Source organism: Telmatherina bonti (assembly GCF_933228915.1).
Source record: "Telmatherina bonti genome assembly, chromosome: 11".
Taxonomy (NCBI): domain Eukaryota; kingdom Metazoa; phylum Chordata; class Actinopteri; order Atheriniformes; family Telmatherinidae; genus Telmatherina; species Telmatherina bonti.
In genome coordinates this window covers 33967612-34039700 of record NC_136629.1, presented here as the reverse complement: position 1 = coordinate 34039700, position 72089 = coordinate 33967612, and the positions used below count along the sequence as shown (strand labels likewise).

The following is a 72089-nucleotide window of genomic DNA, read 5'->3' as shown; positions in this document are numbered from 1 at the left end:
GTTTACCCGATAAGGATGTTGCTTTATCGGCTTTGTGTCCCTGACGTCGATATCATGCGTGATAACAGAAGTCTGAGAGGGAACATCACTGAACAACATAGGGAACTCGGCCACAAGCGAGATAATGTCATGTCTCTGATTTTCCGTTAAATGAGTTAGGGTTGTTGGCAGGGCCTGTAACATCTCTGAGTTCAACAATCGTGGAGTCACTTGAGATGCTAAGCGAGCACATAACCCATCATCTGCTGTTGGGGTAGTGGCCATGTCTGCAACAATGACAGCGGAACTAGCTGCAACATCCAGCACAGGTTTTCCATCATGTACAAAGGTGCTAGAACAAGTGACATACGGTTTTAACATGTTGATGTGACAAACACGGGTTTTCTTACGTCCCTCCGGAGTAAACAGAACATAATCTGTGTCACTCAGTCGTTCTTTGATGGTGTACGGACCAGAAAAACATGGGGCTAACGATGAGCCTGGTACGGGTAACAGTGCCAGAACAAGGTCCACAACCTTGAATTCACGGAAAACTACAGCACGATCATGTTTACGTTTCATAGAGTGCTGTGACTTACTTAGGGTCTCACGAGCAGCTACACGAGCACGATGTAGGCGTTCACGAAAGGCAGAAACAAAATCCAACACATCCCTTTTGGGAGAGGTGTGGGATTCCACCATCTTCTCTTTTAATGCCTGAAGAGGGCCACGAAGTGAATGTCCAAAGACTAGGTCAGCAGGGCTGAATCCTAGTGATTCTTGAACGGACTCACGAGCAGCGAATAACACAAAAGGAACTCCGTCATCCCATTCCTTCTTTTCAGCCAAACAATACTTCCTTAACATGGACTTCAGCGTTTGATGCCAACGCTCCAATGCGCCCTGTGATTCAGGGTGATAGGCACTGGAAGTTGCATGTTGGATCTGCAACGTACGGAGGATTTGCTTAAACAGATTAGACTGAAAGTTACTACCTTGATCAGTCTGGATGGTGCGTGGGAGACCAAAGGTCGAAAAGAACTTAGTAAGTGCTTTCACTACCGCCTTTGCTGTGATCCTCCGTAGAGGTATTGCTTCAGGGTAGCGAGTAGCAGAACACATTATCGTTAAAAGGAACTGGTTTCCTGACTTAGTTTGAGGAAGTGGACCAACACAGTCAATAATTATGTGTTCAAAGGGCTCTCCTACAGCAGGAATGGGATGGAGTGGAGCACGGGGAATTTGCTGATTGGGTTTTCCAACTATTTGACAGGTATGGCAAGATTTACAATATTTGGACACATCCGACTTTAAACCAGGCCAGTAAAAGTGCTTTAAAATGAGCTGGTAAGTTTTCGTGACACCCAAGTGTCCCGACCAGGTACTTTCATGTGCCATCTGTAGGATGTGCTGCCTGAAAGGCTGCGGAACAACTACTTGATGTACCACATTCCAATCAGAATCAGGGAGAATAACAGGGCACCATTTCCTGGTCAAAACCCCTTTTTCAAGACAGAAAGCTACAGGCTGTGCCTTAGCATCACCAGCACTTACCACTTTGGCGAAACACTGATGTAAGCTAGGATCTGCTCTCTGCACTTCACCCAAGTGTGCACGTGAGACCGGAAAAGTGTGACCGTCAACAGTGGTATCACGCAGGGCCTGGACTTTTATATTGGCCTGAGCATTATCATCACCAGCTGTGACATTCTGATCAAGCTCCTCAGCAAGAACTGATGCCAAAAAGGTGTCAGACAAATCACAATCAGAACCTTCCTGTTTTTGTTGAGTCTGAGCACGGGTGAGCACACAAACGGGGAATATCTGAGTTTGTGGTTCTGGAGCACAAGTCGGTGGTTTGTCCAGAACTTCTAAAGCAGGTGTAACTTTACCACCTGCAATGTCGTTACCCAATAGAAGGACAACGCCCTTTACCGGTAGCGCCGCACATACTGCCATGGGGAAAAGCCCTGAAACCAGTTTTGTTTTTAGGTGCACCCAATGAACAGGCTTGGGCAGGTAACCCATTTCTACCCCCTGGAGAATCACATGATAACCAGCTGATGATGAAGCGGAGAACGGTAGAGCATCAGCCAGTATCACACTTTGTGATGCCCCAGTGTCACGTAAAAGACGAACTTCTCTCTGGTCAACAGCATTTCCTGTGAGGGAAATCACAGGGCGCCATCGATGGCGCTTGGGAGGGAGGCTGGGTCTTTCGTTTCAGTGTCAGACAGTTAGCAATTACATGTCCAGTTTTATGGCAATAAAAACATTCTCTGCCAGTCTTCTGTGAAGACTCGGGTACAACAGACTGATTTTTTGAAGAACTTGAGTGGAAGACAGTCTTATGAGTAAGAACATATTCATCAGCTAACACTGCTGCAGTAGACAGTTGCGTTACTTTTTGCTCATTCAGGTGAACAACAAGACGTTCTGGCAGACAATTCTTAAACTCTTCCAACAAGATCATTTCTCTGAGAGAGTTAAGGTCAGTAATGTTACATGAAGCACACCACTTGTCAAACAGAGACCCCTTTTCTCGGGCAAACCCCATATAGGTTTGAGTCTGGTTTTTTTTGTAGGCCCTGAACTTTTGTCTGTATGCCTCTGGCACAAGTTCATAAGCCTTCAATATGGCAGATTTTACCACATCATACTGCAAACTGTCACTGAGTGAGAGGGCAGTGACAACCTCTTGTGCCTTTCCATGAATTTTACATTGCACGAGTAGTGACCACACATCAGGAGGCCATTTTAAAGCTTGAGCAATACGCTCAAATGCAGCGAAATAGCTGTCCACCTCAGCCTCCCTAAACTCCGGCACCAAAGCAATGAATCTGGTCACATCCAAAGGACCAGCCGGTGGAAGAACAGAGGGAGAACCACCATCTGTGACAGAAGCGTGCAGAGCACTAGCTCTCACCTGGGAGTCAAGCTCAAGCTGACGCAGCCTCACGGCTTTTTCAGCCTCGATCTCCAGTTTTTTTATCTCCAACTGGAGCTGTGCCTGTCTTTGTTGGACTTTCTCCTGGGCCTCCAGCTGAAGCCGAGCGAGGCGGACTTTCAGACGGGCCTCATCTTTGGCAGAGCCAAAGATGAGGGACTCAAAACGTGGAAGAGTAAAAGGCGTTTTTGGCCGACCACTCTTCTCATCGTCACCCTCCAAGGCAGGTGGGGTTCCGCCCCCAGTGCTTGGTTCACTGCGTGATGCAGCAAAGGGGTCCTGATCCTCTGCTAATACTGCAGTACCATGCAGAGTTTCAATGCCAGACACAGACGGCACAGCTAAGAGCTGCAACTCCACCAACTTCATCACCACCAAAGCCTTCAGCTCTCTTTTGACCAATTGCTTTGGGTAGGAGAGGGCAAAGTGGGCCGCTATTTCAGCTAGCTCAACCTTGCGGCAGCTATCCAGCTGTTCTAGTGAGGGTTTCTCAAGGAACCGCACCAAATCAAAACTGCTGGAAGCCATTTCCTGAAGTCTCCCCCCACTTCTCAGCATACAATACACAACACAACCCACACAAATCACAGGATAGAGGTACTCAGTATCCCGGACCTCTCGCACCCCAAGCGAGAATCATACCCCTACCCCTAGACCCCCCGTAACAGTGGGCTCAGTTAACTTAAAAATTGTACTTTGTCCTTTTAGGATATTCTAAATGCATTTGCTTGCTGCAAATTGGCACTAATATATTCATTTGCATGTTTTTCTTCAGTGTATGTACTGCCACACCAACAAACCTCACTGGTGAATGCACACTTTTTTCTTTTGGTAAATATTATTACCAGGCCATTGATAAAAATTTCATGAAATACCAGGAGACTGTTTGTGTGTGTGTGTGTGTGTGTGTGTGTGTCCGGGAGCAAGACATATAGTAGCAAGTAGAGATGTCTGATATTATTGTCATACCAATATTATCAACATTAAAATGCAATATCGAAAATTATTTTTCACGGTTTTTACATTTTTATTGGCGTAACTTTCACACAACATGCAGATATTTTATATCAAACTGTTTAGCTATGTCTCCTCTAACTCAAAATGACAAAATATAAGACGTGTCATGTATACTTTTCCAGATATTTATTTATTTATTTGGAACAACTCGATCCAAAAGTATCAGTATCGGTTTTTATCGGTATCAGAAATGTGGAGTAACTTGGACCAAATCAGTACATCAGATAATGGTCAAAAAGCCTGTATCAAACATCCCTGGTAGCAAGAAATGTGAATCCAAAGATCAGGTTGTAGGGCTAGAATTTTTAAAGGAAGACTATCTGATGAAGAATAAGAGTTTATGTGTAGATTTGAAATGAAAGAAAAAAGACATTTTAGGGTATGAGCTGTTTATGTGCTGTTATGTGGACTTTGTTAGCTTTGGACTGAGTTCAGCAGATATTTGCATTTTGTTTCTGACTATTATGCTCAGTGTAGCTGCTGTCAGAAGCACCTGTCATAATTTAGTTTTCACATTCAATATATATTCACATCCAAGTAGTAGTTAATAAAATGTTCAATAATTATTTAATTTTTCATTCAGTAAGCTCATGTAAAAACATGTTGTTTATAAGCTTTTAATTTTATGTATTTCTGAAAAGTTTACCTTTTGCTATGTCTCGTGAATTCCTATTTTATTTATCTAACTCCTCTGTTTTGCTTTAAGTTCATTTGAGTTTGGTATTTCTTTTCTTAGTTCTGACGGCATATTTGGGACAATTAAGGATCTTTCAAATCAAGCTGAAGACACTGTCCGTCAATAAATGTCTGAAAATCCAAGAACGATTTCGAGCTTGATTAAACTTCGAGGGAGTAACACTAAGGTTAGCAGAGCTAATATCTCAATATTTGACTTTTTGTCAAGAAAAATAAAATAAATTTCATCTTTAATATTGTTATTTTCTTAAAGGGTCACGCCACAAATATATTAAAACCAGTGAGAAAGTAGATGAACTTTAAATCTGAAGTCCATTCAGTTTCCATTTTCATATTTCCCCATAAAGCTTTCACGCTTGTGAAATGAGGACAATAAAGCTCCATTGATCTCTTTCAAAATGAAGTATTTTAGTCCATTTCCATTAGATGAAATGTTGACGCTGAAAGTTAGAAAAGTGAGTAAAGTAGAAAATTAATTCAAAGTTTAAACAAATAGTAAATACAGTAAGTGAAAATGTTCGATTTTTGTTTAAATTTGAATGCAGGTGAAATATTTGTAATTAATAAACTCTTTATAATTGTTGTGGTGTCAGTTTATATTTATAAAAAGAAAATCTATAAGGCAGTGTTACATCATGTTTTCGTCCCAACGCCTGACGAAAATCACATTAATGAAGAATGCTGAAGTGATCCTGCAGCTTTCGATCTTCATTAGATGATTTATTTGTGAGTTGCTTTGAAAGGATCTATTTTTAGTCTTTCTCATGGGTTTGCTGCTATAAGTAGAAAATGTGATTATAAATGTAAAAACAACTCACTCCAGGATTCTTTATAAGGTGTTTTTTCTTTCATTCACTGCTTTTATCTCCTTGGTGGTCCACATTCAGGCTGGTGTGTTATAAAGAAGATTGCAGTCTTTAAAAGAACTGTTTACAGAGGGACTGAAACTAAACGCACAAAACTCCTGTGCAAAGCTGAGACGTGAGAAAAGCCAGAGTTACAGGGGTGTGTTCTTCGTGACACACTTAACATTGGCTTATTGTGGAAACAAACACAACCGTATTTTGTTTTTTTCTTTCCAAGAGGCAGCAGTTCTTTTCCCACAGGCTCAATAGACCATGAATTGTTAAAAACACCACATCCAGTCAAGGCTGTCTGTTTTACAACGCTTGCCTTAGACTAGCTGAGACACTATTACACAACCCCACATCCTGCTACACTTTAAGTTAATCTTACAAGGCATTTAGAAAGAATCCAGCCACACAGAGCTTCAACTTGTGTTGTAAATATAAAAAAAAAAAATCTGGGAAGCATGGTCGTGCAATGCTTATATTCTGTGAATGATCTAACTCACTGTGTTCACCTTGTGAAAGAGTGGTTGCACATGAAAAATGTCAGCTGAAAGAAACTCTTGCCTCATCTCACCCCTCCGTCAGATAATGTGAATGTTTCCAGTTGAAGGATGGTCATTTAAGGCTTTATTTATTACCATTCTTGCAGCAAAAATGTCTTTTTTTTTTTTTTTTTTTTTTTTTAGCAAAGTGTGGTCTTAAAGTACACAAGTTTCTGATGTTTAAACTCTCCTGCTGCTTTTGACTCATTTTGATGGTGCACAAAGATTAATCAAACAAATGCAGCCCATCTAGTTTTCATCTAAAGGACCTATGAATCAACACAACGCTAAACCTAAGAAAATAAAAGTATAAATCAAGCAACCACAGCCAAGTTTCTCAAAATAGTATTGAATGTTAATAAAAATCCAATTGAAGTTATTATTTAGGTTTTTCAGTGAAGGCATCAACTAGGCTGATAATGTACATTTTTGTAACAGCATATTTCATACAACCATCCAGACAACATCTCAGTGAGGCCTTTTAGATACAGTTTGCTTGTGCTCCAGATGGTAAACTGTGTGAGAAAGATGGACTTAGCCTTTATAAGGTAAATGTACAGGGCATAGTTGTACAAGATATCCTGTGCAAAGGATTGTTAAAATGTGTAACCGTGTCAAAACTACATTGGATGTCACTAGGCATATGTAGGTCTACAGGAAATCAATGATCCTTCTCACATCATTTATTACTTTTTTTGTTATTAACCATTTTATTTATGATTGTAGAATTTTTATTAGTTATATTCTTAAGAATTGCTTCCTCATGACATTGTCAAAGGAGGTAAATATGGTCTGACTTGAATATAGTACGATAAGCTAGTTAGGTTTCAGGTTGGATCTAAGTTGTGACTGATGAGCTGTTACCTAAAATGTGTGTTTAGTTTCGACAGTTCACATCCACCGCTCATTTGTAACTTTTGATTTCAAAAGACCAAAGCAGCAAGAGACAAAACAATAAACTTGAGGTTTTATTGTTCTGTGTGTCCGTAAACCAGTGGGTTTATACAATGTTTAAACAGAATGGACTGTATCCACCCATGAACATCCGGTTTGACTTGGTGTGCTTCATTTTGAGGGAAATCAATTGAGGGATAAACAAAAGGATAAAAGCGTGATGAATTAGAAATGGCCAAAATCTGCTAGATGAGTCCAAAGATCATTAATAAAGTTTTAAAGCTCACTTATAAAACACTAATATGTTTTTGTTTTAGCAACACAGAATGTTTAGAAGATATTAACACCGCTGTTTTATCTCAGAAACATAACTTGCCTCAGTTTGCAGAAGTTAAACAGAAGTACACAAACTGTATTTGCCTTCAGACAGAATCTACTGTAGATGACATTAACGTCTGAAGTAGGATTCAGCCACTTCATCTCCCCTCTGACTACAGCTTCAGTTTAACAGCATATGAACTGGCTTGAGTTTATTTCCACTTACACTAAATCCAATCTCACATTTCAAGCCACATGTGCAAGCAACATTTTGTGCAGGGCTGCAGCATGAAAATGTTTTCTAAAGAAGAATGTGCACCTACAAAACAAATCAGGATCTTGCAATGCTTGAAAGTCCCTGCTTGTCAGCATGAAGCATTAGTTAGTTAAAAAAAATCTGCTTCTCTTCTTTGCTGTTTACTTCAAACAAATGTGGCCCCTTTGCCATCACAATGACAGGGATTGGAGAAACTTGAAATAGAGCGGTTTAAATGACTGTTAGTGGAGAGTCCAGGGCTATTAAACCACCTGACTTTGATCATCTAAAAGACACCCACAGGCTGTTTGAGTTCCTGTTGGCGCTGGACTCCGAGTTTACTGATCAATGTCATGTGACGTTTCCCTGGAATGTTTGCCGAGACGTGTTGGCTAAACAGCATGTGTTTCCAGGAAACCACGTGCTTTATCAGCCAGCTAGATATACACCAGGACACTGTAAGACTGGTTATCTTGCAAATGATACAGCAACATCTTTTCCACTTAGTCAAGCATGAAAGCTGCAGGGGTGGCATGTTAGCATGCAAACCAATTCATGATATGCAATTTAACCCTTAAAAGTGCATCTGGACAAACATAACATAGCAGACAGCTGGAGTGTATTATCCATCACTAATGCAGCATTTCTGTGTATGGGTGTGGCGGCTGTAGCTTAGTAGGAAGAGTCGTTGTCTACCAACTGGAAGATCTCCACTGACTGCATGCCTAAGTGTCTTTCAGCAAGACATTGAACCTCACATTGCACCCCGATGTGTCTATCAGGGTACAAACATGTGTGGGTGAATATGACATGTACTGTAAAGCGCTTTGACTGGTCAACATGACTGGAAACGCACTATACAAGTAGCATGGACATTCACTCTACATAGACTTCGGTGAAAATGTTATTTTCTGGAATCGTAGTATAAAAGATGAGAGTTACAATCACATCAAAGATGTAAAGTACCTGAAAGTGCAATTCCACTGAGAGCCGCCTTAAAAATGTAACACCCTTAAGGTCACCAGATAAAGTCTATCATGTTTATTTGGACTGCTGAGCTTCTGAATTGGAACTAATGACTGTAAGTCATGTATGTAAGTCTGTAAGTACATACATTAGTAAGTCTGGCTACATGCTCCATTTCTGCATGTTAATACTGGAACTGTTCCCATTTAACCATCACAAACCAAACATTCAGTTTGGCTGGCAGCAAATTATCATCAGCTGTGAACTTATAAGTCCTACATATTTTTTTATTTATTTGTGTTACATACAAAGTTACATATCATCAATTGTGGTTATTTGTTTGTTAAGTGTTTTCTGCGAGTTCTGGGTCAAAGCTCAGGAAGGAAACTGTTAAGCATGAGCAGAGAGCCTTGGCCCCTTTGAGTCTAGCCGAGTGTAACTTTGCAGGATCAGTTCAACCTCCAGTTCAGTTTTAAAAGCTTTCATTTCAAGTAGGGTGAACATCTTACCGTGTATTTACTGAGTTTGGTTTTGGTCTATCACACAGCAAGCCATTTTATTAAACTAAAAAAAAAAAAAAGATTTATATTGATGTAAACACACCAAGTGACAGCTTTTTTCAGGAAAGAAATTTTAGAATTTTCCTTCAAAATCACCTAAAATTCTGCTACAATATGATTGTTCATCACCTAAAATTTACATTATGCCTGATAGAGATTTGTCTAACAATGGCTACGATGACGCCACACTGAGACCTCAAGCAAACTTTGCCATAGAGCACGCTTGATCGGTTTTTACATATAAAACCACAGATGTGCAAATTTAGAAGTTTGAGGACTTTTCTTGTGAGTTCTTGTCTTGCAGCAGCATCTTAACAGTGAGTTTGTCCATGGCCATGAAATAAATACCATGTAAACAACTGACTGTCTGGAATGTGGGAGTATGACTGAATGTCTGCTGACCTTGTGTTTTCCAGTTTCCTACATCTTTGCTGTTTTCGGGAGAAGAGGGGAAGGGATGGTGAGGGTTTATTATTACCAAAATATTTGGTAAAAGGTATTACTTGAAAATTAAATGCAGGTAATAGAAGTAGTCTAAAGAAATTCAAATATACGGATATTGAGAGCTGAAATTAAGCGCAGTCTTGATTCAAACACTGCTTTGTTTAAGATATTTGGCCTTCCGGTTTTGTTTTGTTGTTAATTCAATAATATAAATAGAATAAATTGCAGTTCATAGCTGATTATCATATTTCAATGAATGCTAATTTGCCAGTTTTTCTGTTTTACATTTTCTTTTATTCAAATTGGAAAAAATTATTCCTAAATTTTGCAGACTTCCTCCACATATGGAGCGAAATTACCCATAAAGCTTTATACTTTGTATCCAAACATCCCTGTGTGACAGTCCCATTAACAATGCATCTGGAGCAACCACTTAGGTTCTTTCACGTTTTGATTCAAACTTTACTAAACTCTGATTGGTGCTCTCAGCACATGACATAACCTTTTCCCACGGGAAAATGATCCAGTCGGAGCCGTTAAAGTATTGGCACAGAAATGTCCTGTTCATGTCAGGTCCTGTTACAGTAACAAGTTGACTGACTTGGCACATGTTCAGTTAAGCATGTGCCACGTCTGCAGGAAAAAAGAACAGTTTAAGAATAGTCATCACAGTTTAGTTAAAATAAAGTAGTGTCAAATATCCACCTAAACAATGTTATCATAAAAACCAGGAAGTGAGAAAAAAAAAACAGATATAACCACTAATATCTTCTTGTGGCTGAATAAAAAGTCCACACAGCTGTTCCTTTCATCAATAAAAGGCCTATGAATCATGTCTGGTTGCTATTTTAGTGCCCTTTTAATGTTAAACCCCTAAAGAAAAGATCTGTTTAATACATTTGTGCAGCAGGAAACACAATTGTGCTTAAATATGGGTGGACCAGCTAATTTAGTGCTCAGCAGATGCTTCAAATCCCACGGTTTGTCCACACAAATGGAGAACTAACCTCAGAATGAGGGGGAGCAGATCTAAAACAGAGCAAAAGGACACTCAGTCATCATTACAACCTGAGTCAGTACAGGTAGTGTCTGACTTTAAAAGGGAACTTTACTGGAGTTAGTTGGCATATTTACTGTAGCTTTAAGTTAGAGAAGTAAGCTTTAAACAAGCAGGACGTGCGCTTATCACCAGACTGAAGGAGGAGTTGATCTGCGTGCTGCAGATCTGGGAGGAGGGTGGGGACCACTTGTTTGTTCGGATGTTTTCCATTTGCTCTGGAATGTTCTCAGAGCTGTTAGTTAGAAATGATCTGAGACTCTAAGCTGAACACACACACAAAACAGATCCTCCCACACACCAGCCACATGACATCAGGATTTCCATACTCAGCTGGGCATCAGACTTTATGGTTACTTTGAAGTCCAAGACAGGAGTTTATGGTGGCTGACATGGGAAAACAGAGGTATGACCTGAGCATCAGGAACGTCACACAGTATTAACAAAAGAAAATCAGGTTGTAAAAGAAAAAAATATATATTTTAAAAAAGGCTCTTCTGGTAACCCTTTAAATTTTGTACCTAGTTCTGCTAAAGAAAACCTGAAATCCGGATCATTCTTATTCTTTAATTATAAAGAACATCTGGAAACTATAGGAGAACCCCAAACACGAAGTACTGAACTGTCTTAAAGACCTTTGATGCAACACGGCTGATACAAACATGTCATCCTGAGAGCATCTGTCTTCCTGATGAAACGAAATGTAAACAGACTCTTCTGTTTGCAGCTGGATGTGACAAGACACAGTAAAGGACATGTCTGAATAAATAGAAAGCAGAACTACTGAAAAGAAAACCACACAGATCTAAAGGTATTTTATACAAACCATCAGTCTAATATTCAAGTCAGTATGAAAGCATCTGCATAGATGCATCAATATGTAGGAATCATTTCTCAGATTTGGCTCCATTTTGACACAACATATTAGTTGCCTGCATTCAGATGAATTTCCTGTTCCACAACATCACAAAGGTGCTCTACAGGTTTTATGTCTAATGGATGCACAGGATTGATCCCTGCTTCATGTTGTTTGAACCAAATTCTGAGTAACGTCTGAATGTTGCAGCTGACATTGGGACCAATAAGAGCAGTATTCCGAACTTTGTTCTTTAATCCTGTGTGAATTTTAGCCTCAGTTTTGGTCTTCTGCTGCTGTATCTGCTTCAAGGTTGGACGTGTTGTGCGTTCAGAGATAACTAGTGGAACTAGTGGTTATCAAAGTTATCGTTGCCGTTTTTCATCATTTCAAACCAGTTTGCACATTCCCTTCTGACATCAACAAGGCATTTCTGTCCAGAAAACTGCAGCTTATCTGATATTTTCTTTTCCAGCTGGTTGTGGAAAATCCCAGTAAATTGGTACATGAATTATTCAGACCAACAATCAAGCCATGTTCAAAGTAACTTAAATCCTCTTCCTCATTTTGGTGCCGAGTTTGAACTTCAGCAAGTCCTCTTCATCACACCTAAAAGCATGGCGCTACTGCCATGTGATTGGCTGATTGGCAACTGGTGTTACTGAGGAATCTGAGCACAAGTTGCCTAATGAAGTGGCTGATAAGTGTATACTTACTTGGCGTATGTGTGTGTATCGGCTGACTGCTTCTTAGATTTAATCTTTCATTAAAACAACAGATTCCTACCAGGGCTGGATTAAAAGTGCACAGGCCCCAGAATGTTCCAGGGGCCCCCTTCCCCACCGCAACTTTGTAAAAAGTGGGAATGATACACTGTAAAAGAGACATTTCTAACATCTCTCAGCCAATGGTACCATTAGCAATACACTAGACATTGTGGTGTAACTATCTGGCTTTTATGAACATTTTGTTTCATGTCCAAAATGCTGGTGTTTGCCCTACATGGGCCCCACATGTGGACGTAGGTCCCTGGGCCATTATGCCCATTGGATAATTTGGCCTTGACTCCTACTATCAAGTACATGTGATGTGCAAATCATAGCAGATCTCAAATCAATAATATATATACAATAGATTATTGATTTATTTAAAATTCTATTATATTCTCTGGAGAGAAGCTCATTTTATATGAACAGGGACAAAAAGAAAGACAACTGCTCTGTGGTCTTTCAGACTAAAGAGAAGGGAGATCATCCAGTATCTTCAAAAGCTTACATCTCTGATGGTCTGCTGCAAGATGGAACTAGAAACAAGAACATCTGGAAAAACATCATCAGTGCAAAAAATTGTATTAAACTTTTATCCAGACATTTCACATATTTCAGCAGTCTGATGCTAAACCACATACTGAATCCATCACAGCGGCATGGCTTTGTAGAGAGGCCTGGGTGCTGAAAATTGTACATTAAGGAGTCATTTCTACTCCATGTAAGGGACTGGCAGCATGTTCAAAGCCTGTGTCAGGTTCAGGGTTTCTATTCAAATTCAAATCAAACTTTATTTGTATAGCACTTTTCATACAAAAGCATATCAAAGTGCTTAACATAAAAATAAAAACAGTTTCACACTTCAAAACACACACGCACGTTACCCACACATGCACACAACCCAACCCTTCCCCACACAACCTAACAAAGGCATGATTTTGTTTGACCGTAACAGACACAAGCGCAAAGCTGAAAGACGGCTTTTCCACCACAATAGCTGCTAGTTGTAAATACAGACTTGTGCATCAGCTTTTCTACACTGGAAGTTGAGGGGAATTCTTTCATGTGGGGAACCAACCAAAACAACACAACAAAGAAGGTTTTGATCCTCATTGACTTCAAAGGACCTTTATCTTGACCACAGGGATACAAGGCTGCCAACACAAAAATCACATCTGTGCTAAATAAACAAAATGCGATGGGTAACACAGGAAAACAACACTGCACTTCTCTGAAGGCTTCAGGGATATAAATATAAAGCAACATCCAGGAAATGCAAGATTGTTCTGAATATTTTGAATGAAGGCATACCAAAGTAGAGGAAATCAGGCATTTGCAGGGATGACAATGGGCACTAGCTAAGTAAGCCTCAGGAGTAAAAAGGTATTCATGGAGTAAGCGGATAGATTTGTGTTTTATTGTCATTTATTTATTGTCATGTGTTGCTTTTCATGTTTGCACAGTTTTTTTCCATTTATTTTTCTATTAAGAAGTCATATCTCTTGTTAGTTCAGTTGGTTTGAGCAAAGGTTTCCTGCCGTTGGACTTTATAGCAACTCTTTAAAAAAACAAAAACAAAAACAAAAAAAAAAACGTTGAATTGGTTATATCACAAAAATGGCATATCTATTAACAATACTATTTTACAAAAAAAATTCCATTTGTCAAAGACTGCAAAACAAAAAGTCTGTACTGTCCAGAGAGGTTTTTATGAGGCCGACAAGTAACAATGCAGTGATGCAGTGACACTTAGGGCATCTAAAAGTCCGATTTTGCCACAAGCTGCATGTCAGCTGCCTTTCCTGGTAGAACTGAATACAACCTGTGTTTGCAGTGCAAACCTTAAACTGCATCTCACAGAACGTCACCAGTCGGCTTACTGGTTCTAAGCATCAAGATGGAAATTCAGCCAAAGGGAACCCCAGCAACATCTGTGACCCACATGCAGACCCCAGCAGCACAGGTGCCAGCCTCAGCAGGTCTCTCAAAGGGATGCTCAGCTGGCGGCTTTGTGACAATAAATCCCCAAATGAGTTGCATCCTGCAGGAAGAAAGTGGAACATTAGAGGATTTCAACCGATGATCAGAGGAGCGGCTTTATGATGTAGTATAGGGGTTGGAAAGTCCTGCAAGTGCTCTGAGTATCCCTGCTGCAAAACACCTGACTCAAATCGATGGGTAACAAGCTGGACATAAAGCTCTGTAAAAGTCTGCTAATTAAGGCCATGTCCACATGTAGCCCGGTTTTTGTAAAACCGAATCTTTCCCCCTCCGACCTGTAAAAAAGAATAGAAGTCCACACGACTTTGTTTTTCATAAACAAATCCATCCACACATATCCGCATAACTGCATTGTTAAGCACAAACCTTTAGGTGGCAGTAGCGCCCCTAATCCTATCCAATCAGAATAACCTTTCGTCTCACGATGTCACACGGAATGTGCCTCCAACGTGATCTGGTTAGGTGGTGGAAAATATTTCTCCTTAATGTCGTCTTTTTCCATTGGTAGTTTATGCAGAGCGGTATTTAAGCTTGTGAAAACAAACAAACACAAGCGCATGGACAACAGATAACGTCGTCAGAGTTTTGAGGGTGTCCATGCTGTTGTAAATGTAAAAGAGTTCATGTGTTCAGGAAACGGTGTGCCTAGGGTTTTATTTTGAAAAGGCCAGACCGGAAGTCTGCGTTGTGTTGTTGGTGAAAGTTTGACTAATAGTAACAGACGGCGGCTGTGGCAGTTCTGCAAAACTTTTTCTTGTTCTTGTTTTATATATTATAAACGCGTAAGCGCATGAACAAGACCCTCAGTTACATAAATAAAGGTTGCACATGTGATGTAATGGCATTTCCTGTCGCAGATGGCGACGTTTAAAAACCCCAAAATCTCCAGTTATATATATCTACATGCAGACGTGCAAACAGAGTATTCGTAAATCTTCACTTTGGTGGGAGATTTCTAAAACCATTGTTTTTGAAATCGGAGAAAAATACTTTCATTCTGTGAGATACCTGCTACATGTGGACAAGGCCTGAGTCTGATAGGTATGAAGATGCGTTGTAACATGGAAACTCTGAAAACTTGCAGGACTGTGACCCTCAAGGACCAGAGTTGCCCACCCCTGATGTAGTTATTATTTTATTATATTATTTATCTCCCTTTTAATTGTTTTATTTTGTCGTGTTGCTTTGGCTGATTATGTACAGCCCTTTGTTTCAACTGTGGTTGTCTTAAAGGGCTTTATAAGTAAAGCTGAGTTGAGATCTTTAGTGATGCATATGATAACGGTAAATATTACCACAGCTTTAGGTTACGAGTAAAAAATGTCCAGTAAACTGAAATAAAGAATAATGTGATTACTCATTTATGTCACAATATCAGCACAGTGTCATGACCATCAAACTGCTCTGGACTCACGGAAGTCTTCGTCCTGAACTGTAAGTGCACATTCACATCAGCCTTTTCGATATGAATCCAATTCCATTTGCTCGTAGTCTGCTTCGTTTCAGGAAATGTGAATGTGCAAAACAAATTCTGATTCGGATAAAAGAAGCAGCCTCAGTCCACCTGCAAGCACAGGTCTCTGTCCATTACAAGTGGACTAAATACAGGAAGTGTACAGTGCACTGCGGGTCCAGCGTACAATCTCTGCCTAAACACAAGCAGAACTTGTGCGTGTGGGATAATAAATCTCCTCTGGACCAGAGAAATTAATCACTGGGAAAATCTGGAAGAATTTGGTCAAAATTAAAGAGACCACTAGGACCTGATGCAGCTACCTTTGTTTTTTTTGCCTCTGGTGAAAAGTGAAACACTGTTTTAGACGGTCTGATTCGTTTGAGAAGTGAACATAAGGAGGAATATATATGCCAGGGTTGTCCAGCTCCAGTCCCAGAGGGCCACAATCCTGCATTGGCTGTTGGGTCTACTTAATGTGAGCCAGGTGTGCTGGAACAGGGACCTGCAGGACATTGGACTTCGAGGACCGACTTTGGACACCCCTCATCGTTGCAGATGGAAATTTACACAAAAACATTTTTGTAAATGTTTAGAATTAAAAGCTATATAAAGGAGTCACTTTCCTTGTGCTGAGAACAGTGTGCTGAGTGTTTGCATGCAGATGTAATGCCAGCTGGTTTTGTTTGAACATCTGTTTGTCTCACCCTCCAGCTGTGTGTGTGTGTTCTTGAGGCAGGGGATGGAACGGTACACGAGGAAACAGGCCAGCATGATGGAGTGGGCATCCTTAGAAACTATCTCACCCCTCATGTAGGATCTCAGGACTGAGCTCTTGTCTAGAAGAGAAAACACACACAAAAGATTATGAGTATTTTCTTTTACCTGGAGGTTTACCTGTCATTCAACATCCCCATAACTGAAATGTCCTCTTGACTTAACCCCATTTTAGTCAAGAATTCCTTTGCTGTACCAACAGGTTTTATTTGACTGATGACACATCACTTGCTGCAGTGATGTCCGTGTGCTTCAAAAAGACGTCACATGCTCAATAAACGGTGAGTCAGGGGGCACAAAACAGCTTAAAATGTCAGAGTTAATGAAAAGACTAATATGAGAAATTGTTTTTGAGTCTTAGCTACAAGAATTGAACAAATAACTAAAGGAAAACATTCAGTTTCCAACAGAGAATACCTTCCTGTTAGCAAAGGATGCATAAATGAGGTTTGTGGCATACTTTTCCACCAGATCTGCTGCAGTAAACAGATGTTTTATGGTAAAGCAGATGATTATAAGGCTTTGTGCATGAAGTAAGCAAGGAATATGAGCTTCTGACTTGTTGACATCTGAAAGGAGGGGCAGATTGATGACAGTGCATGCAAAATATTTCACATCTTTTTTGGTATGTAGATTCACTGGCTTAAGTATTCTGATAAAAACACAACTAACAAAGGATGAGGTCAATGCATGTACCTGTACTGTTAACACGTAGCCACTTTTTCTTACAAGTATATACGTTGTTAGTTAAGCTGCAAACAGATACTGCATGTAGCACAAAAATTCACATATTAATACTTTAATTATACTCTACAAGGCTGTTTGTTGCAAACTTGTAGAAATTTGTTTCTGCCCACTATTTGAGCATGCATGCTGAACTGTGTGCAAAAGGGAAACATCTGCACGGTAAATCCAGGGGATGAATTCTTCTAAACATGTAACTTCTCATAAACAGGCAGCCTAAATCCAAATGAAACAAAATGTTTCAGTAAGATAGTCAAGTTAAAGACTGTTATGCATACTGCTGCATTCCTGTAATATTAAATGTTAGATTGTTTATATAAAAAAGCATAAAAAAAATAAATCTGTGGGAGAAGATTTTAATCCATTTCATGAACAAAATGCTCCCAGCACCTACTTCTGAGAAAAAGCACAAACAACAAACCATAAAATAAAAACATCTCAACATGAATTTCATTCGTGGGTGAAGTCCAGAGAACAGCAACATTCCTGATATTTGCAGTCGGATCGTTTTCCAGCTGTCTGCCAATGACTGAAGCTTTACGAAACATTAAAGTGAAAGCAGGTTTCACATGATCGGTCTGGCCCGCCTACTTCACCTGTTTCCCATGGCTTTTGAGCATCTTTTTCTCTCAGAATGTGTTTGTGTGTACAAGTGTTGGAGATGGAATGCATGTTGGGTGTGTATACAGTCTATTTAACCTCTAAACTATGACATGAATGAGCTACACCCCCTGTAGATGAAAACAAGCTGAAGCACATCCAGTGTGTGACACTGCTGCTGAAAAGAGCTCGGTTAACTTTATGTCACATGTTGTGAAGGTAAAATCTGAGGGTAAAATGGCTGCTGGTGCCTGTCCATCAAGCTGAAACATAGGAATAACTCGGCAGGGAATGTCAGCTATGTTTATGGTTTAAACACTGAAAGTTGTTGTTGTTGCTTTGAGAGGATCCTGAGTAACAGCTGACTGTACTCAGCTGACAGCTGTCACACACGATCCTGCTGATTGCATCTCCTCTATATGTCGCCATCATGTCGCCATCAACTGGACCAACACAAATTAAGTGCTTCACAGCTGCCCTGCAGGAGAAACAACTTGGAGTGGGAACTAGTTTACCTGCTGATCGTCGCCTCTGCAGTAAACAGGTGCAGCATGTGTGTGTGCCATATTACTATTCTGTGTTTTTCACATCCTCCCCCTCACTACCTTAAGATATGAATGAATGCAAATGTCAGTGTTGTTTTATTATGAAATATAGATAAGATCATGTGAAGTTGGAGTCACGGTGTTGAAGAGCAGTGGTCAGATTGCGTAGGTTTGCAAGATCTGAGTCATCGAACAAGATTTCTGAGCCTCCCTTCAGCCACTTTTATATTGTGTCAACCATTTCATGCACAGTGTCCACCTATTTAAAATCTGCTTTCTAGTAAAGGCATGGGTCTGAATACTCTATTTGTAAATTAGCTATTTATTCAGACATTAGTGAGTTATCTAATACACTGCTGCCCACTGAAGACTAAATAAACTGATAAATTCTATATACATTTATACACTGTTATAACTGATAAATAACAAATAAAGGATAAAATTGTATATTTTTTAAAAATATTTCCATTGTATAAATATGAGAAAAAACATTCTTTTAGAAATATCTTTTTACATTCATTCATTCATTGTCTATACTGTTTAGTCCAATTAAGGGGTCACGTCTAGTGATCGCTTGAGCCTGTTCAGCAATCACCAGGTGAGAGGTGGGGTACACCCTCTACTGGTCTTTACAGGATAGATAAATAGATAAAAAGTCAAATAAGATTTAAAATAACAGAAAAGCCTCACAGTACATGTAAAATATTGAACATGATAAATAAAGATGTTTTAATATCATTGTGATGTTTAATATTATGTACATTGTGTTTAATAATAGTTGACCCTGTGATGGACATGTATGCTGTCCAGGGTGTACCCTGCGACTTGTCCGCTGATTCTTGGGAGAGGCTCCACCCCCTCATGACCATGAATTGGATTAAGCGGTATATAAAATGAATGAATGAATGGATGATAATGTACTCACTTCAGAACCTTAAAAGAAACAGATGACGACACTGGATGGGCTAAGCTTCTACAAACACATGCAGTCTGGCTTCACAGACTTACAAATAAGGTAAACATAATTTCAATAAGTAACAAAAAAATTAATATTCAATTCATCTACTGTGGTCAAAGCCAAACTGCAGTTATGAAAGAGTGAATAAATACAAAAAATGAGCATTTTAGCTAAACATGACATCAAGTGTCATCAAGCACAACATTAAAACCACCTGCTGAATAATGTATAGTGCTCACTGTGACACAGAAAGTAACCTGAGCTGTGGAAAAGACACAGAACCTCAGTGTGTGATCTGATGCATCTGGTCCTGAAATGAAGCAAATCTTTACACCATCATATCAGGCTGTGAAGCTGCTGAGTTATGCGGAAACTTTGTTATTTTTCTTCACTCCATTAGGTTTAGTGACTTTAAATTTTGGAAACGATAGTAAACACAAGTAAAAAAATGTGTGGTAACTATCAATGCGTTTAACTGAAGATAATCAACTACTAAGCACGATTATACGGATCCATCGAAACTCCCCCTCGTCTCGCTCCACCTCACCTCTGAGCCACCCATCCAGCGCTACGTCCACTGCGTTCTTCATGACTGGCAGAAACTCTGAGGTGAGCAGGGTGTCATGGCGATTAGCAGGACCTCGCAGCATCCTGCTTTCCCACATGTCTACCACCAGACGTAGCTGCCACAAGGGAAAGGTCTCCTGCAGGTCATCGCGACACAAGGCGCCTACAGCCTGACAGATAAAGGCAGAAATATGAACAAACAGAAAGCCTCTCTGTGTGAGATTACCGTGTCTGAAGTCTATTATTTTCAAAGGTTTATTGCCATTCTGTTTAATCACTATGGAGAAGCTGTACTTCTTTTTGGGTAATACAAAAAAAAAAACAGGTGTCAGAATCTCTGGAAAAACTAATTTATATCGGATATATCCATTACTCAATTATGTTTCCATAAAATAAGCATTGATTGCGCGAGCCAACCCTGGGAGCTTAAATTATTCGTTTAATTAGGTGTCCATGTATTGCAAAATTTGCAATACTGTTCCACGTTAACAAGGTTAAAACGCGTTACCTGCTCAATAGCGATATATGTTGGCATCATCTCTGGGCACTCCTGAATCACACATTCATACAGCATCACTGAAAACAACACCAGAGCATCTTCTCTCTGTGAAATCAAAAAAACAATGCAGCATATCTTAAAATCATGTCAGTGTATACAAGACAGGATGTTCTAGCTTTCCATCTAATTATGCTGTATTCTGAATTAACCATGACAGGAATTTTCTAGTTTGATGAACAATATCCGTTTCCCCTCAATCTATGTCCAAGTATTTGTGTTATTACTTCCGCCAAGGAGGTTATGTTTTTCCCAGCATTATTCTGTCTGTGTGTAACATAAGTCAAAACGTTATGGACGGATTTTCATGAAATTTTCAGGACTTGTTGGACATGTGAAAAGAAAGAACTGGTTTAATTTTGGTGGTGATCCGGATCACCGTTTGGATCCAGGAACCTTTTAAAGGCCTTGGTGGAGGTTTGCGCTCTTTTAGTGCTTTTCTAGTTTCCATAGAAACGACTTTCAACTGAGACATAAGCTCTTGTTAAATATAACCATTTGCTCCAAATCAAACACACAAGTAGTGTATTTCAGAACCTGTATCTATTTGAAAGGTCATAAATAAGTACTGTGTAGGGTTATGTACAAAATGCAGACTTAATTTAATTTATTAGTTAAAATTTAAATCCAGTTTTCTTAAGGTAATTTATTTCTTTTCAAACTTTTCAGCACAGATGCAGGCAAGTTCTTCACATTTACATCACGATATGGAGTCATTTCACACTTCATTAAACAAAACCGACTGCAACAAATCTTGTAATTATCTGCCAGAAAACTGCATCTTCAATTTAAATGTAAAGACTATGTTTACATCCAATATCCAGCGCCAGGTGAAGGAGTAAGCGGAGGCAGAGTTGGTGTGACTGAAGTGATAAAAATCAGATAAACAGTTGTTACAATTCAATTAAAGAGTTTTAAGCTACTATCTAATTCATTTCCTTTCATTCCTGTACCTTACTCAAAACTACTGGCCTCTACAATCTCACTGATACACCAGAAGCTTTATAAAGCAGCTTCTTTATTTACCGAGTAGAAGTCAAGTGACTAATAAGCAGAGTGAGCATCAAGGGTCAAGACAATCCAAATGATTTATTCTAAATCTTTACACTCTAAAGAGTGCCACATGTCCAGCTTTTCTTTCAATGAGATTAAGAAGAAGACAAATCACAGCGTTTGACACGATCAGTCCTATCATGAAACTGACATCTGAGGTTTTGAATGAAAGACAACTACCTGACAGATGGTCATGAAATTTGGACATACACTAAGGAGGAGAGCTACGGATAACAGCTTTAATGGTCCCCCGGCCTTTCGTTTTCCACGGTTACAGGATGGATTTTTTTTTTCTTTTTTAATTCAGAATTAATAATTCAGAATGAAATCATTCTGAACAACGTTCTCTGGAGGGTTGACATGGAAATAGTAATTCCAAATTTAGGTTTATATCGAAACACGTCCTTACTTAATTCCTCTTTAGATCATGGGAAGGGTTCTGACAAAGGGTGGACTTGACATATTGACATCTATCGGATATAAACAAATTCCACCTCCTACTTCTCATCTTTTTGATTGTAACGGGGAAAACTACTAATAAGAATCAGTTTTGCCTTTTTTGATTGCCTTAATATTGCCTTTATATTGAAGTACCAGCCCGACACGAGCATACTATTTCACCTTTTTTCAGCACCTGAGGAAGAGAAGAACAATTAAGACGAAGACTACCAAAGACGGGATGCAGGACAGAATATGTGCTTGTAACTTGGAATCAATGTTTACATAATAGAGGAATTAATAAGTTCAGATTTAAAATGCAAATGAACCAGCCGCTTACTTCTGAATAGGTTTAATTTGTCTTTTTCATTTGGAATGGCGTGTTTACATGGTCATTTTTCATCCGTTTAAAGCAGATTTAACTTTTATTTTGAATTAAAGCTCCCATGAAAACGTGGCCAGTAAAAAACAATTAAAAAACTTGGAGAAAATACAAGACAACTGGCATCAGCTTTAGCATAAATTGTTATTGTCATTATCAACAACAACAACAACAACATATAATTTTTCCATGTCATCAGTGACTGCTCCACATTGCATTAAAACTGCTGAGTCTCAGCCTTGTTGACATTCTGAGACATTTATGGCGGACTGTATTCTTTAAAGCAATTGCTAATCAAGTTGCTGGGGATCATTGAAATGTTTGAAAGATGTATGATTCAAAATATTGGGCCATTTAACACATCTACATTCCACCATGTTTCGCAAACATGAACACAGTCAAGCTGTAATTTATCTTTGCTGCATGAAGACATGGTTGGTTGTGTAAACTGCGTGGTGCAAATTCTTACAGTCTCTGTTAATTACATACACATTCAGAACTGTGTGTCTGCATGTTTACTAAATGATTTAAATAATTTCCAGGAAATCGGAGCATAATATTTAAGGTAAAAACATTTTTTATATTTTTATTTTTTTTTACCTGTTCGACATACATTATGTGGAGTGTAAAATCATCCCAAAAGATACACAAAGCATTAAAATTTATTTCTCTTTGTTTGCTGTGGTAGACGTTTTGAGGATTGTTTACTTCAAAAATGTTTTATATTTTGTAACCAGCTTTAAGAATACTAACACACACTTACTGAAGTCAGTCAGGATATATATCCTGAATGCAAGGTGCATTTCTACATGTACATAGTTCTAGTTTTTTCAGAAATAACAACCTTGTCTGGTTGTTTTCCAAGCTGTGCAGATGAATATCAGCAGTGATAGCAGCTTCAAACTAAAAATATTGCCATAATCATGTTTAGTGTGCAACAAATGATCTATTATAATCACAGTCTAATGATGTATGACCTTTAACTATTTATAGAAAAGCACTTTAATTCTTGTTTAGTTTATTATTACAGAGGTGTGAAAGAAACAATACATCATGAAATTCCCCTGATATTGTGAGTTCCCTAAAAAACCACCAAACTCCCTGATGAGTTTCTGCCTGAATTACTAGCTCTCTCAAAATTAAATATAAACTCCCATAAAGTAGCACAAGACTCATTTTTATGACTTGGCATTTGATCCAGCGTTAGAATGTTTTTTTATGGTTCTTTTTTCTTACTTTTTTTTTTCTTTTGCTGTTTTTACTATTATTCTTTTTCACTCTTGAACTTAATCTTAACTTCTACGTTTAGAACTTTGTTGCAACTGGTGTTGTGTTAAAGTGCTCTACAAATAAAGTTGAGATGAGTTATGAATAAATAAAGAGAAAAAACTGAGGAAAAGTGGCTGAAACACATCAGGAGGGTATTTTTCTGGCAATAAATCCAATACAATCTAGCATGTGGGTGGTCCTCGAGGGCCGCAGTACTGCAAATATTCACTGTTTTCCTGCTGCAACACACCTGACACGTCAGACTGAATTAGCAAACTGGTGCAGAGCTTGACATCAAACTCTGCACTAGTCTACCAATTCGTCATTTGTTTGAGTCAGGTGTGTTGCAGCAGGGATACTCCTAATACTTGCAGGACTATGGCCCTCGAGGACCCGAGTTGTCCACCTCTGATCTAGTACATCTTAAATCAGGCGTGGGGACTCCTGGAACTCGTCCTGACAGTTTTTGATGTCTTCCTGTTCCAACAAACCAGATTCAAATGAAAAATCACTGTGCAGATCTTGGTAAGTTTTTTGGATCCATTTGATTTAAATCTGGTGTGCTGGACTAGGGATACATGAAAAACCTGCAGGATTCCAGCTATTGAGGACCAGGGTTCCCACCCCCGTCTTAAATTGTTGAAATGGGCATTAGACAGCACAACGTTTATGTCTGACAGGGTGGACGATTGCTAGGGTTAGAGTTTGAAGCCAGTTACAAGCAGTCTCAAGCCCACCCACAGCACCAACATGGCTGCAAGGGGAAGCAGTTAATGGACATAACTACAGAGTAAAACTCACCCGTTTTGTCCCTTCAGAGGTTTTACAGAAGAACTCGGCAAAGGAGATGAGGGCAGGCTCAGAGGTGAAAGTAGAGATGGCTTCAGGCTGCGGGAAAATGGAACCGGTACATGAAGGGGGTAAAGAGAAAAAAAACAAATCTTAAATGATGAATAAAGGAGGAAACTAAAGAAGTGTTTGGATTGGAAGATTTAAAGGTAAATGTAAAAATAGGGAGAGGAAGGACATCGAGGACAAGTGGGATCAACTATGTGCTTTTTTTCTCCCTCTAGATCTTGAAGCATATTGACAGCACACAGAGAAGCCATCAGGAAACCAATAATAGTCTGTCAGAAACAGCTGCCTGCTAAACCTGCAGCGACAACCTGCCAAGGCTGGACGCAACCATTCACCGGGGGAAGGAAGTTGTTTCATTTCCACTTACTTCCACTGAAGTGCTGCTCTGTTTTGAAATCCACGTATCTAAAGTGAATCTTTTATGCTGCTTAGTCTTCATGAAAGCAACCTTGCAGTGGCTCCAATCGTCTGACAATAATCATTAATAATGAAAAATGTCCATTAAAAAGGCCAATTCATACAAGTGAACATCTGTTATAGATCCGACACTCGAAGATTCATACTCTCCTAGAAATAAAAAGACCAATGTCTGGATGATAAATACTTGGACGCAAATCTAATATGGAAATTTAAAAAAAAAAAAAAATCTACATATCTTTGTTTTTGTGGCAAGACAGAATCTAATAAGCTTATGCACTCAGTACTCAGACTGAACACAAAGTGAAATTTAGAAGCAGTGTGTTTCTAAATACATTTTAAAGATTTAAAACAGCTGTGTTTTTTTAGTAAGTTAAGGTGTGGCTGTCTCTGCAGGAACTTACCAAACAATATGCAACATAATCATGCAGCATGATCTCATGAATAAGAGAAACAATACTAAAATTCCCCCACCTACGCAGGGATGTTGCTTCGGTCATTTGTGGCAAACAACCACAGAGTTGAGACTATCAGAAATATACTTCATATGTAATGTCAGAGCAAGCTTTCGCTGTCAGATCACTCTGCTCTACAGACTCAACAGACCTCTTATGATGGATGTGGCTATTTGGTGGATGTGACATCCTCTTGTGTTTACCTTGAAGGCTCGGACTCCAGAGTTTCTGTGGTTGACGGTTGTAGCCAGCAGGCTCTTCCAACCCTGAGGGTCATCTTTGTAGGGAAGCTGGCCGGCTCTCAGTTTTACGTACAAGACTCCATCTCTGGAAAGAATGGACCTCAAGGAGTGACAGAGACAGATTTCTGATTTCAATAAGCAGTTAAAAACTTCCATTTGGATTTTATTAATATAATCCCAGATTTGTATTGATTTTCTAACCAGAGAAAATAATAATTATAATAATAAAGAAAAACAATTCTGGTGAGGTTTAACAGATTACACACTGAAACCTGTAAATCAGGTCTCTTCTAGACTTACTTCAGATGATGCGTTTCTTTGCTGAGGTCTATGGACAGTTCCCAGTAACGTGGACCCTTTACCTTTACCTAAGGTCCACATTTTATTACAAATCAAAACAGAAAAACATTTAGAAATCAAAACTTGGCCATTTCATTTCAAATGATTTCAGATGTCACGAAGATTAAACAGTGCTAATATTTGTACTTAGGCTTTACCTGTTTGAGAAGGTGCAGCTCAGGAAGCATGGTAGGAGCCATCAGCTCGACCGTTGTCTCATCGTACCACTTGGTCCCCTGAAATAATATACGCATTATCAAAATGTCACATATATACAGTTTCAGACTTTCAAAGTTGAACTTAAAGTATTTAAAATAACCTTACGGTTGCTTTAAGGTGCTTTAACAATCCATAAAAAGTCAGGTTTTGTTTACAAAGAATAGAAGACAGGACATTTACACAGACAGATTCCTGTCGATAGTCCTACCAAGTGTTATAATTTAATTAATTATACAATATTTCTCTTTTTAACCAAAAATTACTTCAGGTACTATTTGTGTGTGTTCAGGCATGCTTTAAACTTTATGATGGGTCAAGTTTCAATAGGTCACATGCGTGTAATGTGTAAACAGCTGTTTAAACAGTACGCAGGTGTAAGGAAACCTTGTAGTATTTATTTTATAATTACAATAATGAATGGCTAATGGGCTTGACACATGTAGATTGGTCTCCATTCATTTCTTATAGAAGTTGCACAATGAAGGAAATATTGCTGCCCTCCTCCAGCCAAGCGACATGCAACATACGTGCATGTGAAATTTCGCACTCGTTTATGTAGACACAACAAAGGTGAAAAAAGTTCATCTTTTGGTGCCGTTGCATGGCACTACAACCAATCAGTGAGGGTTTCATTGTCTGATCAATTATATAATTATTTTTTCTGGATCAGTCTTGAGATCTGACATTAAATGATGATGGGAATGTTTCCTTGTTTTTAAAACAAAATCAACCCAAATTTGTGTTTTTCTTCTCTAAAGTAGAGTTAACTCCAAGATTTCTGTCAATTTAAGCAAAATCTTCTAGCTAATCATTGTTCCTGCTTTATTTGTCATGCACTGTAGTGATAATGTCAAAATTCCCTGCAATGTCATAACAAGCGATCTAAGAGCGTGATGTACAACACCGCTGATGTCGTATCCCGTGTGTTGGGTTTCCCCCGTAGTGGCAATGACTTTCATTTGTTGCTTTCCGTATGTTGAACCCATAAGAAGTTGAAATCAAAGGTTGAAACCTTAAAAGTTACTGAAAAATGTTTATTCTAAACATATTAAATAGCCAAAAATAAGCAACCATTCAAAATAATATGATCAGAAGCAAAAGTAGGGTAGATATAAAAAAAAAAAAAACATTTTAATTGGAAAATAAACTGGAAGTCCTTCCAATACTCCAACATCTTAACAAAACTGTTGATTAATAGCAGAAATATTGCAAAGATCACTGAAAGTGTTATTTCTAAACTAAGGGAGAGTTTAGATTTTCACTGGCAGATTTAAGCACATGCTTGTTGCATTTCTCCACACTGCCATCATGCAGACAGTGTGATACTGTTGCTGTTTCTCTGTACAGATTATGACACTGAAAAGAAAACAACGATGTAAAGTGTTGAAATGATCCAACATTTAGCTGCAATGAGCCACATAAATACGTAGTCAACACAGAGGCGGTCTGTGTTTCACACTTCGGTTGTGTATTGGAATTTCTTCTTTCAAAACAATTCCTTGAAAAAGGGAAACATAGACGTGTTTCTGGGCATTTATTGGATTTCAGTTCCTCATATTTAAAACAAAAGGTGATTAGTCTTGAGTAGGAGACAATTTATCAATCAAGAAAAATATCGCTCATTGATTTTTCTCAGTAATTCACCCACTGCCACGACTGGCGTTCGACATAATAAACATAATACAACATATTTTTTAGTTTGTTATGAAATTAAAGTGTTTAACAATAACCACAAAAAGAAATAAAATAGACGACTAAAGGAATGAGAGAATGATTGCATAAAGCCGTGCCTGACTGAAAGTTCTTCAGTTTTTTTTGTTTTTTTGTTTTTTTTTAAGAATTAACCTTCAGCACACTGAATAAAAAATGCAGGTTTTTCCTTATAAAACTGCATTCTTTTTCACAAACCAAATCATGCCTACCTTTTAAAAGTACATATCGTTCTTGTTTATTGTTGTAACAGATTTAAATATGTTCAGTGTCTTTTTCATTGTCTTTTGCATATTTTTCTTGGGAAAAAAAACACACAAAACAAAAATTCATTTAAAGTTTCTCTTTGGACCTTTTTATTGGTGAAGATCAGGGGCGCATTCTACTTTGAAATTCAAAGTAAGCAACACAACTCGATCATCCTGCTCTGTCCCACTTTAAGTCTTTTACTTGGTTCGCATACAGATAAGTCTCGCGGACGAGAGCTCAAAGAGTTCCCCTTCAGAGACATCATTGTCTTCTAAATGTGGCTCTGCAAGTTCACGAACAGTGAACTGTGTTACTGCATTTCGGTGCATTCATGCGCCGGCAGCTGTCCAGCACTTGCAACAATCGCACAATTGGCGCATGACTAGAAGTGTGTTGAAGGTTAAAGTAATCAGTACAGCAAGAAAACACAGGATTTATTTCTGTACATATATTGTCATTTTTATTTATTTTAATTTGGCGTGATGCAGAGATGCATGAAGACAAAAGCAGCAGGTAAAAATTAGGTGGGATGACTACCTGATTCTTTCTAAAGCTGAAAAGCGAAAGAAGAACTAAAGAAATAAAAGTCAGCATGTATCTTTTAAATGTTGTCTTGGTTTATTTTTATCTAATGTTCTGACAAGTTTACAAAATATGTTCAAATCTGCCACAAAACGAACAAAGTAAACAGGAAGCTCATTATTCATTCAGGTTCCACATGTCATGTGAACTGACCTTATAAGTGACCTCCAGGAGGGCGTAACAAGGCTTCAGGGAGTCCACATCAACAGGAACCAGCAGCCGAGGCTCCGCAGCCAGCACGGCAAGGTGCCGCAGGGCCTGCAAGTGGTAGCTGCAGGAAAAAGCAGCAACATCCATCACTTCTCATTATTGCAAAAACACACAATAATACACAATTACAAACACTTAAAAATACACAGTTTAAGTCATCATAATATATTTGTTATTTTTTTTATTTTACTTCAATTTATATTCTATACAAAATTAATTTACTCCATATCAAATAGCTCAGGAGCATCACTGTTTATTTCAAAAGCTACAACAAACAGTTTTGCTTTCCATCAGTCAGGTTTACAGGGGGAAAACTGGGAGTCACGGTGCACCATTAACCTATCAAAGGGATTCAATTACAAAAGAATCAGAATATACAGTCATCCTCAAATGTATTCATAACGTCCCAATTAAGAAAGAAAAAAAAAAAACAGCAGCCTGTGAAATGAGCTGAAAAGAACAAAAGTAATAATAAATAAAAATTTCATGAAAACCATTACATCATTTTCTCCTTCTGGTTCAATGAGACCCACGGGCGCAGGCCCGGCCACCAGACGCTCACTCTTGTGACTTGAATTCAGCCTTTTCTTTAATAAAAGAATAAGTTTAAGGAAGACTGTACTGTTAAACTTTATGCACTCCATTGCAGACTAAAATGATTAATGACTGTTCTTGGTAGTGCAAATATGAAAAAAAATGTACAAGCCCATATATGATATTTTGTACTTAAAGTGGAACTATTCTGTGCATTTCAGGCTAATTTATTTTTATTTCTGAGACCAGAAGGGCTGGGATTGATTGAGTTATTGTCACAAATCGCTTTATTTACTTCAGACCGACCCTCTCCGTAGGCTGTCAGATCAGCCTGTGGACAAAACGAGTGGATTGAGACTCTTCCGCATTAAGCCCCGCCTCCCGCCACCGCACTACATCGGGAGCGCGCACCGCACCTGCTTTTGCCGTCATTGTAACATTTCATAAACAGAAGGATTAGGCTAATATGAACTCAATAAAATAACAAAATACAATATCAACACATAGCATACAGCCCTACATGTTGGAACCTGAATCAGACCCTGAAAACGAAGTGGAAAACAGCAACCCACAGCAACGAATGCAGCAGGATGTCTCTCTTTGGTAAACTCACCAGCCATCGTTGGAAATAACTTTATCCCACGTTTTCCACCCGCCTGATGTATTTGTACATGCCCTTGTTAACCAGTAGAAGGTAACCAATCACCGAACCTTATCCCCCGGGACGTCACAAGGATTTCCAAGTAGAAAAAACTCTCTAAAACGACGCGTTTTTCGTTGCCATGGAAACCGAACGGAGAGCGTGCTGGAACTCAAACTCAAACTCAAACATGCGTTTAGGTGATAAAAAACAGTGCCGTTCACATGTCTGACGAGGATTCAACACTGTAACACTGTAGAAAGCTCAGAAAACTCCAAATACCATCATAGCACCCCTTTAAATAATGTACAAATGTACCTGTGTGTGAATTTATGAGGAGCACTTTTTTTTTTTTTGCTTGGTCTATCAGCTTTTCCAAAAACTACCCAACTCACACACGTATTGTCAAGCTGAGCTTCACTTCCTCACATAAGTCTCAACTTTTGAGACTATAATAATAATTTTAAAAAATCTCACAGCAGAGTGTTTGTATTGGTCTTACCGGTTATCAGTACTGTGGGCAGGGAAGTGTGGGTACAAGGCACAGAGGAGAGCAGCGATGGCTGAATTGGAGGTGCTGAGCGTGTACCTGGTATTAGACAGCAAAAATCACATTTAATGAAGATCAGTTCTTCTCCATCACTTACATACTGAAACACCAGCAGCTCTCAGCAGTTGTCAACAAAGCATGCAGCAAAATTTACAAAGGAAAAAGATACAAAACCATGAACATAAAAGGTATCACACAGCTCTGCTACCCGAACAGCCATTTCAAAGCTTTGTTCTCCAAATGACAGATTTTTTTTTTTATAATCACACAGTTCTGTTAGTTAAACAAGGTGTGTCACAATCCTACTCAAACCATTAAAGACCAAAACAGAGCCTCTTAAATGTAATAGCAGGGAGTTAAGAGTGCACTTTGACTAATCGGGTTATTATAAAAATGTCGGGTCAGACAATGGCGACTGTTTTGGACGGGGAGGTGATGTATGAAGGCTCTTAAAATAAGTCCTCTGGGGTAAAGCACATTGCTCTTCATTTAATTGTGTGATGCATTTAAGAACATTTTCAATTTAAAGAGCTTTGGTGTCTATCATGGTTATGAAAAACATGTATATTTTCTGAGAACCAGAAAAATCACAATGATTATCAGAAGGTAACAAATTGGACTTCACTTGATTAAATAATGGATATTTTCCTCTCCTCTGCATTTTGAAAAGGTCAAACTATGATTCCACAGTAAACACATGACATGTGACAAGAGGGCTTCATCTGGCAGGGAAGTAATATTATATTTATAACTATGTTATTGTTGCATGCATGCACGCAGGAGCCGCTGCACTGTCACAACCTTTGAATTAATGAAGGGAAGAAACTTAAATTTCAGTGAGCTGTTCCCTTATAATTATATACAGTTGTTTTACTGGGTGCTTCAGGGAAACAACCAATAAAAATAATGTTAAATTAAAAATAGTTAATATATCTAGATATTTGTTTACTCCCCTCAAAGGGGAGGATAAGGTAAGAGGTGTCTGTGTCCTTTTAAAGGCTTTTATTGAACAGTAGCTTGACAGAGAGCGAAAACAAGGGGAGACATGCAGCAAACTAACAGGCCAAGATTCAGCATTACTGAGGAGTTGTAGCCACCAGACATGGGGCAAACTCTACCTCCTGGGCTCAACGCCACTGACACACATACTTTTTACAAATGCTGTTTAAAAAACTTCTTTCAAGTAATCTTCGTCAAGACATAAATTCTGCAACTTTACAGTTGTCAAATAGCGTCATATCACACAAAATCATCCTGATCATCGAACCATGCGGGGTTTAAAATTAAAACTGCTGGCATACAACCATGTCTTCGAAGAAAACCATTCTGAAAAATGTATTTTGGGTGTCAGTATGTGCAGCAAATAATAAGACCTGCTTCATTTATGTTTTTTCCACACTATAAAATAATAATACATTTTATTTCATTTATACCTTTAAGAAATATTATGCAAGACTAGAACTCATGAGTCACTATGTGGATTTCCTGCTAAATGAGCTAATACAGTTGGACAAAGTCATGTTTTCCGCAGTCTTCAGTACAAGTTATTTTTGACCAACAGCATGCAGTGACGGTTATCCTGGAAATCACATGTGACTGGATTCAAAAAAAAAAAAAAAAAAGAAAGCCTTTCACTTTAGTTTCCTTCTAAGAACTGAATAAAAGGGAATAGAAACTAACAGAGCACAAAGAAAGAAGGGAGGAGGAGGGTGACAAAAAAAAACCAAAACAAAACAGAAACAGTTAAAAAAAAAAAAAAAAAAGAACCACACAGAGATCAGGGCTGGAAAACAGAGGTGAGAACATGAATGTGAAGGAAAAAAAAAAAACTACATGAATAACAGCAATGTAGAGATAACAGTAAAATGTGTGCAGATATTTCAATGTAAATGAGTGAGAAGCTGAAAGACAGATGAATGGCAGGGCCCCCTTATGACTCCGCTCTCCGGTACGACCTCCGCAGACACACAGTAAACCAGTCCGGACAATACAGGCTTTAAACGATGACATTCAAAACCTGCAGTCCCAGCAGCTGTGTGAGCTTTCACCTGGCAGGTCTAAAATAAAATATGACCCCAAAACAAAAAAAGGTTCATCTGATTGCGGTTATAAGTTTGAGAGACATTTGCAACATGTAATGAGTGAGTGTGTCTATGTCCATATAAATGTCATTCATTACGCACAACGCAGCTCTCAAAGAAGACTTGTTTGGCTATCACACACACACACACTGTATAAATTCTGTTATATTCTATTCTATAGTTATTAAGCAGACGCTTCTATCCAAAGCGATTTACATATGAGTGAGAACAACATAAGCACAAGATCAAACAATAGAGGACATCGTAAGAAGGTGTTAGTGGACTGTCCATTGGACACAGGTACTTCCATGAAGTGAAACAGGCAGTTTTATTTGTACATTTTGTTGCAACTGTGGACTTTTTGGATCCAACATTCAGGCTGCATGTGATATGTGGAGAAAGAGTCATCTCAATGCAAATAAAGCCGCACGGAGAAACTCAAAAATATGTTCAGCAATATTTTACTGTGTTCTTTGATCAACAAAATCAAGAGAAAACTAGACAGAAATTAACTGACTGTTCAAACAAATTTATAGCTGTTTATTGATATCTTTATCAATATTTAAGATTGTTTTTAGAAGTTTACTAAATCACTGGCTTCAAGGTTTATTTCTTCCTTATTCATGTTTTCTGTTTGTTCTTTAAAACACTTTAATTTGCCATTTGAGGGAACAAGTTAATATCTTATACTTGTGAATTTAGAAGATTCAGAGTGGATGGGGAAAAGGTTATGCTGTGCTGCTATATCCTCTGAGACATCCAGTCAAAACTTTGTGCATTACAATGTTTTAAAGCATGAACACTTATTTTAGCAATTCATCTGTGGAAGCTAAATCTCAGAAAAATAAGACGAATAAAGTCATTAATTAATAAAATAAATACTGTTGGGTTTGTTGGGAACAAAAACCAGTAGCCTGGGGTAAACAAAACAACACAGTTTTTATTACCCATCTCTGTACTCAAAAACATGTATCTATAAAGTTTCCTTTGACAAGCAGAGACACTGTTTGTCAGGGTTTGCATTAATCTGGTGACCACATTAAAATCTGTCAAATCATCAGCTTTAACCACGAGGAGGACATGAAAAAAAGGTTAGTTCAGAAGCTGTTGGACGACTGGGTAGATCGGTTTTAACTGACTGTACAGATGCACACCCAGGTCCTTTTATTCACCTTCAACATCAGCTTTGCTGAAGCTTCACATGCGCGGTACACACACAGCACGTTGAAGGGCTGCTTTTCACTCATTTCTATTTTCTGAATGGAAACTGATTTAAGTGCATGCGTAGACAGAGCAGTCAGTCTAATATACTACTTTTGTTTAACAGCTGCTGCAGCGGACCCAGAAGATTCTTGCAGACTTGTGAGGACAACAAAATGCACCTCGCACATGAGGTGGTGAATTATATCCCAGTTGATTAAAATAACTGTTCCAGTCATAAACTCATTAAAAGAGGAGTTTGTAATGAACTAAAAGATGTTTCACATAAATATAATTTGTTCTGCTCTTTGTGTCCAACTTTATTTCGAGAGCTCACTTATTGTTTGATTAAAAAAAGACTTTTAATAAATACTTAAATACACAGTGGAGTACTTTACGTCTTGTTTAAAGGCCCAATTTTATTTTTGTTTTATTTTTATTTTTAGTTATTTTATTGGGTATTTATTTATCTTTAATTGTTTTACCTGTTATTATTTTAACGACATTATTATTTCATTTTATTTTTATTTTGCGATATTCGACTCTGTGCGGCACTTTGGCAACATTCTGTTTTGAAAAATGTGCTTTATAAATAAAGTGGATTGGATTAACCCAAATCAATGTTTAATTGGTTCTGTTGAATGATTGCCTCACCTGCCTCCTCCCAAGAAGAGCAGACCCAGAGCCATATGATGAGCCATGTGGAAGCCATAATTCATCTCCCCATCAGTTCGCTTATGGTGGAAACGGCATAGCCGCAGGACCTTCAGGTTCCCAGTGCCAGACATCACCATGGACATAGCCAGCAAGATCATAGACAGGCAAGTTTGTAGGTTGTAATAGCCTGTCTGCTGTGGAGACCAGCGTGGAATATGGAAGCAGAGACATAACATATAATATCATCCTAATGTTCAACACAGGTTGGGATGTTGGTTAGTGGAGAAGGTTTTAGAAAATGAAAAACAAACAAAAGAAAAAAACAAAAACACTCACAACCACCACAGCACCTGCACCAGAGCAGTACATGATCTTCATAAAGGACATGGCAAACTCATAGAGGCAGTCGAAAGCATCAGAATTGGCAGAACCAGCGAAGCGCAAGCCCAACGCCAAACAGGCCCCGGCTGTAATGTAGTGTTGAGCTTGCCTGAGGGGGAAAGAAAGATAACACTTTAGAATCAGTCAACTTCAATAACAACCTTCTCTTCCTATAACAGCACCGGGAGATTTTATACATTTTTAATACAGATTGTACAGCAGCCAAAAATGTACTTTCTGGCTTCAATACTTACACCATTGCCTCCATATTAATATCTTCAGAAGGGTCAAAATTTCCCCTCATGATCTGAAAACAAAAAAAGACGCAGGAGAGAAAAATGGTGAAAAAAAACCCCATCTTGCTCAATGACCAAGCATTGCTCAATAATTCTGTGTATACACGTGTTTGTTTTCTCACCTGGGGTATGTTACTTTTGACCCACTCCGTATTAGGGAGAATTTCATCCCACATGATAATACATCGAGCCAGGGTCTGAAAAGACAGGGGAAATGAGAAGAGAAAGGTACACCAGATTAAAGAAAGGTGGGGATAACAAAAAAAAAAAACACCTCACACATACATATAATGCCATACTAACCCTCAACAGCAGAAACTCTGGCTTAATAAAGTCCAGCAGAAACCAAGTGTCTGGAGGTTTCAGCCAATCAGCTATCGACCTAGTGGACAGAGCCAAAATGAGAAAAGGGAGTGTTAATACATTCCTTCAACACCCACTCTATCAACAGGCTCACAGCATCAGATGAGCCTTGAGGAAAGCAGGAACCTCTTGACCAATAGACAGATAGGAACTGGAGAGGAGTCTTTTCTTGTGCATCATGGGTTATGATGATCTGACGTCCATGTGGACAAGAATCAGCAAACACAGCACCCAAGAGTCCAGATTCAGGTAATTCAGCATCAGTCTTTAGGAAGTTATACAGATTCAGAATATTTTGTGCAATTTATTAATGTGGAAATCTCATGTCATAGTATCAAGTACAAATAAAGAAACCAGTTGCTAAAGGACATGGTTGCTAAATGAGTTGCTAAAATGACTTAAACTTCACCAATTCAGAATTATTTGTAGATCTTATTTAAACAAAAAGTTCCTTCCAAAAAGTCCATTTGAATTACAGATTGTAAAGCAGTGGCTTACAATGTTTTTTGCTAAATATGGGCCTTTATTCTTCTAAACCAGAGGTGTCCAGCTCCGGGCCTCGAGGGCCAGAATCCTGCAGGTTTTCTATGTATCCCTGCTCAGACACACCTGATTCAAATTAATTAGTAGTAGAGCTTAATCAGTTGTGCACGTCATTGGCTGTTTGATCCATTTAGTGGAAGCTAGATGTGTTGGAACAGGAATACATGGAAAACCTGCAGGACAGCGGCCCTCGAGGACCGACTTTGGACACCCCTGTTCTAAACCATCGATCAAAATCCTTCCACTGGGAATGTCGCTGCAGGTTCAGCAGGCAAACCATTTGAAACAATAACGATTGTGTGGAGTAAACCTTTTGTAGACATGTTGGGATAAATGCATATGTGTTCTGTTTTACAACCAGCCAGCCATCCCTCTATATTTATTTGGGTTATCATATAATTTTTTCTATGTTGTATATGGGGCAGCTTCATTTGTGCAAAACTATGGCGTGATGTCCCCCTGCATTCTTATGGACCGGATCCCCTTTCAACACAGTTGCCACTGTTTACTGGTGAAGCTGAGTTGGTGAGTGGCGCTGCATCAAAACATGTTTATTTCACATGAATGTAGATGCATCGTATACTGCCACTCACATGTACGTGATTTTAATGTTATGTTTTGTTTATCTTTGTTTTCCCAGTTATTTACCTGGCAACGGCATGTTTATATGTGGAAATGCTAGTGTAATTAGCGTGCGTGTTGCACATATCTTAATAATATGAGCAATACCTGTTGTTTGAGTGAGACACTGTTTCACCAGTTAAACACATCCTTTGTGGGGGGAGTTATTGGACTAACTGTAGTTAGTGTTATAAAACAGTACAACAATCTTTCTGTAAATGAAAGAAACTAGTCATTTTTTTATAACCAGAAGAAAAAGCCTTCAGTCATTTTTCTATTTTGCTCATCCTCAGTTCACTCCTAAATTCTCTGCTCGCAGCTTTCCCTCTTCCAGCCCATCTATGACGGCAGCAGAGAAGGTGAGGAAAAGACACAAGGAGAAACACACTGAAGCAACGTGCGTCTAACGATATGAGGCACCCTGACTTCATGGCAGTCATTTAAAAACAAGATAAATGGGATATGACGTGTGGCATGGATGCATCATCTGTCTGTTCTTTCATTACAGTCAGATTAGCATTGTGATGGGTTTGTGACATGTAAATGTAATTTACTTCAATCAAATTTGTGTGTTGGAATGATGTATCATGGCCCTTTTAAATGTCAGATGCTTACAAGACTTCTGCACAGTAAACACATGTGAAACCTCGTTCAAAGGCCCCTCACTTGTCTCCCTGCAAGTTTGTTTGTTTGGGTTTTTTTTTTTTTTTTAAATAAAAAATAACATCCTTTATGATGATGTGGAGAGATCAATATGTGAGGACAGACAAGGAGTAAAATGAAGAAATGAACTTGTATACTTCTGCAATCAACTCCTGATTTTAACATCAATGATTTTGACATAAAATGTCAGAAATATTTAAACTTTAATCTGAGGGAAGTTGTCAGAGTAATGGAAGGGCTAAAAATCACATTGCAACATTAAAATGTCCTTTGATTTTCACTTGTTCCTTCCTATAGCAATACTGGAATAAAGATTTGATAATAGGACAAAACGTACAACATGCAATCATTTTCCGAGCTGCTGCAACACTGTACCGTCTCATTTTAAGGCATTACTTTACTTCCTTTAGTTTAAGTGCCCAAACTTTTACTTGACACTGCACATCCACAACATATTAAATTAAATATGCTAGTAATAATAAAAAAAAATACCAATCAATACATTAAGTAAAAACTGATGCAACATTCCTGATACCTAAAAGTTTACTGCTGCATGAAGAAGCTGCAGAAGTGACCTCTGATTTCTGGGTTCATTTAGGAGTTGCTTGTTGACTCTCACCTGTTATTGGTCTTGAGGTAGATCATTGCGAGGGCCAGAGTGGCTCCTGGACATGTCACGTCCACATTTATTGTGTCACCCTCCTGAAATGACCGTTGACAAGGATTATTAGGTAATCAAAGTTGGCTCATCTGTCCTCTTAAATTAGCTTCATTTTGTGTTACAAAGACGCTTCATTTGGAGGAGTGTGCACAGTTTTCACATCGCTGCCATTTCAAACTAAATCTGACAGCGTTTCAGGAATTCTAAGAACTTCTTGATTGTCCCAGTTGTGTTTACTAACTTTCATAAGGCTTTGAGGTCCAATATGTTAAAGTTGACTTAAGCCAAAGAAAAACAAAATGTTAAATATTAATGCAGTAAGCCATTTAATGTTAACATGATTTAAAAAAAAAATACACATAAGAATAAAAGAGGTAAAGAAAGAGAGATAGAAAGATTTTGTTTACCTTGATTTGATAGCTGGGGGACTTGTGTCTTTCCCGACTGGCCCCAGCCTGAGCTCTGCGATGGCCTCCAACCATGTATTGGTACAACTGCTCAGGCACATTGAGGTCTGTCATTCCAATCAGGTTGCTTCCATGCTGACAGATTCAAGTTGGGAGGGAGGACAGGTAAAGGAAGGGGGGAGAATGATGACAGAAATAGAGGATGAATGGAAACAGGCAGAAAGAAATACTTCCAGGCATTAAAGGAGGTAACGACAAGTAAAAGTGACAGTGAGTGGGTGGAGTAAAGGTGTGATAGTTTTGATAAACTCATAATGAACTTGTGTGGGAACTTTAGTGTTCATGTCTAGTGAGAAACATGGAAAAACTTCAGCACAATACAAAGAATACACTGACATAACCTTTCTCTGACAAGAGCTAGCAGTAATTTAAGAAATAAAACCAACAAATTTTCATTCCAGCAAAGATCTAAAGTATCAATCCTTGCACAAAATATCCACAGAATATATCTGCAGAATATTTAGTGCAAGAGCCAAAAAAAAAAAAAAAAAAAAAAAAAAAAAAAAACAGTTAAAAATTATATCCACAATAGATAGTTATCAGATAGTTATTATAGTACACATATCAGAATATAATAAAATAAGCCAATCCTGACAAGGAAAACAAAAATATAAAGAGGATTATTCATCCTGACACAAATCCAACTCAAAGACAACCTCCAGCAGCTTAAAAACGTTCAAACTGGGTGCACAAGATGGAGAAAAAAGGCTTTCATGTATACCGCTCCCTTTGCCTGAAACAAACTACAATAAGACTTTAAACTTCATGACATGGTCACTTTGGATGCTTTTGAGATGATTTGCAGGCAGTCAGACTGCTTTAAAGATGTTCTGCGTCATTTGGTGATTTGAAATTGTTTTTACTAGCATAGTCAGGTTGAATGAGTGTAAAAGTGCTTTGCTGTCTTGGCCAAGACACTCTTGGAAAAGTGATTTCAATTTTTAAACGATCAATGAACTTTAAACAAAAGAAGTTAAATAAAATAAAACATCCAAAATAAATTTTTCACGAGCAAATTTTATGTAGATGACATACCCCGAGGCAGACCATGCCCAAAGCGAGTCCAGCAGCTAGAGAATAAGACTCTCTGTCAGTACAGTACTCCATCTCTGGACCGGGGGGACGACCTGAACAAATACCACAAAGGGAAAAGAAAAAAAAAGAGCGAGAGAGAATTTCACCATCTATGTGTAAAACAAATACTAGTATATAATAAAAAATTAAATGGATGCAACACTAAAAATTTTAGGCAAGAAACTGCTTTAAAGCATTTTTGAATGAAATCAGAAATAAAAATGTCTCAAATGAATTAAGTGACAGACCAAAAAGATGTTTACCACCTATCACATCATTTTACTGATGTTTTGGTCGGGGTTGTACAATGCTAGTGTGTGTGAGAGGATGTATGTGTGATAAGGTGTGTATCAGGTGCATAATATGGAATTGTAATGTCTTTAACTTGAATTTGTGATGGTTTTATATATATTTTCATCATCTGTGTTTATTATATAAAGCACTTTGAGTTGCTTTTGTATGAAAAGTGCTGTTTAAATAAAGTTTGGTTTAATTTGAAAACCATTAAAGCTTGTGTTTTTTTCCCTTGTTTTGACCACTAATTAATTAAAGTTAAAGTAAACTTTATTTGATGATTCAATTTAATTGGTCAGACAATGTTGGGAAAATGGCTTATCCTGTTGTCTGCGACCGAAACGCAGCACACACACCTATCTCAGACAACAAAACTTCAGCATTATGTCTGTGCCCCGTTTCCTGATACACCAGTCCAATCCCAATTACAGCTGCAACCTGCAACAAGAGCAAAGACAGAGTTTAAAACCTACTGCTGGATGTTTGTGTGAGCTTATAATTTCATCTACAACAGCAAGAAGATTTTCATCAACAGTTTATAATTATGCCAAATATACAAGTTGTCTCTTACCTGAACATTGTGTGGCACATCCAGCTCAGTGGAGGTCGGAGGAAGGAGGGCGGGGATGTGGATACTGAGCAGGCGGGTGATTGACATGTCCATAGTGCCCAGTTTGGCTGAAGACACACCCAGTAGGAGTCCAATGCTGGTCATCTCATGGCCCTGACAAGCAGCAATAGATACAGCATTAGATATGTGGCGCCAACAGCTGTCGATAATATAACAATAATTCCTTTCTAATATATTATTAAATTAATCATATCCTCTTTTTTTGCATAAGCTGAGAATGGAGTATTCTTTGTTTTTTCTTTAAATAATGAATACGTTTATATAAAACTAGTATTTAAGTTACTACAGTACTGTACTGCGATGTATGTAGCATGTGTGTCCTTGGATAGTAAAGACAATACTCCGTCACTGCAGACCTTAAAGCAGCCACATTATCTAAATGCATTTACTGTTTTTGCTGTGAAGTGTGTGAAGCTGAAGAAACTCAGGAGACCAAACTGCATCCACTCTCACTCACCATAACTGACAGCTTTATTTGTTTCTGTGTATTTTACCACTAAAACCGAATTAATCACGTTTTCCAGAAGATTTCCCAACATAATTAAGAATTTCATATTTTAAAACAGTTTTTACTTCATTAGTTCATGTTTTTACAAGACTAAAACAACAAGGTGAACAAATTACAATGATTAAACCGCAGCAGCGAACAATTCCAATGAACAGATCCTGAGTGTGTGAGCTCCATTTTTCTTTTACTGCAGGAGCAGAAACTGACAGAAAACCACCAGCTTCACTGTCAGCCACGTTTACAACTTTCATTCACACTGAGAGCTGGTAGTAACACAATATAGATCACTTACAACTTTGATTTTATTCACTGCCTCTTTCTTTGAACAGCGAACCATTGTCTTGAACTGTTATCTATCTAACAGAAAATCACTTTCAACAGATTAAAAAATTAATCTGGCTTTACTTTCTATTTTTTTCTTTATTATTTGTTGAGTCACAATTTTTAATATACAAGATTAAGCTTGTTTAGATTTAAGGTATCAATCCAAACAACACAGAAATATCAAAAACAGATTCTTATCAACAACAGTGTTTTCACATAAATGCAATTATTAGCCTTTATGGTCCAGAAGAACTACTCTGGAAGTGTACTTTGAATATTTCAAGGCAGTCGTCTGCTGTTTACTACAACTCTGAATGTACGCATGTAAAAAAAAAAAAATTCAAGTGCCAGACTATCTGGCTGGACGCAATGAGAAGTGACACTTTTTTTTTCTTATCTACATGTAGTTTTATTTCAATATTGATGAGAACAGTCTTACACCGTAGAGATGACTAATAGAGAAAGCACTGTCAACCTGGCTGGCTACGGTCTGGATTTACATTTTAAACTCGGTTTGTTCACATCCAAGTTGTTGTTCTGACTTTTAAATGAAGCAGTAACACAAATGCTAGCAACATCCTGTTTTTCTCACCTGAAAGTGGGAAAGGCTTGTCTTGTTTCAAAGTTCTCAGAAGGCAGAGTTTCACTTTGACTAGCTGCTCGGCTGCGATCTGCGCATTTCATTTACACTCATTTCGAGAAAAGAGTGCATGTGGTTGTGTATGTGCAACTTAAACAAGAGTAAATGGCTGCATCTTTGCATAAACTGATTTTAAACTTCGCATTTGCCTTCCTTTGGAAGTTGGTGCGCGTGCTGTGAGCTGCCTGTTACTGAGAGGAGAATTATGTAGAGCACCATCTACTGTGAACTGAGCATTAGGGCAGCTGGCGCTCATTAAAATCTACATATCTACCCTTCTGTTTGTAGTGCGACACATAGAAATGCCATGTTTATTATGTTTCAATGTGAATAAGAAGAGAAAAAAAAACATAAAAATGACTCCAGTATGCGCCTTTGTGTGGCCATGTGCTCACCTTGGTGAGGTAGTCATGTATGTTGAGTGTGGCCAGCTTGGTGAGGTGCCCATTCAGCCCCAGTGCCATAAGGAAGCCTGCATACTCATTTGCCATCTCAGGGCTTTTTGGTTTGTTGTAGGCAATCCAGGCTGAGTCCACCTTAAATACATACAGACAAAAAAAAAAAAAAAACATCCATACATGCTTAACTGTTTTAAGAAGAGAAATGTGTTATCTGCAAATGACTTATGAGGATTTTTCTGTCAGAAAAAACTCTTCCCTCAGCCACCCTCCCTTCTCCTGTGGGTAGGTCACATGACCACTATGTCTGGTCAGTTGGCCACCAGTCTGTAACTGGAAGTACCATATGATCTTAGCCTTCTCATTCTCCACCACCTTAGGAGGTGTTTCCCGTTGTGACTTATGAATCTCCAGTCCACATTGTGCACAGATGTTTCTGTGCACTAAGCAGCTACTTGGTCATGGTGTTCCATATATTCTTTGCCTGATAGTATCCTATACCTTGCTGTGAGGTGCTGGATTCTTTCAGAGTTTTTGTTGCACAGTCTGCACCTGGAGTGCTGCCTGGTGTGGTAGATCTGGACCTCCATTACCCTGTTACTCAAGGCTTGCTGCTGTGTTGCCACTATTAGCACCTCTGTGGCGTCCTTCTCTGGCCATAGGTAGGATTTGTTCATATTGGCCTCTTCAGCTATCTTTCAGTAGTACATCCCATGCAGGGTGTTTCCTCCCATGATGGTTCCTCCATTCTCTTCTCCCCCAGGTTTCATAGCCAGAGATAGCCAGATGATAGGATTCATCCCTTGGGGCCATCTTCCCAGTGTGTTCATGGAGCTTGGATGACTAATCTTGGATATCGGTCCAGATGCTCACTAGTCCCCAGTCTACCTCTTTGTGCTTTGCATGTACAGCCTCTGGAAATTTTATTAACCCTTTCATGCAACTTTTTTTTTTTTTAAATAACTGTATTTTACCTCTACAGTCATATTAAATGATACTTTTTTGTTTATTAGTGATATTTAGAAATTATCATTTATCCATTCATTATCCTAACCGCTTAACCCGATGAAGGATCGCGGGGAAGCAGGAGGCTATCCCAGCAGTCCTTGGGTAAAAGGTGGGGTACACCCTGGACAGCTCACCAGGCCATCGCAGGAATTTATGATTTATTTTAATGTATTCTTTAAAATATTTATAAAATAATTTATAATCATGATTATATAATGTAAATCTTCGCCAAAACATAGCTGTATCATTTTCCCATTTATCTCAAAGGCAAACCTGCATAATTACCTTAAGTTCAATTATATGTATTTCTTCTCCAGTGAGTGGAAATGTATTGGATGACTCACAAACATCCACTGAAGTGGTTTATTTACAAAAATATCATCCTCATTCATGAATATGCAAGAAAAAAAGCTTTAAATAGGTGTCAACTAGATGGCCACTATGTATACAAAGGTTAATTAACTGGAAGTAAAAACTACATGGAAAAGCCACTAAAAAAGATGAAAATGATATTTAATGTCAAATTTCACAAATATGTAAAAACTCTCCTTAAGGGCTTAAAACGACCTCCAGGCATGTCATCAACAGGTACAGTACTGCTGTATCACTTACCGACCAACCAAACATGTAACTTAAAGGGGTGCTATTATGGTATTTCAAGTTTTCTGAGCTTTCTACAGTGTTACAGTGTTGAATCCTCATCAGACATGTGAACGGCACTGTTTTTTATCATCTAAACGCATGTTTGAGTTTGAGTTTGAGTTCCAGCACGCTCTCCGTTCGGTTTCCATGGCGACGAAAAACGTGTCGTTTTAGAGAGTTTTTTCTACTTGGAAATCCTTGTGACGTCCCGGGGATAAGGTTCGGTGATTGGTTACCTTCTACTGGTTAACAAGGGCATGTACAAATACATCAGGCGGGTGGAAAACGTGGGATAAAGTTATTTCCAATGATGGCTGGTGAGTTTACCAAAGAGAGACATCCTGCTGCATTCGTTGCTGTGGGTTGCTGTTTTCCACTTCGTTTTCAGGGTCTGATTCAGGTTCCAACATGTAGGGCTGTATGCTATGTGTTGACATTGTATTTTGTTTTTTTTATTTAGTTCATATTAGCCTAATCCTTCTGTCTATGAGATGTTACAATGACGGCGAAAGCAGTTGCGGTGCGCGCTCCCGACGTAGTGCGGTGGCGGGAGGCGGGGCTTAATGCGGAAGAGTCTCAATCCACTCGTTTTGCCCACAGGCTGATCTGACAGCCTACAGAGAGGGTCGGTCTGAAGTAAATAAAGCCATTTGTGACAATAACTCGATCAATCCCAGCCCTTCTGGGCTCAGAAATAAAAATAAATTAGCCTGAAATGCACATAATAGTTCCACTTTAAAGAACACTGACCTGCAGTAATGTCTGATAACACACCTTTCATTATTCACCTTCCCCTGACTTGTACATATTGTATTGTAGACATATACAACATAGGATTTCCTGAACAGCAGCTGAAACTCTGGTTTTAGACTGACCTGTGATGCCGGGGCTATTTTGAGTCCCGCGGCTACACCATTATGAAAGCTCGGCCAGCTGGTCATGTTGGGGGGGACATCAATGTTTCCACTATTGAGATCTACTGTTGTGTTCCTGGGAGGGGCGCGGCCTGGAGTTAAAGAACACAAGGACAAGAAATGATTTATAGCTATCAAATTTTCAATACCTTAAACCTCAATAATGGATTTTTTTCTTTTGATTAATGTAAGTAAAGGAATTTAGACAAACAAACAACAAAAACAAACAAGAACTTTCTTAATGTTCTAAATTATAGATTATTTTGCCAAGTCTTGTTTTTGTTCTTGGAACAGTGATACAATTAAATGCATCAGTTCGTAAAAATCAACATATAAATATTACTTTCTGGCAGAGTTAACCTATCAGTTTGCAGTCTCCCTGTAAAGATCTCATCAGACTTCCAGATAATTCCATTAAAAGTCCATGCTTTTTTTTTTAAAGGTTAATATAGAAAAGAAAATTATACTTCAGCATCACCACATTACCTGTAAGATTCAGTTTTGGCAGAGGTAAAGGTTCAGTTGGTACGGGCTGGTAGGAAAAAAGCGTGAAGAGGCCTCTGCCAACCGGGAGAGCCATTGTCCTCTGGCACAACTGAAGGAGTCTGGGGAGAATACCAAGAAAAAAAAGCTAAACAATTGTAGCATGTTTGTGATTATAATTCAAATTTAAAGCACTCACTTGTTCTCTTTCTCTTCTATGTACTCGTGGTCAGAAACCTCTGGCAGCTGAACAACACTGACCCGAACAGGCCTGGAGCTCTGCAGGAGCCTCCTGACTTCCTGGACCCGAAGATCCTGACTCCAGATCAGTCCTGTGACCTTAGGAACAAACAAAAGACACTTCAGAAAATATTTTTGACAGATATATTATACATGAAAAACCGCAAAAAAAACAAAAAAAAAACAAACAAACAGAAAAGATGATTTCTGAGACACTTAGTCTAAAGGCCTTTCCACACCAAGGCTGATGTGAATAAATGACAGAAATTGTGAATTATTCAGAAGTGAATTGTCGACATTTATCTTGATGCGAAATTGTAAATAAATTATGAAAATTCTCAAACAAACTCGCAAGGTGGATGCCACATCAAGCCACGACAACAGTGTGCTGATGCTGCAAAAGAAAAGCCAAAAAGAGGCACTTTGTATGGCCTATTCTAGAAAAGAGAGGAGAACTCAAGGAGTTTCATTGTTTAATAAAGCTGAAGATGGACCGCGGCCGCTTCAAGGCGGACTTTAGGATGTCCAGTTCAAGGACGTGCATTAGCAGCTAGCTGCTTGCCGTAGGAAGCAGAGAAGAAGTTATAATGATGCTCAGCCGTGGTGATACAAAGTTTGACTAAAATAGCACCAAAAGTTGCACCTGCAAAGCTTGCAACCAGTGATCTGTCAGTCAACAGGCTTTCTCTGATTGGTTGATTATATATCTGTTAGATACAAATATTTCAAACAAAAAAAGTAACATCAGTTTAAAAAAAAAAAAAAAAAACAAAACTTCGCTGGATGGAATTTCGTTGGTGATGTGAACGATTTCATTGACTTTACACTCCTCCAATAAAAATAAATATTGCTGTGTGAATTATTTGGAGGAAATATTCAGAGCAGGTGTGTAAAGGCCTTTATTCTAAATAATAGCTGAATGATACGGTTACCTCTTGAATTATATCTGACATCCCATCTTCTTCATCATCTGCTTCGGTGGTTGCAGGAGGCTTTAAAGACAGTCCTGAACCTACAGACTAGAAACATAGAAATAATACACAGCTTTTCATCCAGCGACACAAACAGCTGCTAACATGTAGACAGAAGAGCAATAATTCCAAATGATGCCTATCCTATAGGGATGCACCGATCTACTTTGCAGGAGTTCCGATCCGGTACTGATAGCTGAAATTTGAATATCAGCCGATACCACTAATTGCTGATACCAAATCTGTTTATGTGAACATTATTGTGACTATGGTTATTATTGCTGTTATAACTGCTTAAGATTTCATTAGGTTTTAATAAATGACCCATCCTTTCTGAAGTTACCTCACCAATACAAATATAACAACATTACATATCTAACAATTTCAACAAGTTTTATTTTGATTTGGGACATTTTACCTAAATAAAACTATAAATGTGTGGTTTTAAAACAAAGATCTCGCTTTTAGTGTAACAAAAAATGTCACATTTATTTATTTTAAAACATGTCCGAAGCATGTCATCAAACACATCTGCGCTGGCTTGACTAGCGTGGTATCGGGTATCAGTTGTGGTATCAGTACACTTTTATTAATACCAAGTATGAGTACACACGCTTGGTATTGAGCCGATACCGATACTGATATCGGTACATCCCTACTATCCTAACAACTTCATTTCATTGTAGTGTTGATGAACCACAGAAAAACTCAGTATATAAATTTCAACCGAAAAAGGAACAGGCTGAGATTTCAGCTGATTTCAGTGTGTGAATTTACAGTAATTTAACTTTGATATGGATTTCTAAAGTCAAATATACATTAATTTCATGAGAACATCAAGAACTACAAGAAAAGCATAAAAGAAACAAAACCATAACTTTTTGTTTATTTGTTGGTTAGAAAAAAGTTGCTAATGTCTCATGGAAACCTAAATGAGATCATTTCTAGGTCCACATTTTGTCTGCAAAGCCAAGATGGTAGTTCTCCTTCATTTTTTTCCAAAAGACTTCAAAGCACATTAAAACCAAAGTCAAATCATATTTACCATGTCTGTGGCATTTCTAAGACCTTTACAAGATGGATTGAAAGACTTTAAGGCCCATTTTAATGGGAATCTATGGCCTTTTTTCCATGAATGAATGAATGGTCGACTTTTAAGGGTCGGCAGATGCCGTGGTTTTATGGATGGCTGACATGAAACAGTGTCTGCATCTTAATCTATCTGGACCAAAAAAAAAGTTTTAATTCATTTCATACTCACAGCTTTACTCTTGGCCAGAGTTGTCTTGTGGGCCTGTTTGGTGAGGTCCTGTCGTCCAATCAGTAGACAAACCTCTTCTGACCAATCGGAACACGGCTGCTCCCGGCATCGATAGATGGCCTCTCGGATAGGCAAGGCAACACCGAAAGGGACACACTCCAAGTCTTTCAGAGTGAAACCTACTCCAGAGAAGGACACACAGTAATTAGTTTAAAAAAAAAATAAAAAAAAAAGTTTCAAGAAACATTTTCTGGATTCAAAAGTTGTCACACTTTGGCTTTAAAAAAGAAAAACGGCATAATCAGGTAGATTCATTTAGAATATCAACCAAAATGGGTTTGTTGTTTTTTTTTATCTTACATGTTTTATTTACTGAGTTTAGTCAGTGGCTCTTTTCATCTCATGTTGGAGCTGTAAATATTGGAGATGTAAAACTGACAGCAACATCTTGCAAACACAGACAGACAAGTTGATCAGTTTTACTTCACTGCACCTGGCAGCTCACTCCAAGTCCTGCTGTGTGGACCGATTCTAGTCAAAAACAATGAACTAGCCTAATTATCTCACAAACGTTTGTGATTATCACAAATCTTGCGTGAAGATTATAACATGCAGGATGCACTGTAATGCTATTCCTTCATGTTGTTAGAGAAATGTAGTTTACCACATCTAATCTGGTTGCTATGTGTGAACTGAGAACACGTAGTTTCACTGGGCAGGTATGTGCATATTTGCATCACTGTGAATAAGAGAGGCGCCAAAGTATAAATCAGAAAAAGAACAGCTTCTGTTACCTTCTGAAGTGAGCCAAACCACCAGCTGCTCAGCCACTCTCTTACTGGAGAACTTCCCCTTCACACTGCTCTGTCTACACAGATAATGAAAAATATATCACAAAAGCAGAAAACAGAACAGAAAAGAATATGAACTGGCTTTTTAAAATGACTTGCTCGAGAATGTAACCTTAGCATTTATTCGTTAAAGTAAAATTAATAAAACATTTATTTTTAAAAAAATTAAGACTTAAAGACCCACAATGCAACTTGTTTAGACTTTCTCAGTACGCACCCCATACAGACAACAGATTCGGCTTCCAACATGCATCCTACCTTTACTCTTAACTCTCTAAAGACAAAAAAAGTCAGTCTGACATTGACTCTCTCTTTCTTTCCGTCTCTGTTAATCATTTATGGTGTGTGTTTGAAATAACCACTGTGGTAATATCCAGTTGCTGGTGTGTGACGCAGTGTGTGAGGCGAAACTCAGTTGTAACGTCATGTGGCAAATTTCATGGTCTTGAGATGCTACCGAGCAGAAATTGCTCCAGAAATGTGTATAATAAACATCAATGTGGCATCAAAACAAGTTGAAAACGCAACATTTTAAGGTAGGAAAGTCACATAGTGCATCTTTAAAGCTACTTTACTGTGAATGTGATTTTTATGCAGTTTTTACCTTCTGATTGGTGGTTCACTAACATGGGACCGCTGACCTGAAGGTGTGAGAATGAGAAAAGACAAGAAAAGATCAGAAGGCAAACTGTTTTGTTAATTTGCGCCTCATTTGTGCAGCCTGAAAGAGTTTGTATTCATACAAGTTCTGAAGTTACTCAAATTAATCAAATTTGAAAAGCAGCAATTAGTAGCAGCTAAAATGTGTAAAACGTTTTAGTTGAATGAAGGATGAATGGAGGACTTTGTGTGGGATTGCTTTTGTTGTTCTGGTTTGTCATTGAAACATGGGTGCTGAAAAGAAAAAAAACAAAAAAAACATGAAAGTCACCTGAGGTGTTTTCCTCTCGGCCACAAAACAATTCCTAAATTCTCTGTCAGTGGGCTGATTAAATACCTGCAGCAATGGTTGTCACCTAAGGGCTGTATCGGGTTTTTGTCACAGCAAAAACAGTTCTGGAAAATGGCACTGAAGCAAGGGACTACGGAAGTGGCAGGTAATAAGGGAAGCTTGTCGATATATGCAAACAGGAGAAAACCTGACCCATGATGCATTAAAAGACTAGTAATATTACCTTTGAGGTTTGTTACAAAAATACACATTACATTGTTCCAGGACATTTTTTCAAATAGTATACGGAAATTAATCTGCAGTCTTTCTGCAGATTAATTTTTTAAAAAAAGATGTAAAGTCATGCAGAGTTAGGACAATAAGCCTGCTAATTTCTTCCTGCTGCAGGTCTACAGCAAGTGAATACGCAGTGGAAAGGAGGAAGTGTTCAGGAAAACATTATAAAAAAAACGGCCAAAAGGTTAATTGTTTCATGCTACAATTAGGAATTTGCGATAAAATATAGTTTGTCATTTATCATGACACCATATTCTCATGGTGTCTCCAATCTGCTGCTGTTCCGCTCAGCATAAAAGCAATGTGGAAGGTGAAATCATGCCCATTTCAACAGAGAAAGTATGTTTTTGCAACACATTAGTGCTTTAACTGATTAACACGTAAAATAAAGAGATGTGATGAACAGAAACTAATAAATATATAGGATATAATTTTTTTTTTTTTTTTTCCATTTTATTTCATCTCATGTTCAGTTCAACTATTCACGGATGTTGCCGCTGTTTTCTTCTGGTTATCCATTTGCCTTATGCTTTTTTGCATTTAGGATGTAAAAGACAATTAATGTGATTTATTCATTCATTTATTACAGAAAGATTTGTGTGGAGAACGCTACAGTATCATTTTTAATGATGTCCATAAATTATCATTAGAAGAATCGATGATGGTGTATTTCTGTCAATAAAATGTAGAATCTTCATAAATCTTTCATTTGAGTCAATTGTTACTTACATCAACCTAACACACTCTTATAAGGTGTAATTTGACCTCAGAAATTGAGTTTTTAGTATGCTTTAGTGGTTTTTTTGGCGATAGATTTATTGTTAAAAAATTAGGCTGAATTGGCGTTTACTTATCGTCATTTTTACCGTTACCGTGACAAACGCCAGGAATTATTGGGATACATCTTTTTGACCATATCGCTCATCCATAGCCACAATACATACCAGCAGAAACTTTGACCAGATACTTTGATACACCTGTCGAAGTAGCATTTTCATCGCCAATGATGTAGAGCGCATAACTCTGGGAAAGAAAAAAAAAACATTTTATAATCAGAAAAACACCTAAAATAAGAATTTAAACATTATACTTTACAATCAGCTGACTTTAAAGTAGGTTTGTACAACTGAGTCACAGATCATTATCTGTGAAAGCTTCATCAGTAAGGTAATTCCTAAAAAAAAAAAAATAAATAAAAAATAAAAAAAAAAGATCCTGCTGAAGGGTTTTATGAACTACATTTGCCAGCAGCTCCTGTGGGGTAGACAGAAGTTAGAAGAGATTTCTGACTATTGTTTCATATCTCCTCTCATCCCCTATTATTTCCATCTGTACCTGCTGTTAACCGTATAATTAAGACAGTTTGAAAAAAAAAAACACTGCAAGTTTAATTTTAATTACAATATTAACAAAAAACAGAATGAAATACTTTACCATTCTGAGTTTTATGAATACATCGTATAAAAACAAAGCTAACTGACTATATTTCATGTCGGCCGTACCAGAACCAGCAGTCTGGTGCTCTGACAGATTCCAGGCAGGTATGGAAAAGGTGGGTTCTCCTCTCCTCTCAAGCATCTACTAAGCCAGCTGAACACACAAGGAGGCTCAGAGGTCAGGAAGGATGGACGCTGCATCTGACCAATCAGAGCTGAGAAAGAACAAAGGACGAGGGGGCAGACAAAGAAAGAGGAAGAGGAAAAGAAGGACAAAAGAAGAGGGAATTAGAGTGACCATGAGTATGTCATTTTTGTGTCATAGAAGTGCTAAAAGTTGAGCAATAAATGATTAGTCAGGTAAACATTACAGAAAAAAATGTGGATATATAAAGGAAATTAAGTGGCCTTCATCAGCAGCCAACCATCCCTGTTTTCTCCCCCATAACAACATGTCTTGTCTGTTTCCAGACAAACAATGAGATTATTTAGCCAGTCTTACCCTGGTCAATGATGCAGCTCTCAGAAAAGCAACTCATTAATGAAGGGTAGTCTCTCCAGTAGAGATCAACATACTCCTCCAACTGCAGGTCCCTACAACACATTTTAAAGTACAAACACAGCACAGTTTGGAAATTGAAGACAGAACATGAAAGTTTGGCTTTTTTCTTCTTTTCACTCCACCATAGTGAAGAATATTACAGTTTCATTTACATCAATCAATGTACATCAATCATATATTAAAGCTATCATGTAGAAAGTATGTAATGAGGTGTCTCGCTGCACAGCTGGATGCTAATTTACTGCAGGTGATTAAAACTAATCCAAAAAAACAGCCTACCATCCTCAAACAGCTACCGTGACATTTAACAGGTTTGAGACGTAACTGAACAAAAGGGAAAAGCAATTAAGATCAGAGAATAAGAACCATCAGCTATGAATTAGATGAACTCTAGTCAGTAGTTTTGTTTTGTTTTATCAATGAAGGATACAACACAATTACTAGCTGTCTTTGTGTTTTCACATACTGAGACATGGATAATCATCTTGTAGGTATGTAAACTTTTAAATCTACTAATCTGAAATGTAAAATCTTTATCACCTAAACTCCATATTAAAGTTAAAATCTATCACTTATAGATCTGCACCTGCATGCATCTGATTATCATGTCACACTGCTGCATGCAAATGCTCTTAAAGCTGGAAGAAATTTGGATGTAATTGGAGTGAAAAAGGACTAACGATCCACATTACTATGACAATAAGCCCGATTACAACCAAATCCACAAATTAGTGCAATTCTGGCAGATATTTATAGGGTAAGAATGCTGCATTTATTTTTCTAGATCTCCTTCTGAAGGTTCAGGGTTTGAGAGAAGATTTTGAAGCCACAGGTAACTCTAGATGTGATACATACTGAAAAACAACACAATAGCATAATTATGTTTGCACTCATGCTGAGGTATTTCCTGATTCGATTTAAATATATGATGCATTAAGGCGATTAAAATGTATTTCTTTCTCAAACCATGCAGGAAAATTACTGAAAAATATGTCAAATGATCGTGATTGCTTTAGCCTTCACCAGCTGATAAGAACAGAGTGAAAAATGGCTACATACTTGTATACAACCCACATGCCAAAAACTCAGGCCAATTACTCTGAAGAGTACTTCATGCTCCCACTCAACCTATTCTCTTATCCACGCCATCACCAACCACAGCAGTCACTTGACAATCTGTTGAAGTTGATTTCACCATACACATCACTGAAGAGCATTGATTACACACAGACTTTCACTGAAAACAATCAGCTGTACACCTCTTGTCTTCTCACCGAGAAAGTTCAACACAACTAAAGTAAAATTTCAATAGATTGTTTTTGTTGTGATATTTGGCACAGGTCTCTTTTCGCGTTTGTATTACAATGTAGTAAAGCAAGAGTTCTTTCCTCTAAATTGAATTCACAATGCATCGCAGTCAACAGAAAGACAGCACGGCAGTGATTACCTGGCTAGTTGCTGCAGCAGACAGACCAACGAGGAGGCTCTCGCTCTGTGCAGCTCATCCAGCTGCAGCTCCTGATAAAGCAGATGGAGAACATAGAAAAGGGCAGGAATATGAGGAAACAGAAGGGCCGAGCTGTCCAACTTCAGAGATGGATTGGATGAAGCTGCCTGATGCAGGAAAAAGAGAGAAAAAGAGGGTTTAATGAATGCAGACATTAAATTAATACATGCAAATACAACTGTCATAAAATGCACTCTGCATTAATGAGGTCATTGGTTAAACTATTAAGCAGAATTTTTGTTGTTAGATTAGACATTACACTTTATGTGTCACTGAACAGGTTAATACAGGTAATTGGTGTTTTTATTTATTTGTTTATTCAATTAAACTGCTGTAAGGTGCCCCCTTCTTACCATCTGTACAATGTCAAGTCATAACAAGCATCTTCACCGTGGTAATAAATACTATACAGATAAAACAATATCAACATCCATATATTACAGGCTGTTTGAGCAAAACTAAACCAAGTGTTTTGTGTGTGTGGTGATAACCTTATTGGTGCCACTGGGTTCCACTGAACCAAAGACTGGCTGAGAACTCATCTGTCGATGGTAATGAGAGGCCAGCAAGTAATCCCAGTCCTACAGAGAAGAGAAATGGTTTCTGAAAACTGCATATTTATGGGAAGAGACAGAATGCAAAACATGCTGACAGCGGTGAAATTAACAAGCTTAATGATGACTATTCCATTAATTGTACCACTGATTCACAATGTGAACCAGAACTTTTGATCAGAACAGATAAAGATTGCTTGAAAAATTCTCCTGTAATCTGGGGAGCTTTAAGAAAACTCCAGGAGGACTGTTTAGGATTCATATTCAATTCCTGGTTTGAATAAATAAAGAAATGAAAACACATCATGTCTATGTAAGGACTTTCATTATCATGAACTTTAGGACAATAGCAAATGACTTCTGAACCCAGCTCAGACACATTAAGGACTTGTTTCAGTAAAGGTTACCTGCAGTGGGTTTTTATTTTTTTGGAAGGTACAATAGATTAAGTCTAAATATTTCAGTTTTTTCCTGTGCTTAAATTATTTCTATCTACAAAATGTATTATTTAAATGAAATGAAATGAAAAATACTTTCTTAACCCCAAAGGGAAAATGAACTAAAAGCAGAACTGTTGAGATGAAAACTACATGGAAAAACAGGGCCATTTCTTTCGAGTTTATCTGTAATTTTACACTTTCATCTGTTTGAAAAAAGTAATAAATAAATATTTAAATGTTTTTTTTTCCTCTTGACAGTCGTAAATTTGATGCAATGTCTCTTTTTGGTGTCCTTGTATTTGCTTCAATGGCTCATAACATGATACATGTCTTCACAGGAATTTCATTATTTTCCCACATAAACAACAAAAATGTTTACAAGTACAAATCCATATCTTGAATAAGATTTCAAAGCTGATGACTGAAGTCTAATGTGCAGCCAAAACAAACAAAAAAAAGGGTTGAAGCCACACACCTCATCAGAGCCTCCGTCAGAGTGACGAGCCTTCTTTGCTGCAATCACTGGGGAGAGCGGCACTTCAAAATGGAGCTACAGAAAAAGAGCAGACAGAAAACCTTATTGTGAGCTTTTTAATATTTCAAAATTGAAAGGCGGGTGGGGGGGACACATTGGCAGACTTACATGTCGTGTCCAGGCCAAGCGCTCCGTGTTGTAACCCATGAGTGTCAGAAAACAGGTGACAAACAGGTTCCACTCTGCATGACCACTGGGTCCACCAGGGGCATTGTAGATGCTGTACCACTTTACCAAAACCTGCATATTTGATAGTTAAAAGTTAAAGTTAGGGAGTTAAAAAGCATTAAAGTCTTACAGCACCAAAGTTAAATAAATATCATTTCTCTTTAACTGCTTCTAAATAACCTGAACACTTAGATCTATCAGTCAGACTCAGAGAAACCAAGTCCCACATGATTTTCTCCCAAAGTCTCGACAATTTACTTTATTATTTTCTTTGTGACAGGTGTACAGACAGAACAATAAAGCGATATAATGAATATCATGTTTAATAGATTATCTGATAAAACGGAAACTTTCTGAGCAAAGAGTCTGTTAAAGTTACATTTTCCCAGTGTAAAAGGTCAACTAGACATGTAACCATTATTAACCACTAAGCCTGATTAGATGCATGTTTAACATGTCCTAACAAACAAACCTTCATGGCAGCTTCTTTTGGTAGGATGAAGCGAAATGCCTGCAGACACTTCCTCACTGGAATACGTCCAGGACAAAAGATAAGAGAAAAAAACATGACAATGGAGAAATAAGACAGTATAAAACACATATTTTAAGGTAAAAAGGTGGAAAACTCAAAGCAGTCGGGTCAAATCTACAATTTTCTTGACTTAAATGAGGAAGCAGACATTGAGGAAATTAAAGAATAATCACTACAACAGTAATTAGAGTTGCTGTGTCTTCTAACAACTCCAACCAATCAGATTCCTAATCAACATCACTAGGCTATCTTAATTGGACATCCAAAGAGGGAAAGGTCAAAGAAGAGGTGGATAAATGCCATTTCATTAGAGGAAGGTGACTCATCTGTACAATCGATTACTAAATAATAGAGAATAAGGTGTGAACAAGATAAAGATGTAGGCAAGACAAAGTCAAACCTGAGTGACACTGAAGCAGAAGTTAACACGATGCACTTGACTCGCATCAAATAGGAAAAAGTAATCTAATTGTTTACACATTGTAAACTGTCATATTGTCTACTTATTGATAGTATTGATGTAGAGCACAAATAAACATCAATTAAATATTTATCTTGTCTAAATGTGATGTTTAAAGAGTTGTTGGCTGAACATTGGCACTCTGATAAGAGTTTCTGAAATAATGTTAGAAACAGGAGTAAGACTGACTCCATTTAATGTTTTTTTTTTGCAGGATGCCAATTTTCTGGTAGTCAATAAGGCCATTTCTACAAACCATATCTGGTGCATGAACAATATGTGCTTACACAATAAATACAGACATGGGTGTTGGTGCGCTAGTTGAAGATCTAGAAACACATTATCTCGCCAGTTCATGCAGACATATTGGTATATCTTACTGTCCGTATCAGGCTGGCTTAGGGTAAACATGTTAAATAATCACACTGCATAAACATTTCCTGTTAAAGTCGAACAGAAAAGCCCTGATTTCCATATTTAAATAAACTTTCATACGTTAAAAAAAATGCTCTGAATAGAAAAAATGGATTACTTGAAATTATATTAATATCCTACTCATCGCTTAAAAGGTTTGCAGCAGACAATTGTGCATTTAACCAATTAGTCCGAATTCATTTTTTTAAATTAAGATTAAGTGAATATCAGGTTATGAACAAGGATATGGGCACATATGTGCATCTAACAACTGTCTGAGGTGCAGAGAACAAGATGGTAGATTATCTTTAATATGCTAAATTATATGTCACCATCTTTAAACAGTTCCAGGACGTTGCTGTTATGACTCAGCCATCCGAGTGTGCATGTGGTCACATTTAAGCACATTTTCATAGCACCACTGTCAATATCGACCACACGGTCTTAGAAATGTCTGCATCCAATATGTGTTTTCAGTGAATGTGGAACTTACCCAGATCTGAAGTAGCAACTTCAGGGACTGAGATCCTCAGCATCATGCCACTGCTTAGTTCCTGGAGGTAAAGACAGATTGCACACAAATTCAGGGATATCCTTTTGCAACTATTTTAAAGCAGTGTACAACTAAATGGTTGTTACTAAAACCCGAGTGTCCTAACACTGTAATCTGTACAAGTAAAGAAGCAAAACTTAATACATCCATCTTCAGTTTTATTATCTAAAGCTCTAGTTTTTCTCATGACATGTAGGTTAGTAGAAAAATAAACTGATGATTGGTTGGTGCACAGTACAACAGGAAAATCTGCCAGAAAGAGAGAAAATGAAAGTAAAAACAGGAGATGCTGCAAATCTCTGGATTTGTTAAAGCACTTTTTTCCCATGTTCAGCAGCATTTTAATTACTTTTTGTGATAAATCTGACCAATAAAAAATGTTGTCAGTTTGACACTGAAAATTTAATAAAGTCTCCAGAATTTAAGTAAATACAGCATGTTGACATATTAATCGCCATGAAATGAGGATGAAATTAAAGAGCTGGCAGTGATGTTCCACATCTAAAATTCATATTATTCAGTGCAATTTGCAACTAAGTCAGACAACACCTTTAGAACATTTCCACACTAAAAACTTAATTTTGCTGTGAGCCTGCAGTTGTAATTTTTTTTTTTTATGAAATCCAAACTATATACAATATATTGGTTATTCATGTTATGCTGAATAGCTATGTAGAGACGGCAAACAGACACCTTCACGTCCCATTTTATCCATCACAGATGATCAGTCTGACAGCAAAAAGCCAGAGCTTTGAAAACTCCAGCGAGCTGCAAGAATTAGTCACCAGACTGATGCATCAATAGCTCCAGGAGAAAGTCGCTAAACAGAGTTGAATGAGCAGAAGGCTACAGACTGTTTTGTGTTTTTTTGTCTGTGTTTATATGGGAAATAAACAGTGATAGCGTGTCAGTGTGTACTGAGATGTCCTGAGGCTCAAGAAGCTGACACAGACAGGAATTAACCCAAAAGCTAAAAAAAAATAAATAAATAAAAAAAAAACACAAAACAGCCTTTTATTTTTCTGTTGCTGCTCTCATTCACAAATATTATGGGCCTCACACACATTCTCACAAGTCACAAACATCACATATCCAAGCCAAAACGCTGAGGAGTTTTCTCACATTACCTTTCAGTGATATCTAATCTAATATGCTACTGCCACAGAAGATTTTTTCTTCCTCTGGTAAAAGTAAACAAAGAGTTCAAAAATAGCAACAAGTATGCTGTTTTTATTCTTTCTTTAAACTACAAAATCACACCTACCAAAGTGACCCGGTTGCACACGGGGTCCCGCAAAGCATGGATGTAGGGAGTGGCTTGTTGAAAGGTGTAATCTTCCAAAAAAGAAGCATCGTGATGTTTAATGTTGGAACTCCTAGATTCTGATACCGGTGAAGGCATTACATCCTACAAGAGACCAGACAAATTAGAGATCAAAGTAGTACCATGAGGAAATTTAACAACTGGAAGTGAAAATATCATGTTTGAAATACAAAAACAATTTGTAAAAAATAAAGTTTAGTTGAAGATAAGTCAGTACCTCGTTCAGTATTTGGATGTATCTACTCCCGGTATTAGCAGGTGTGCTAACATTCTCCACTGGAATGCTGAAGTGAGGGAGATGGTTGGTTAGGCTGAAGGAGGAGGACAGGAGACCCGGGACAAACACTTTACTGACCTGGTGGGACGACAACACATCAAATTCATTACTCCATACAGTGTGGTTGCTCCTAAATAATCTGAAGTGCTGCTTACTGGTAAACCACAGGAGGCAAACTATTGCTGTGGTGTCTTCCTGAGTCGTTACTCACCCTGGTTATTCCTGTGTAAAGAACCAGACTTCCACTGGCCTCCAGAACCAGCATGGCATCTATATTCTGAGGAGTCAAAAAGATTCACTGAGCATTGAACAAGCCATTGTTTTCAAGGTTAACTCAATGTATCCACTACTTCACCAATCAACTGATAAATGATTTAGACAATGAAAGTTAACTTTTACGATGACAATACAAAAACATTTTTTACCTACGATAAAACGACAGCAGCCGAGAACTAACCTTTAAGTAATTATACATAAAGACTTCAAAATGATTGTAAACAAAAGCTTATATTTTGCATCGTATACTCAAATACAAGATAAAGCAGTTCAATATACAAATAGTCTCAAAGGTGCTTTATGTGTAGATATCATTAGCTTCATATATTAATTGAGTGGCTGTACAGGAGGAAGAGCAGTCAACCAGAAAGTTGGAGGGTCAAATCAGGTTTTCCCTGACTACATGCCCAAGTAGGCAAAACCCTAAACCCTATGTTGCTCCACCGATGTGCCTATTGGGGTATGAGTGTGTGTGTGTGTGTGAATGGGTGACTGTGACATGTAGTGTAAAGCGTTTTGAGTGGTCAGCATGACTGGAAAAGTACTAGAAGTACAAGTCAATTTACCATTTACTGAGCACCTCTCCAGTTTGTGTCTTAACTCACTGGCTGCCAGCCTTTGCTGCAACATGGAGTCCTCCGTTACCACTGTTTGAAGCATTTTGGTTCACCTTTCAGGTGATGTGGAGGGCCAATTTCGCCAGGTGTGTGCATTGGGGGTCTTCAGGATGCACTCTTAGAGCACATTGTCAACATGTTGGGTGTGTGCACTACGCGGAGTGTGCTCAGAGCTTGTTCACAGAGCTCCTTTTGGAGACATTTTGATGTCCGCAAAAACGCAAAACACGTCTTTTCATGTCTTTATCAGTGAACATTTGGATTCAGAAAGACACCAAAAAGACGTCTTGGTCTGGCAACCAATGACTTAATATATTAAATCACATATGCATGTCTTTCATTTCTTCCTTAACACTTTCTATCCATACCAACATTAAATAAGAACTTGGTACCTATTTGTGAAATAAAACAAAACCAAATATCAATTCGTTTTTGCTTTATCAAATCTCAATAAAACTTTTATCTAAAAACAAAACCATGAATATAACATACTTGTAGAGGTTCTGCATCTTTGGCAGGGATGCTTGTGACCGAGGGGAAGATAAGCTGAGATGTCTCGTTGCTTTCAATAAACTTCACACATCTGCAGAAAAAAAAAAATACAAAAATGCACGTATCACGTCAAGTGTGGGGAAATGACCGTGAACTTACAAAATCTGTGTGTACTGTTTTATTTTCACATAGTAACAAATGTCCCCACAGTTTATTTTTGTCTATTAAATGTTATATTGAAGACATCTTCGAGGAAATGACACTGAAAGTAAAATAGCAAGAATTAATTATTTTGAAGGACAGCTGTTTTTCATTTATTTATGCCGTTGCTCGGCTAAAGACCCACTTTTAAGATCTGGCATTTTATCCAGTTTGAGATTCTGCTTTTTTTTCTCCCTTATGTACTGCTTTATTGTTTTTTTGTTTTTTAATGTTTTAATTTCTTTTACTTTTGATTGCTTTTAATGTTTTATCTTTTATTCCTTGAACTTCTATTGTTATAATGTCACAGCATGACTTTAATGTTCAGCAGTTTGCTGCAGCTGGCGTTGTGTGAAAGTGCTACATAAATAAAGTTGAGTTGAGTTGAGTTACCTGAGCTGTTGGTGAGACTCCACTAGGAAACAGAGGTAGCGGTTTTCACAGAGGTCAGATGTCAGGAATACTTTAGACGCCTGGCTGCTCATCTCCCTGCAAAGCCAACAATTACATTTGCAGAATTTAGCAGAAGCTACTAAAGTGCCAAAACATCTGCATATCGATATAAAATACAACACAAATCAGGACCAGTTTACCATGGGAGGTTACTCTATGAAATTTCCCAGTATATGTTCAACCTGGGTTTTCAGTGCACTCTTTTTCTCTTTATTTCTGTACCTGCTTTGTGTATACTTGTCCTTTTGAAGCTATCTCACATTTAAGATCACCCCAAAGCGATATTTATTATTACCTGTGACAGCCAGATGTGATCGCCTCACTCCAGAGCTGCTCCATGCACAAGTCAGGTATAATGGGCTCCATTTCTGGCATCAGCATTGTCTCGTTGACACTCCTGTTAGGTGAGGGTAACAAGCAATGATGCCCTTTAGGGGATGGGCTGTGGAAAGACGCGTTGAAGCGAGCCGCGCCTGAAAATGTTGGAGCTGCCATGCCTGGAGAGTGAGCACGACTGAGACGGAAAGGCAGAAAAGGGGATGATTTTGAACGCCAGGTTACATTTCTGTTAGGATGTAACTAACATGTTTCCATGCTGGAGTTTGTTGATCCACTTGTCACCTGTTCTAAATCTCTACATCAAACTCACCTTAGGGCAGCCATGTTGGAGATACTTGGCGAATGAACTCGGGAGTGTATCCCAGGGGAAGATGTCATGGTCCTGTTCTGGTGACTGTGCAGAACGCTGTAGTGCAGCGGAGAGCCTGCAGCACAACTAGACGAACAACACAAATGCAATCAATTTGCCTGCTAACCTGAAATTCTTGTCATCACAAAACATTTAAATAATTTATTCTCCTGTTTTTAATATTGGATTTAGTCATCTTTACACCTTCCATGTAACAAATTCTGTCACTTTTTAATATATTTTTATATATTTTCTTAATTCTTCATATATGAATTTGAATAAAATGCTATTGATGGAACAAGCTGTTAAGAAAATTACTATTGATGCGATAATTACTGCATAAACCTCACTTGTTACATTAAACCACAGACAGATGAAGTGAACAATAAACTATTTTATGCAATGTCCTGCTGTAAAACCCTGAAGTTTAAGTACCAAAGTGAAAGTAATCACCACCAACAGAAATACTGTCAGAGCAAGAGGAAATCGTAACAGGCAGCAGCATACTTTCTGAGCAAGACAATGCATCCAGTCCACTACAAAGCTGTAAAGAAGTGACATGTGCAGACGGTATTTTCTCCTATCTTTCAGTACCTTGTTCCAGTTCCAGGACCCAGCCCAGTTGCCCCACTGCCACCAGGGGAATCAAGGCGGGACATGTTGCGCAAATTAGAGGTAAGGAAACTCGAAGTCATCACACCCAACGGTGTCCCAACCGGCTCTGTAGGACACCTCAATACTTTGGAACGCTCCTGATGAAGATGTAGAGCTTGGTATTAGAGGAGACACAACATGTGTGTTTGTGTGTTTTTTTTAAATGCATGTCAGTGTGTTCACTCACATCGTGGGTAACTTTGCGCAGGCCCCAGACAGAGTGAGTTCCCTGTACAGTGTCGTATGATACAACTATAGAGGGCTGGCAGCAGGTGAACACTATCTTCATGGTGGAGTCAGATACATACTGCACACAAGAGCCTTCAAACAGGCCTGCAAAAACCATGCACACACATTCAAGTAAACTTTCTGAAAACAAATGTCCAGAAAGAGACACAAGAAATATACAGTTGAGTTTGTGTCATACCCGAGGGTTTGCACACAACTGGTGCGATCTCATCCAGGGGATGTAGCATGCTGAACACCGTAGGCAGAGGCTCTCTGTATGGAAAAACACAACTTTCTCAGCAAGCTAACATATTCAATGAATGGTATGTGCTTGTATCAGTGTATGTACATCTGTGTGCAGAAAAAAGGTAGTTTTTATTGCAGAAACATGGGTCTCTACTATCATTTTAATGTGTTTGTTGTTATTATTTGTTTGTTTTTTTTTATAAATCCAAACATCTTTGATTATATAACCTTATTTTTTTATTTGCATATGTTTAAAAGTGTGCAGTGTTGGCATTTTACCCAGGGGAGCTGAGCTGTGTCTCATTTGTTGTGTTCTTCCTTTCCAGCAAAAGTCCAAACTCAGCTGCCCAGACATTTGAAACCTCAAAAAAGGAAGATGAGAGAGACATTTTGTTTGTCATTTAAACAAAGTATTATAGGTAAACCCCTACTTCCTGCCTCTCAAATGTCAAGCTTTTATTTCTTTTGGCCACCCACTGTTACAGTTCAGCAAAATACACTTAGGAGTGTTTCAAGCAATTTGAAAATCCTCATAAACAGCAGGGATGTCCACAGTCAGTCCTTGCTGTTTTCATGCAAGTTTCGGATGTTTTCCTGCTGCTGCACAACTCGATCAGTTTAATGAATCAACATTAATCAGCGCTTGACAACAAGCTGTTGAGGAAAACCGTTTAATTTGAATCCGATGTTCCTGAAGCAAGGAAACATGAAAAACCTACAGGACTGCAGCCCTCCGGTATCGGAGCTGGACACTCCTGATAGTAAATATTAGGGGTGGAAAAAATGAATGGAAAAATCAAATATCAGGACTTTTTGCAACACAATTTTAACATTGCTTTTTTGTTACAAAAATACTTTTTTCCCCAATTAATAAAATTATTCCATGATAAAATTTTTGTCATTTTTAGTGTTTTTAATGATCTTTTTACTTGTCTTCTTAGGCATTATAGCACTAGAATGATGGTCTGGCTACTGTGTTGTTTTTTTCATCATTGAAATCAAGAAAAATAACAACCAAAAAAAAGTTTTTTTACTTTTTTTTTTTTTGTTTGTTTTTAATCTACAAAAATTAGCAATATCGAAGAATTGCAATTTAAATCGAATTGGCACCAAAAAACCAAAGACCAAAAAAACAGAATTGAATCAAATCGGGACAAAAGGATATCATCACAGCCCTAGTAAATATAGATAGTAAATATAAACAGTACAAACCATTTCTCTTTGAAAAAGTAGGTATGCCTCAACTTTTGACTTGTACTTTGTACACGCACAATAACTCAGCATATTCTCTCAAAACCTTATTTACATGGGTTTGTCTTTCACTCACCTGGAAGGGCAGTGGTGAAATGAAGTCCTTTCCTGTAACAGTGTGTACATTTACACAGCTACTCTGGACAATACACACTGTGTGCTCAAAATCTTCCACTGCAAAACAATTAAAATGTAAGTACATAAACAATAAAAGAGTACTCCGAAACAAGGGTTGCTAATCCAAAAGTCTTTAAATATACAGTACCAGTATTGTTGTTATGAGGAACAGCAAAGTTACACCATAAAGCCTGCAGGCAGGAAAAGAAAGTGTCATAAGAATAAGCAAATTGCATTAAATATTGTGGTGCATTAAAACAAGTTGTCTTTGCATAAAGAACATTTTATAACCTCAAATAAAAATACTTTTCAAACCACATAGGTAGTGGTAAACAGTAAAAGAAATGTGGTCTCTCAAATCTGTCTTCAGATAGATGTAAATCATACAGACCTGCTGTACAGTGCTGTCAACAGTAAAGGCCTTATATACGCTGGAGGCTTGTCCCCGGCTGCCCTTGCTCCACACAACCATGTTTCCTGCTGTGTATAACTCTTCTTCAAACTCCACATCCTCCTCTTTGACTCCAGTACAGCCCTTCCTGAGCTGCCAGCATTCCTGCCATTTAATGCACGTTCATTAGAATGGACTTAAGAGGCCAAACCAAAAACTGCAGTTACACATTAGAGTCCTATTTTGTGGTCAAAATGAGAAGTTTTTTCAGTATTGTAGCTGCTGTGTTACATTTAAAACAAAAACAGAGAGTATTAATATATGAATCATATATTAACTGAATGCACAAAACATTTTAAATAATGGGCACATAAGAGCTTAAATGTCACTTATTTTGTGGCATTATTTGCTTTTCTTTCTCTTCTGTCACTGAAATTTTGAAACAAGACTAGAGATTAGAGACACTATGCGAAAGACAATCCAAGCTCACCCTTTCTCTCTCCTGTAGACTGACTTCTTGTAAAGATCCTACTAGGCCAGCGGCACCGTCTGATGACCACAGCTCAGAGGCTGGTTGGAGTTCTCTGAGCTGCAGGTTGAAGGCATTTGGATGGTTCTTGCAGTGCTCGCGGCCAAATGGGACAAACGACTGCAATTCCCCTGCTGCGATCATCGTGGCTGTCTCTTCATACACGACTTCCGACATGAGTTCCAGATTTCAGCATTATTTCTAGGAAATGTAAGTGAAGGAAGATTAATAAATTACTAAAAAAAAAAGATTTTTTTTTAAAAATAGTGGTCTGATAGGTTTACATATTTTGTTGTACCACCAATGTTTTGTTGCTATTATAAATGCTGAGATGCATGTAGTGCCCAGCAATGAAACATATTCATTAAAAAAAATAAAAAAGGTAGGCGAATTTTAGTATAATACCGAATTTCCAATGACAAGAGGAAGATATTTAAAGTCTTACTTATTGATCTGTTCATCATACGGAAATAAATGTTTATATGAATATTTTGATGTTATTCGGTATTTTACATTTCAATTATCAAACTTCAATTTCAGCCTCCTTTAATAATAAAGCAATGATTACATTTAAATGTGTTTTTTGTTATTAAGGGTGTTATTTTATTTATCTATTCCTCTTTTTGGGTTTGTGCACCAATGACTGAGCATAATTTCAATACTATTAAGTTTATAGGAAAAGTAAAGACTGTGGAAAAGTCAGTGCCATTCGGAAAAATTAATACACTTCATGATATACAGAATAAACTACAGAATAAAGTTACGGTATACTATGTTAATTCAACTTGCATTATTTTATTATCTAATTTAAAATAGTGTAGCTCAAAGCAAACATGTACAGTTGTGCTCATTTGTATTCATACCCTTTCATTGAAGAAAAGGCTGAATTTACAACAGTCACTCAAATAACTGGAGATTTAAAAAAAGAGCAATATCTAAAAATTTTCAAAAATAAAATTTAATAATATAAGACACTGTTTTTTCATTTAATTGAGTTGAAGAAAGAAAAAACAAACAAACAAACAAATAAATTGGTCCTGGACAAATTAGAGTACTTTTCTGTTGAACAGTGGGACAAAATACCTGTCAACAGGTGCAGAAGTCTGACTAAGAGGAACAGAAAACATCTAACTGTAGCAGAAACATTAAAGGATTGTTCAACAAAATATTAGTTTATGAATAATATGTAATAAATTATGGGTTGGTTTTTGGGGTTTTTTTTTGTTTGTTTGTTTTTTGCTTTTTAAAAAAATATTTCTATTGAACCAGAATTAGAAAGTAATGTAATGATATTCATAAAATTTTTATTTATTATTACTTTAGTCAATTTCAGCTTATTCTACAGGCAGCTGTGTTTTTTCCTTCTTCAATGAAAGGGTATGAATAAATATTAGCACAAGTGTATTTTAGCTGAACTTACAGAGAAAGTCAAAATATTTTAACTATGTCTTTTTTTTTTTTTATTATCATTATATGTTGATATGACAATGCTTAATTAAGTCTGTTAATGGCATTTTTGTTCTTATTTTTTGTTTTCCAGGTTAAATACAACACACTTCCTACTACATCATGTGTAGTTACACATGTGTCTCTTCACGCTGACAGATGCAGCATCACTTACATGTTAGCCGCAAGCGTTAAAGTGAGAAATGAAGCAAAGTTCAGTGCTCGTTAGCCAGATAGAAATATTGGCAGCTGTAGATCAGCGACCAGTTAAAGTATTTTCTAAATAAACATGCTAATGCTATAGCTGCTCCCACCGACTCAACTAGCATGCTAGCTGACGTTGGCTTCAGCTAGCTTTTAGGTACCTGATAATAAGGAATAGTCTGGCTCTTGTCGCGGAGTCCTCGTCTTCCCTTTCTTTTTGTCTTGCTTGACTGTAACGTCGTCACTCGTGATGACATAAAACCGACACAGTCGTTGTGCCAAACTCGGGATTTGGCTAGAGTAAGTTTTCAAATGAGCGCGGACATCTTTGCAGTCCCGACATCCTCTTCCTTCTGGACTTGGCCAATAAACATTGAGGAAACTATTAGCAGAAGCTGATTGGCTGATCTCATCAGGAACAGTTTGCTGACTGGATAAACAGTCAGTGGGACCGTATCATGAACTTTTGAAGATTTTTATGATGATTAACTCGTTCCTAATTGATTGAGAAAGAATGTGAAGGATCATTTTATCATATATATATACATATATATATATATATATATATATATATATATATATATATATATATATATATATATATATATATATATATATATATATATATATATATATATATATACAGAAGTGCTCTTAAAGTCTGGTGGTAATGCAGTTGTTATTGATATCTTGTGACATGGCGGCAGGGTTAGCAAGCTGTGTCTTAGATTGGTTAATCTTTTGGCATCCTCTTGGGTGAGACACTGATGAGGTACAGGCTATAAAACTGTTGCTAAATCAGACATGTTCCAAAAGGTCCTGTAGGGGTGCTGTACTCTCATCCATCAAGTTTCTTGGGGATGGTTTGATTTGATTTTTGGATCAATTTGGAGTGCAGTTGCAGAAGTACAAAAACAACATTGTACAACAGATCAAAATTAAATAGGAATTTACATTTGTTTTTTCTTCACTGAATTGTATCAAACTGGATTCAGTTTGATTAATAAATATATGTGTTGTTGTTTTTATAAATCATATTATTATAGTTGTTCTTGATGATGATCATAAAGTCAAAAAATGTACACAAATCAATAAAAGTCAACTGTCTCTTGGCAGTAATGTCTGATTTAACTATGTTAACAAAACGTGAAAATAATTTTCAATTTAACAGTGATGAGATCCTGATCTTACATGAATAAAAAAGATTTTAAAAATTTCCATCATCAGAGCATGCATTCTACATAGGAATTTATGTGTTTTTGTTTCTTTTTTAACAAGGCCCTAATAATGAATGTAGTGTCTTGTCCAAGGACACTTAGGAATGAAGTTAGTTGAAGCCTGGAATCAATCCACCAACCTTCCTGTTGGTAGACAACTGCAAATTTTCCTCAGCTTTAGCCATTATGAATATAAATTAAGCAAAACTCTATGGCATGATCTAAAGGACTGTTGACATTTTATTAAACTGAGATTAAAGTTAAAATTTAATGTGAATTATCTTCTTCGCAGCATTAAGTGAATACCTAAAATACCTCACCAATGTGCTAAATGAATTACACCAAGGATAAATGAAAAAAGTTATGATAAAATAAAAGTAAACCTGGCTATATTTTACAAGAATTTGGATATAAAAATGGATCTCATTTCATTCAGTAAAGTGTACTTGACTTTCAGACTTATTTGGATTGTTTATTGTAACGCTGAGGGTATTAATAAATGTGGCAAAGAAAATAACTGTCACCCCAATTAAGAATAGATAAGCTGGTATTTAGAGAGGGAAGTGCTGTGTAATTGGCCCAATCTGTCAAAAGCCATGGTAAAATGTATATAGCTATGTACACTATTTTTATTCTATGAATTCTTTATTGATATGGATAACACCTCGTATTACTCTTTTTTCTCAAATTAATAACTATGAAATTAAAAAATGTATTTATATTATTTTTATCAACTTCACTAAATGACCTAATATCCATATTCATCCTAAGCAAAACAAAAAACATAATAATAGAAATTTCTGACATAGTATTAAAAGTTTTGCCATCAACAGTTTTGCAGAATAACTTCCTGTGGCATGAAATCAAATTCAGTGCAATGAGAAATTTTATCATTGCAGATGATCAGTAGTCTGGATAGCTCCAGAGATCACCTATTTGATGGATATTTCACAACAATAAGGTATTACCTGACAAAGTCAGCTCTCCCAGACAACATTAGCCAAGCTCTCTGAGGTGTAACTGTCATGGAGAGAAAGGAAGCAAAATAAAGCGGGAGAATAAAGTGCTTTTTCTATTAAATCAAATTGGGAACTGTTTAAAGAAAAAGTCAGACAGCACAAAAACATCTCTTCACTGGTTTTGAATCAAACTAGTATAAAATGTCAATGCTAATGTTAGTCATTATTGTGGGTTTTCTCAGTCGCTTTGGTGCATTTCTCACAACAGAATTAATATTTGCACAGCAGCAAGTATGTTTCTCAAAACAATTATTTCAAACTGCAGAATCTAGTGGACAACCTGCAAAAGTGTGTCACTTGCTAAAATAGATCATTCCTTATAAGCAAGTATTTATGCAGTTGAAACTGTCAGAGCATTAAAATGAAAAGTCCTGTCACCACTGAGTATGTGCTCCAATGCTTAGTCATATTTTCATTGTGACAGTCCTGTAAGTGTTTGTGAATACAAAAGAATCAGATCTTGCAGACACTACCTGAAAATGCCCAAGACAGCACTACATACTGGATGTACTGGCATCTGAAAACTACAGTAAAGTTACACGTTACTGAATAGAGCAACTAAATACATGACAGAGCATACATTTAGTTCACATTTTTCTTCTTGCAGTTATTGCCATATTATTGTAATTTACTCACAGAATTATACAAAAAAAATATACGCTTCAGTTACTTCCACAAATTGAACTTATCAACCCTGTGTCACATCTGTCAATAACACACATCATACTTATGTAATATTCCATACATTTACATTTGTATTTAATGTAACTGAACATGCTAAACCGCTTTTGTTTTAAAAAATTATATATATATATATATATATATATAATTTTATATATATATATATTTATATATATATATATATATATATATATATATATATATATATATATATATATATATACATATATATATATATATATATACATATATATATATATATATATATATATATGTGTGTGTGTGTGGGGGGGGGGGGGGGGGGGGAGACAACGACTAATAAGTAAATCACTCCTGTGCATCAAGACATTCCTGTCTGTCTTACATACATCTACATCCCATTTGATATATCCCTTGTGATGCAGAGAGGAGAATCCACCCTCTGCAGGGCATTTTGATAACTAGTTTAACTCTTTTGTACGTATGAAACGATAAGAGTCGGTTTCATGGAGACTGATTTTTCTGCTGTTGTAATATAGTTCATTTGACTAATATGACCAAAGCAAATTATGTAAAAAAACAAATGGCAGAGAATTGGATGAAAGCAAATGCTACATGTCCAAAAAGAGTTTGCACTTTGATCAATGCGATGAGAAATGCTACTCTGACGTGCAGAAATGACTGATTGTTGAGGAGTTTGAACTATTAGTTATGACAATGTTAATTCTGTTGTGAGAAATGCACAAAAGCAACCAAGAAATAAACTGTTTTTTCTTTAAAACTGTTTCCTTTAAAGATAAATTTTGGTGATTACTAAAACAACATATAATGTTAGAATCACTAAATAATATGCATTGTTTTCAGATTATGTGAAAAATGTCTCTTTTTGATGCTGTTTTGCCCTAAAAACAACCCTCACATAACCCTGACATCAGTATGATTTGGGTACATCTATCACTGTGAGTAGTTTGGAAATATTGCAAATAATTGCTGGACAAACTGCTGTTGTGTGGGGTAGAATTGACCTTTTACAGGCTTTTTTTTCCATGAAAACATGGATTTTATGGTACTGTTACTCAACAACCATGTCAGATGCCTCAATATATTGAATTATCCATAGTATGTTAGTTGTTCATGTTGAGGTCATCTTGCCACAACAGATCCTCAAACTTTAATATAGCAGGCCAGCAAAATCAATGGCTTAATGTTCCAAGAAGGGAATTTCGAGGCTTTAACTGTGCCAACAATGTTAAATGTTCAGACACTGATTGAAAGAGCTCAGAATATTCAGGCTTTTCGACACAGCATCAGCAAGGGTTATTTAGTGTCATTTTTAAGTCTTGCAGTCATGTCATATTAGAGTGTATGCCACAGTCACAGGCTCTAACGCTTGGTACAGTCCTTTTAGCTGTGAAAAATTGCTTTGAATGATTACATGCAGATTTATCTCTCTACTTGTGATCTTGAAGTGTAATGTGTAAGACTCAAGGCACTGGAGCAGGTGAAGCTCTTTCAATGAAACAGAAAAAGTATGGGATAATAGGGTTATCAGTGTCAATTATCAGTGTCAAATAAATTTGGAGGTTGTTACTAAACATCGTGGTGATTTTTGTGCATTAAAGACAAGGCAACTACAATTAGATTCTTCCATGGATTCCATACTTTAGGGCTGCCTTTCCGGAGGAAAATATGTAATATCAACAGAAAAAGTACTCTCACAGTAAATTCTGACATGTCATAGCAGAAAGACTCAGCTTCAGCTAATGGCACCAACAATGGCCATGTTACATTCAGGTGTGCAGGTGACCCAGGATGCACAATGGCAGGATGGCGCTGAAGTGCGATGCGACCATTACTATGTTATTTTACTCACACCTGTTTGACTGGTTAAAGCACCTGCAGTGCAAGAATGAAGATTTCCCTCTTCATTCTATAAGGATGGATGGATAGATGGATAGATAGATAGATAGATAGATAGATAGATAGATAGATAGATAGATAGATAGATAGATAGATAGATAGATAGATAGATAGATAGATAGATAGATAGATAGATAGATTATTCCTTTTCCCGAAAAGGCAATGCGGTGTAATCTGATTGGTCCTCATCAGATCCGGGCCGCTGTGTAATCTGGGAAGGTTTTGCTACTTAATGAGAGATAATGATGGAAATGTGAGTGTGTGCATGTGTGAGTGTGTGTTGCACCAATTAGTCTCAGGGCGGCATTGCTTTACGTAATGTCTACCATGGGGCTGCAGGCCAAATGTATTTATGTATTTAGTTAATTTAGGATGCAATGACGAGCTCTGGTGGTCTAATTGATCCGTACAACAGGCATGCAAACCAAAGAAAAAAAATAGCCTCCATTATAGGAACCTCAAGGGAGTGGAGCTCTGATGAATCTGTCGAGTGTGTCACTTTCTGTGTGTGTGTGTGTGTGTGTGAGATAGATAGATAGATAGATAGATAGATAGATAGATAGATAGATAGATAGATAGATAGATAGATAGATAGATAGATAGATAGATAGATAGATAGATAGATAGATAGATAGATAGATAGATAGATAGATAGAAAGAAACAGGAAAAATGCAATATAAACACATGGTGATAACAGTACAGACACCATTAATCAACCATGAGTTAACTTGTAAAGGACAGCACGGCGGCATAGTGGTTGACACTGTGGCAGAGAAGGTTGCTGGTTGAAGCCTTGACTAGGTTGAGGTTTGAACATTG

General features: G+C 37.6%; 1 protein-coding gene across 1 annotated transcript; it reads right to left on the bottom strand.

Moving 5' to 3' along the window:
- Positions 1-14006: 14006 nt before the first annotated feature.
- Positions 14007-66708, bottom strand: anapc1 (anaphase promoting complex subunit 1). Its single transcript, XM_079249229.1, has 53 exons — positions 66615-66708; positions 64765-65004; positions 64275-64439; positions 64032-64074; positions 63843-63940; positions 62795-62877; positions 62469-62542; positions 62229-62374; positions 61982-62139; positions 61349-61474; positions 60995-61213; positions 60640-60735; positions 60046-60136; positions 58872-58937; positions 58601-58738; positions 58324-58467; positions 57000-57060; positions 55573-55628; positions 55041-55172; positions 54873-54947; positions 53868-53984; positions 53344-53510; positions 51837-51928; positions 51401-51549; positions 50843-50921; positions 49275-49311; positions 48614-48687; positions 47820-47998; positions 46520-46606; positions 45547-45686; positions 45351-45469; positions 44826-44956; positions 42298-42438; positions 40371-40523; positions 40156-40237; positions 39467-39558; positions 38372-38506; positions 37923-38005; positions 35417-35495; positions 35236-35310; positions 35072-35124; positions 34779-34926; positions 34434-34630; positions 30451-30537; positions 28718-28835; positions 25963-26040; positions 25766-25833; positions 25427-25565; positions 24295-24381; positions 20304-20399; positions 19776-19965; positions 16312-16443; positions 14007-14191 (listed from the first exon to the last, which is right to left on the bottom strand). The coding sequence occupies exons 2-53, from the start codon at positions 64978-64980 to the stop codon at positions 14043-14045; spliced, it is 5940 nt and encodes a 1979-aa protein (XP_079105355.1). The 5' UTR covers positions 64981-65004; positions 66615-66708; the 3' UTR covers positions 14007-14042.
- Between the last annotated feature and the right edge of the window lie 5381 nt (positions 66709-72089).

Excerpts from the sequence above, each read along its gene's own strand:
- anapc1 (XM_079249229.1), bottom strand. The coding sequence starts at position 64,980 with ATGTCGGAAGTCGTGTATGAAGAGACAGCCACGATGATCGCAGCAGGG. Across the intron at positions 51,550-51,836 it reads GAGCTGCATCATTGACCAGG|CTCTGATTGGTCAGATGCAG; the intron begins GTAAGACTGGCT and ends GTTCTTTCTCAG. Across the intron at positions 44,957-45,350 it reads GCCAAAACTGAATCTTACAG|GCCGCGCCCCTCCCAGGAAC; the intron begins GTAATGTGGTGA and ends CTTTAACTCCAG.